This window comes from Vigna unguiculata, chromosome 6 (genome assembly GCF_004118075.2).
Source record: "Vigna unguiculata cultivar IT97K-499-35 chromosome 6, ASM411807v1, whole genome shotgun sequence".
Lineage (NCBI taxonomy): Eukaryota > Viridiplantae > Streptophyta > Magnoliopsida > Fabales > Fabaceae > Vigna > Vigna unguiculata.
In genome coordinates this window covers 10,560,441-10,632,529 of record NC_040284.1, presented here as the reverse complement: position 1 = coordinate 10,632,529, position 72,089 = coordinate 10,560,441, and the positions used below count along the sequence as shown (strand labels likewise).

Genomic DNA, 72,089 nt, shown 5'->3' with positions numbered 1-72,089 from the left:
TAATTGGTGTTTTTTAACAACCATTTACAAAATAGATGTTGGTTATGTAAAATTAAACTACAAAATAAACTAATTTAGAAACATAAGATAATTAGTCATTATATCAATTAAATTCAAAAAGTTTATAAACTAAAATATAATAGAATCTTAAACAAACTCTATTATTAATAAAAATTTATAATATAATTAGATATTACATTTTTAATTTTTAATGACTAACGGTTATAAAATATATTTACATATTTAGACACAATATTTTAGTCTTTAGTTAAAATATAATAAAAACAATTGATAAGATGTATAAGATAAGTATTTATTTGATACATATAACACCCCATTTAATTAATAAACAAAATTAAAGGAAGCGTTACACATGATATTATAGAAACGCAGTCTTAGAGTTTAAACACAACTCCATACAATCCAAGACACCTAACTATGCCAAAACGAATCAGATACAAATATTCAACAGTAATAAAATTGGGAATTTAAGAACAGCTAATACATGGGTTGTGGCCCTAAAAGAAAAATCCACTAAGCGGGATCCAGCCCAGACGTGCTAAGCAGCGGAGTCACCATTCCCCTGTTGACCGCGAGAACCTCTCGCATTTGTTCCCATCAATAAATTGATGATCATCGCAAAAGGAGAAGAACCACATACAAGACAACCTAACAAACAAACAGGGTAAGCTAAAGTATAAACAGTTCATCAAATAGTCACATGCCATTACACAGTCCAAACAGTATATATCATCCAAACATGTCATGACTCCTCAAACAATACACTAGACTTTGACTCGACTCATCCGGATACATATAATCTGGTTGGATTCAGCGGATGCTCGCACTTGTGGTGGATATCTCTGCTCACCCCCGAGCTAAGTGTTACAAGTGTTACAATATTTCAATTCCCCCACACACAAGGTTAGTCCTTAATGAGTTTCAGGCCTCCTACTACTCTCACCACAAGAGTCAGTCCACTCTAAGTGAGACTAATGTTAGGAACAAGGCAATAAAGGAAAGAATAAAGGAGAGAAAAATAGACACAGAGAATTTAATGTGGTTCGGCTACAATGTGTATGCCTACGTCCACGACTACACTAGGAAGTATTTGTATTTTTTGGTGTATCTTAAAGCTTTACATAGAGTCTCTTATATAGTAAAATAGAGAACCACATCTCACTATTCTGAGCGATGTGGGACTAAATCAAGCACCATAATTCTAACAATTCTCCCACTTGGGGTTTGATTTACATTATCACCTAGTGTAGTGCCTTCATCATCAATTTTCTCGAAGGCCAGTTGAGGCAATGCAAAGCCTCAACTTAGTTGTTGTGACAGTCTTGGTCAACATATCAGCTGGATTCTCTGCACCTGGAATCTTCAACAAAATCAAATCTCCATCATTTATCAAGTTTCTGATAAAATGATACTTCAATTCAATGTGTTTGCATCTGGAGTGAAGAATTGGATTTTTAGCAAGACAAATGGCACTTTGACTGTCACTGAATAATGAAGGTTCATCTTGCCCTTTTCCTAATTCTTTTAGAAGATTCTTCAACCATATCATCTCTTTTGCTGTTTCTGAGATAGCTATATATTCAGCTTCAGTGGTTGAAAGGGAGACTCTTCCTTGAAGTTTGGACTTCCAACTGATAGCTATGCCACCCAACGTAAAAATATAACCTGTTGTGCTCTTTCTACCATCCAAATCACCTCCCAAATCTGCATCAGAAAACTCCTGTAAAGTGAGATTACTTCTTTTAAAGGACAAATGCATCTTTGAAGTGCCCTTCAAATATCTCAATATCCACTTCACTCCTTCCCAATGCTCCTTTCCGGGATTGGATAGAAACCTGCTCACAACTCCCACTGCATGTGCTATATCAGGTCTGGTGCAAACCATAGCATACATCAAGCTCCCTACTGCAGATGCATATGGCACTTTAGACATGTGATTTTCTTCTTCCTCTGTCTGAGAAGATTGCCTTTTTGAGAACTTTAAGTGAGTTCCCAAAGGTGTATTCCTGGTTTTAGCATTTCCAACATTGAACCTGCTAAGCAATTTTTCAATATATTTTTCCTGAGATAAATTTAGAATACCTTTAGATCTATCCCTGAAAATTCTCATACCAAGAATTTGCTTGGCTGGACCAAGATCCTTCATTTCAAAATTTTCTGACAATTGTTTCTTCAACCTGTCAATTTCTGTCATATTAGCACCAGCAATCAACATGTCATCAACATACAAGGCAAGAATGATATAACTATCAATATATTTCTTCACATAACAACAATGATCTTCTTCACATCTGTGAAATCCTGAGTTTCTCATAAACTCATTAAACTTCTTATACCATTGTCGCGGTGCTTGTTTCAACCCATACAAACTTTTATGAAGCTTGCATACAAGATTCTCTTTGCCTTGTACTTCAAAACCTTTTGGTTGTGCCATAAAGATTTCTTCCTCAAGATCTCCATGTAGGAATGCAGTTTTCACATCTAACTGCTCCAGATGAAGATTTTCTGCAACTACTATACTCAAGATAACTCTGATGGTAGTCATCTTGACAACAGGAGAGAAAATTTCTGTGAAGTCAATTCCTTGTCTCTGTTGGAACCCTTTCACTACGAGTCTGGCCTTATATCGTTTGCTGCCATCTGGTTCTTCTTTTAACCGATAGACCCACCTGTTTTGCAAAACCTTCTTTCCTCCTGGAAGCTTGGTTAAAGACCATGTCTTATTCTTTTGAAGAGACTTTATCTCATCTTCCATTGCTAGCTCCCACTTAATAGATTCACCTCCCTGCATAGCCTCAGCAAAATGCTCTGGCTCACCAGCATCAGTCAACAACAAGTAATGCAATGAAGGGGAGTACCTTTGTGGTGCTACAATGGTTCTGCTAGACCTTCTAGTCGGTAATTCAGGAGTTACTGACTCTACTATCTATTCAGGTTCTGACCCAAACTCTGACTCGGGCTCTGACTCAGGCTCTACATTTGTATTCTGCCTTCTGTTGGCTACATCACTTTCTGAAATTTCTTCTAATGATACCTGCTCTGCCTTTTTATTTGCATTTGCAAATTCTGTAGTTCTGTCCTTATAGAACATGTTTTCATTAAAAGTAACATTTCTACTTCTGATAATTTTCTTATTTTGGTCATCCCAAAACCTGTAGCCATACATGTCAGATCCATAGCCAATGAAATAGCATCGCTTTGCCTTAGGGTCCAATTTATCTCTACTATTAGAGTTCAACAAAATATATGAAGCACAACCAAAAACTTTCAGATGTGAAAGGTTTACCTCATTTCCAGACCATACTTCTTCAGGTAACTGATAGCCTAAAGGAACTGATGGTCCTCTGTTTATGAGATAGGCTGTTGTGCTTATTGCATCTGCCCAAAATACCTTGGGTAATCCTGACTGGATTCTCATACATTTTGTCCTTTCATTCAAGGTTCTGTTCATTCTTTCTGCCACACCGTTTTGTTCTGGTGTTCCTGGAACTGTCTTGATCATTCTGATCCCATTCTCTGAACAAAACTCCTTGAATTGATTACTGTCATATTCTCCACCATTATCAGACTTCAAACATTTAATCTTTAAACCTGTTTGAGTCTCAACCTCCTGTTTCCACCTTTTAAACACAGAAAACACATCAGATTTATTTTTAAGAAAATAAACCCATACCTTTCTTGTAGAGTCATCAATGAAGGTTACGTAATACTGTGAACCTCCAAGAGATTTCACTGGAGCTGGCCCCCAAACATCTGTATGCACTAGTGCTAGTCTTTCAACTTTAGACGACTTACTTGTTTTGGAGAAGCTAACCTTTTTCTGCTTTCCAAAGATACAATGTTCGCAAGGTCCAACATCAACATGCTTCAAGTTAGGTATTTTACCTTTTGAGACCATGAGCTTCATTCCTTTCTCACTCATATGCCCAAGTCTCTGATGCCACAAAGAGGAACTGTTGCCAACTTCTGCAACTGATATCATATCCTCATCTTCATGTAAAGAGATCCTCGTTTCTTTCCACGAGCAACAACAAGATTACCTTTCATTACTTTCCAGTGTCCATCTCCAAAGGTGGTGTAATGCCCCTCATCATCCAACTGCCCTATAGATATTAAGTTTCTCTTTAAGGCTGGAATATGTCTGACATTCTTCAAAGTCCACACACTTCCATTAGAGGTTCTGATATTGATATCACATCTTCCTATAATATCAAGAGATTTTCCATCTGCAAGGTAGACCTTCCCAAACTTTCCTGGAACATAGTTAGATAATAGTTCTAAAGAAGGTGTAGTATGAAATGACGCACCTGAGTCCATAATCCATGAATCAATAGAACTATCTAGACTACATAATAGTGCATCTTCAATTTCATCAGTTGCTGCATTTGTTGATTGATCACTATCTTGCCTCTTGTTGTTGTTGTTCTTCCTTGGAGCCCTACATTGATTTGTAAAGTGACCCCTTTTCTGACAATTCCAACAAGTGATATCATTCCGGAATTTTGGTTTTGATTTCTCTCTAGACTTTGATCTGCCTCGGCCTTGATTACGACCTTTCTGGCTACTTCTTCCTCTAGTTTCAGTACTCAATGCTGAACCGGAACTAGAACTGGAAGATTCCCCTGAACTTTTCCTGCGAACATCTTCGCTTAAGATCAAGTCACGGATGTTATCAAGCTTCAACTTACTATTACTTGCAGAATTACTAACTGCAGTAACAGTTGCACTCCAACTTTCCGGAAGAGATGATAATAAAATTAATGCTTTCACCTCATCATCAAATGTTATCTGCACTGATGTCAACTGCGCAATAATTGTATTGAATTCACTAATATGATTAGTAATCGAGTTACCTTCACCCATTTTTAGGTTGACTAGTCTGCGAATCAAATACACTTTATTGGCTGCAGATGGCTTCTCATACATATTTGACAATGCCTTCATCAAATCTACGGTTGTGTTCTCGTTCATGATGTTGAACGCAACATTCTTGGCTAATGTCAATCGGATCACACCGAGTGTCTGCCGATCTAACAAATCCCATTCCGCCTGCTCCATGTCAGTTGGCTTCTGCCCTGTTAAGGGTAGATACAACTTCTTCTGATACAGGTAGTCCTCTATTTGCATCTTCCAGAACCCGAAGTCACTGCCATCAAACTTCTCAATCCTCACCTTCCCTTCTTCCAATGCCATTGCTCTTGCTGCTTTGACGAAAGCTCCTGCTGCTTTTGACCAAAGCTCCTGCTGCGGCTTTTGACCAAAGCTCCTGCTGCGGCTTTTGACCAAAGCTCCTGTTGCGGCTTTTGACCAAAGCTCCTGCTGCCTTTGACCAAAGCTCCTGCTGCCTTTGACCAAAGCTCCTGCTGCCTTTGACCAAAGCTTCTGCTGCCTTTGACCAAAGCTCCCACTACTTCTCTAAACTGAGATCCCCAAGAAGAAAAAATAGAAACCAAATCTTTTCTGATGTGGAAGATCAGACAATGCTGCAACCACAGAGCATACTAAGAAAAATGGCTCTTGATACCAATTGTTAGGAACAAGGCAATAAAGGAAAGAATAAAGGAGAGAAAAATAGACACAGAGAATTTAACGTGGTTCGGCTACAATGTGTATGCCTACGTCCACGATTACACTAGGAAGTATTTGTATTTTTTGGTGTATCTTAAAGCTTTACATAGAGTCTCTTATATAGTAAAATAGAGAACCACATCTCACTATTCTGAGCGATGTGGGACTAAATCAAGCACCATAATTCTAACAACTAACTGACTCCTTAGAGTGTCAGGATGCAACCTTACCTTGAATCCTTACCAGACTATATAGATGGGGCACCACCATGAACTCTCACTAACAGGGGTCATGGAATTACGTCTTGACCACTCAAACACGACCCTAAAATCCCACCTAGGGATGTTCAAGGAATTACGTACTGACCTCATACCAAAAATATCCAAGCAACCAAACAATATTATTCATGCGTTAAAAACCCCATACCAACCTCTGTAGTCCATCCTCATTCACATCCCATGTTGAATCCATATTATCTCGTTCTTCCCAACTCATGAATATATAATTTTATCTCATGCCAATACCATGCCACTTTGATTACCAACCATTTCATTCATTTCCCGTGCCAAGATCACACAATCACATCAATCCAGTTCATAGTCACAGATTTTGTCATACATTTCACATGCCTCATACAATAAATAGAATATATCATAAATTGAGCAACTCACAACAACCAGGCGAAGAAAATAGCATGGCCTGCAGCGGACCTCGCTTAAGCCAGAAGCCCTCGCTCAGGCGAGAGGAGTCCCCTCGCTCAAGCTACAGGCTCTCGCTTAGGCGAGATCGCGACAGAGGCCCCAGGAGATTATCGCACACTCTCTTAGGCGACCCCTCCCTTGCCTGAGTGAGACAACCCCTCGCCCAAAGGTGAGGTTCCTCGCCTAAAGGTGAGGTTCCTCGCCTGGGCTAAACTGCAGCAGCACCCCAAGGCTTTGACGCCTTCTCGCTTAGGCGAGCGTCTCTCGCTTGAGCGAGACAATGCCTCGCTTAAAACAAGAGCACTCCGCTTGAACGAGAGTTCGTGTGTGTTACCCTGGTCTGGCCCTGTTAGTCTCGCCTGGGCGAGTCAGTCTCGCTTGGGCGAGAGCAACACTCGCCACTGCCTTCCTGCAACAATCGCATTTTCACATCCAAAACAACAACATAAGGCAATCCATACATTCACAACAACGTACATTATATGCAAAAATCAAGTAACTTCCAAAACAGACCAAAATAGACTAAAACTCAGAACCCTAACTTCCCTTAGCTGAAAAGGAGCTAATATCGGGCTTCGACTCTAAAACCAACGGAACCAACAACTCTAAGAGCAGATCTAAGAACTGGAACAACGACACAAAAAAGGAACGAGGTTACTAAAAGAGTGAGTGTATGAGAGGGAACAATTTGCAAATGAGAGCTAAAAGGGGACTCTTGGCTGCTTTAGGGCCTTGGCACGTTATGGGCCAGCCCTTAGGCCCAGCAGATTTGGGGCATCCCTTCTAATTAAAGGAAGAAAAATAAAGTGGGCCTTACATTATATATATATATATATATATATATATATATATATATATATATATATATATATATATATATATATATATATATTTCCAATCGTCATCCCCGTACTCAAATCAAACCGGTATAAAATTTTTGTCTCATCCACATCTCCACCGAGTAATGGGTATAATCTCGTACTCATACCCGTACCCGTTTTCTTACTACTTCAATATTAATTTTAATTCATTTTTATAAAATAATAAAAAATTACGGTAAAGAAAACATAATATTATCAAATACTCAATATTTGGAGGATGATTCGATATCAAATACTTTGAAATATATTATAATTGTTTACATTTTAGATTAGAATACCAAATAAAATTTAATGAGAACCAAAAGATTTATTAAATTTGCAAATATTAATGAGACTAGAGATGGCAACGGGGCAGGACGGGGACGGGTTTCGTTATCCATACCCATCCCCGTAAAAAAAATTCATCCCCATCCCCATATCCAAATCCAATAGGTATGAAACTTTGGTCTCATCCCCATCCCCACCAGGTAACTAGAGATGGCAAATAAAGCCACCCCCTTGGGTATTGCCTGAACCCGTCCCCGTTTTGATGGGAAATCCCGGCATTGACTAGGTATGGGTATGGGTATGGAAAATCTCCGATTTTTTCAATTGGGTATCGGGATGGGGATGGGGATGGGGATGTACATATCCCTGCCATAATACTCGTCCCCGCCATATTAAAATATTTACAATTAATTAAGTAACTATATATATATATAATTTCTATTTTTTATTTCTTCTAATTATTTGGTTTGTCATGAAACTCATTCACATCTCCAATATATTTTTTATCTTATCATAACCTTTATGTAATTATGTTAAAATGATGTATGTCAATTAAAAAAAAATTATGTCTAACATTTTGAATATTTCTATTATTTTTTAATATTTTTATTTATTGTATATTTTCCTTTCACATATGAGAATGTTTAATACTCTCAATTTAAGTGTTTAATAACATAAACCTTTCATTTACTTGGTAATATAAAAAAATTCTTTACTTATTATTATTATTATTAATTTTTGTTTTATTTGAAGAACTCTTTTGATTCGCTAAAATAATTTTTGTTATTTCTCAACCATTAAGTATATATGTTGATATTTGAAAAGTTTTCTTAGATCTCTAAGATATTTTTCATCTTATCATACCTTTAATTATATATTTGTTTTCCTTTGTGCGATTCTTTTTAAGAGTCTCCAAATTGTTTATAAGACACACATTTGTTAATTTTTTAATATTTTTATTTTTTGTTTATTTTTATCATGTAGAATACTATTTCGAAAAGTTTTATCTAATTATCTTTTATTTTCTAACTCATTACAATCATACTTTAAATTTTTTCACTATAATTGAATAAATAATTTTTATTTACTACAATATAAAAATTTAATGTAATTGTCATGAATATTGTTTTATCATCATCCAACATATATTGAAGTTCAAAAGATACAAGATCTATCTTAAAATTTTATTATTGTGTTTATTATTTGTTCTTTGTGTCATTTTGATAAAGTGATCTATTATAACTTTTATTAGTGTATAAAAAAGAGATTCATTATAATTTAAAAAATTGAAGTAAACAAGCATTTAAAATATATTTTAATTTGAATACTTATTTTTCTTTTATATTTTTTTAAAAATATTTTTAAATTTTATCAACTAGGTTTCATTAATGTTTGCAAATTTAAAAAATGTTTTGGTTCTCATGAAATTTTATTTAGTATTCTAATATAAAATGTAAACAATTATAATTTATTTCAAAGTATTTGATATCGAAGAAACAACCATCCTGCTAATATTAAATATTTGATAATATTATGTTTCCTTTATCATAATTTTTTATTATTTTATAAAAATTAATTAAAATTAATATTAAAGTAGTAAGAAAACGGGTACGGGTATGGGTGAAGTTTTGGTAATTGGTAAGAAGTAAAGGTTGGTGAAACAGTGTAATATTAGCCATAGATGTTGGCAACGTGTCATTGGATGGGAAAGAGAGAGAAGTGGATGGTTGGGAGGAGTTGTTTGAGTTGCTCGAGATGGGAGTTAAGTGTGAGGAAGTGTATATGTTTTGTTTAGAAGTTTGAAATAGAGTGGGCAAGGGATTAGTAGTCTAAGGTGAAGAACAAAGTTCTAGTGGGTAGTGAAAAGAAGGGGGAGAGACTGGTCCATGGTAAGGCTTGAGGAGAGAAATATGGAAGACTAGGTGGATCCAGGAGGTATAATTGGTATGCAACTTCCCTTATTTGTTTCACTGAGTAGGGACCAAAATATTCTCGAGACAATTTGTTATAAAAGTTAACCGAGAGTGAATGCTGACAGTGTGGACGATGATAGAGGAGGACCCGGGATTGAAGAGGTGATGACGGTGACCTTTGTTGGCAGCGGAGGCCATATGTTGATGAGTCTGTTCGAGTGTGATCTTAAGGTTGAGGAGCATCTCTACGCGTTACTATAAAGCCAAGTCTAGTGTGGGGGTAGCAATTGTTCATAAAATATAGTTTGGAATGGTGGGCGGTGGATATTCGTATAGAACTTGAAATTGGGAGGTTTTAATGGCCAAATGGTAGGAAAAATTGTACCAAAATTCAGCCAAGTGAAGATACTTGTACCATGTTCAAGGGTTGTCACTTGTGAAACACCTGAGGTAAATTTCCAAGCTTCTGTTAATGACTTCTGATTGTCCGTTTGTTTGTGGATGATATGTTGTACTGTATTGGAGTTTTGTTCCCTATATACGAAATAATTCCTTGCAAAATTTACTAAGAAACAAGGGATCTCTATCGGAGATTATTGATTTTGGAATGCCATGTAACCTGCAAATTTCAACAAAAAATCAGTTAGCTAAATGGGATACGTTGAAGGAGGTGGGGAAGGTAATGAAGTGTGTTGATTTGGATAAATAACTTAGTAGAGGTTTTAACCCTGAGTAATGTAAAAGAATACTTCCGTTAAATCCATTTTTTCTTGTAGTGCATGAGAAATGAGAGGGAATTACATAGCAGAGGTTCGAGTTGAAGTTGTTAAAAGCCCACTTTAATGACATACTGAATAACGACGGTCATGGAACCGTCTTCAAAAGTCCATTTTAACCGTTGTTAAAAGTTCCTTCTACACTATTAATCATATAACTTGGAATGCATGAAGATACACCTAATTGTTAGGGTGAAGTTGTGTTAGGACAATGTTTAGAACCCACAATACTCCTATATGGTCAATTCATCAAAGGAAAGTCATGAAGGTTGCTTATCAAGGCATAATACATCTAAAAGAGTTTTGAAGGATAACCCTCTTGACAATGACAAATATTGTCTATAACGCTTATCCTTTCAATCGATATGATGTCATCATCTACATTACCCTCAAGTAAAGCGATACTTTCCCCAAAGTATGAACAATAGGCTACCTTCTATATCTGGAAAATATTCTCTAACCCTAGGGTCCACCCTATTCATTCACCCAAGAAGATCTAGGTTACCCTCGACTCTTCATTGGCCAAGGTACTTGGTGAATCAACATCACAACTATTAGATGCCTTCGCTAATGGTTCCCCAAACCTACAAGATGTCCCCTCACCTAGAGGCAATCTATTTGGTGAATGAGAAATAGAAGGGCATACAGACATTCTAAGATTAGAAGGTTATGAAGAACTAATATCAAATCTAAATATCTTGCTTATCAGAGCAACAACGGTAATGCGATGACACCAAGGCCCATATTTATTGCACGCGAAGAGAACTTGACAATTGTGTTCAACTCCTCCCCAACCATTTAGATCAAATTCAATCTGAAGGTCCTATACATCTAACCGTGGACTCTCGAATTGGAAGATCTCTAACCTAGGAGGAATGTGTGAAGGATATGAATCCTAGATAATGTCATTAGCACGAGACAACGTCATCTAGATTCACATACCATGAGAAAATTGGAGTGATAAACAAGAGTTTCTTAATCAAAGATTAGCATGAGATCAAAATATATATCCTAAAAATCACCTAGAATAGGCCCACTCAGGTAAAGGTCCATGGAAATAGTATAAAAGGTTGTTATTCATAAGGTTTACTCACATTACAAAAAAACGAAAGGTATTATTGACGGTCCAAATTTGTCGAAAAGAATCAATATCTGCTGGTAAACGAGTTTTACCGACTGATTACTAACGGACGGATATCCGTCAATAAAAGAGTTGTAGGTAATATTTATTATATATACATCTAGTTGACTTTAACGTTAAAATGTTATTGAAAGTACCCCTTTGGACATGGGAAATCTCGATGTAATAAAAAAAGTGACGAGGATAACTTGGTAATTGTAAGAAGTGAGAAGACAATCCTAAAAGGGATACCGAGATTCATAAGGAGTTTGTTAGCTTAGTAAGAACAATGTTATATAATATATTTCCTTGCTCATTCAAACTAATATTAAATGTTTAATCACTCCCTTAATTTTATTCTAGTAAATTTTATTTTTACTTTGTAATTTTTAACTATTTTGTTTAATTTGATATTAGCGATTTTAATTTTTTTTCTTGCAAAATAAATATTAAGAAAATAAATGACAATTATATAAAAATATAAAATTACATTAAAATTTAGTTCTTTTTGAATTTAATTTATTTTTATAGAACAGTATTAAGAAAAGAAATTAAATATTATTTTTTTTATTTTATATATTAATTTCTCTGTAATTAATTATTTTAAAATGTATTATTAAAATCAAATCAAAATATTCTTGTAATTCATTACATTATTTAATTAATGTAATTTTTTTCTTATATCACACTATTTATAAACTTGTTAGTTTTTTTTTTCCTCTGTTTGCATGCTGTAAGAGGAAGTAGATGATTTAGTTAAGAGGAGATTTCTAACTTTTTGGCTGTAGTGACGGCTCTTGATATAAAGGTGGGTATTCTCTTTCTTTTTATTTATTCGAGTTACTTTTTTTACTGATAAAATAATGTTGTAGTACTCACTAAGATGTCAATTTTAAACAAACAATTGTTAGAAAGGAAATTAAATATATGAGTCACCTGAAAAGAAAAGAAAAATACATCCTAATAAGATAAAATTAAATATGTAATAAAAAAGAGTCCGTTTGAAAAAAAAATGACACCCTAAACATAAACAAAATAGAATGTTAAAAAATACACATGATCTGTCACAGAAAGCTTTCACTGTTGTTTTCTATATGGAGAAGCCACAAATTAGCGTGCAACACCTAGGCAAGTTCCTCATAACCATCAAATTAAGTAAATGAAAACTTGTAAACTCAGGTTTTTCTCTGTATCTAGTTGTTAAAGCCCTAATTATATTTCCCTTCCCACTCTTCTAATGCTCTTCGTTTTCCTTCCATTGTAATTCACCATTTCGATCACTTTGTTGTTGTCTCACCACTATCACCTTCTCTTCAACTCTCTGCGACATCTTGAAAATTATAAGGTTGTCTCGGAGGGTTTGAAAGAGAAGGGGAGAGGTGGTGAGTTTAACACTCTTTTTGCTTGTCCTTCAAGATGAATTCCAACCAAACCATCTTCTCTTCCGCCACGCTCATGCTCAGCATCCCTCTCTCACGACGTGAGATCTACAACGTGTGCATGGATCAGCCCATGAATATTATCTCCGATGGCATTTGGAACCATCCCAATGGTTCATCGCCCACACAATCTGCATACACCATGCTTCAGATTCAAATGGTTACAATCTTTGCCGTCACGCAAGCCTTTCATTTCATTCTCAAGAAATTTGGGTTCCCCTATTTCGTTTCACAAGTCATGGTGTGCCCCTTTTCTCTGCTCATCATCATCATCATCATCATCATCATCGTTCCTTTAAAAGTTGGTTCTAAACAACATGTGTTAAAGCATTAGGGTTTGCATGTTTTTTCAGGCTGGTTTTCTGCTAGGGCCAACAATTCCGACAGGACCATTTGAACAGTACAAGAAGATGTTGTTCCCTTTTGGGAGTGCTGATATCCTGAACACAGTGTCAGCGTTAGGGTTCTCGTTCTTCCTCTTCATAACCTCAGTGCAAATGGACCTGAGCTTGATCACGAAAACGGGGAAGAAGGCATGGGTCATCGCACTTTCCTCCTACTTCGTCTCCATAGCTATTGGGTTTACCGTCATGAGCATGGTGTCTTCTCAGCTGGCACAAATAAATGATGATTATGACAGTTTCTCCAGCTTGCCAATGGTAATCGTAACTCAGGGCGGCGTTTCCTTTGCCGTCGTCTCCACCATGCTCAACGACCTTGGAATCCTCAACTCCGAACTCGGTCGCCTTGCCCTCTCCACAGCTTTCGTCAATGACCTAACTGGTAATGGAATCGTTTTCTTCATCAGTCAAACTACTTTATAAAATAATATTTTAATAAAACATCATTTTATAATTTCTACATACTTTTTTTATTGCTCCCTTAACGTGTAAATTTGTAAAACTATTGTATGACTTATATTTAGTTTGAAACTATTTAATTAAAGGTGATTATTAAGGGTTATGTTACGGAATTTTTTCATCCATTTAATACCTTTTGTAAGAAAAACAAAAATGTAAGACAAAATTATAAAGTTGGTTCCATTAAATAACTATATAAATTAGATTAAATTTAAATTTCAAAGGTAAAGTAATGGGATGGATATGGTGACTATAGATTTTTTATTGATAGGAAAGATGTTCTTTACACGATTTGATTATCATTTAACAAATTTTACACAAGTAAAATAATCTTATAAAAAAAAGTAAATTTTTGTATTTAAAAAGAAATAATGAAATTACCATTATCCTTATTGATTTTGTGTTTTTTCATGTTTGTGATTTGTGTAGGTGGAATCGCAGCAGGGTTCGGCGCTGACTATGTGAAAAGCGTGCAGTTGGGAGTTCCTAGTCTAATCACAAACGTAGTGGTTTTTTTTGTTTACCTAATCTGCATTCCACTGATTGGGAGACCGGCGATGAAGTGGATTGTGAAGAACACCCCAGAAGGGAAACCCGTGAGCAAGATATACATCTATTCCATCATAGTGTCGTTTCTGGGATTAGGGTTCTTCGCAGGGTATTTCAACCAACCCTTCTTAGTAGGGGCTATTATTTTAGGCCTTGCAGTCCCTGAAGGTCCTCCATTGGGGTCAGAATTGGTTTCCCAACTTGAGCTGTTTAGCAGTTGGTTCCTCACCTCAATTTTTGTCACATGTTGCACCATGAAGGTGGATCTCAAAGCCTGTGTACCTTTATCCTTCTTTGTGGTCGTGTTCCTCTTCATTCTATTAGCCCAATTGATTAAGATACTATTGTGCATGGGAATTTGCGGCTACTGTAAAATGCCCTTCTCTGATGGTTTCTGCCTTGCTCTCATTTTGAGCACCAAAGGTGTCGTGGATGTCTGCTCCTATGTCCTCATGTTCGATTCAATGGTACGTGATTAACTCTTGAACCACTCATTCAACCATGTTATAATAATAGATAAGTAAGTGGTTTTGATTCTTCAACCATTGCAGGCACAAAACAAAAAAGTAATAGGTGTTCTGATCGTGTCGGTGTTGGTTCTGGGAACAACTTCGAAGATTGGTGTGAAGGCATTGTATGACCCTTCAAGGAAATACGCGGGGTATCAAAAAAGGAACATCATGAACTTGAAACAGAATCATGAGCTTAGGATTGTCGCATGCATCCACAAGACATACCAAGTGATTCACATGAAAAACGTGCTCCAGCTGTGTTCTCCTTGTCCAGAGAACACACTGGTGGCAGATATTGTGCATCTGATGGAGCTGGTGGGAAGGTCCACTCCCATTTTCATCGCACACAGACTTCAGCAAAAGGTGGGGTCCTCCTACAACTACTCCGGGGAACTCATCGTGACCTTTGACCTTTTTGAACGTGACTATGCGGGTTGTGCCACCGCCAACACCTACACTGCCATATCCCCAATGGCACTGATGCATGAAGATGTGTGTCACCTTGCACTGGACAAAAACGCAGCCATTATAATCCTTCCATTTCATGTGAAATGGGGAGGGGATGGTTCCATTGAGTTAGAGGACAGCAACATAAGGTCATTTAACTCAAGGGTCTTGGAAAGGGCACCTTGCTCCATTGGGATTCTTCTGACACGTGGCTCTGCTGGGTTCAGCATGGCAAACTACAAAGTGGCAATGGTTTTCCTGGGAGGACCCGATGACAGAGAGGCCTTGTGCTTGGCTAGGAGGTTCACGAAAAACCTCGGCAACAAGTTGTTTGTGTATAGGTTGGTCGCATACGACCGTGATATGTCGAATTGGGAAGACATGATTGATGACGAGGAGTTGAGGGAGGTGCGTGGAGCCTATGGAAAACTGGAAAATGTGACATACGAAGAGCGCACCATAGAAGATGCATCTGAGACAACGGTTTTCCTCAAAGACATAGCCAACAAATTTGATTTCATCGTTGTCGGAAGACGCTACGGAATGAGATCTTCTCAAACCTATGGGTTGGAAAATTGGACTGAATATTCGGAGCTGGGAGTGATTGGTGATTTGCTTGCTTCACCTGATATGGAGACTAGGGCTTCTGTTTTGGTTATACAACAACAGTCTACGGCTGCCTCATGATTACACGCATTAGTTCACAAGTTTTGACTTTTCAGAAAAGTTTCCAATTTTGTATTGGCCAGTGTTATAAACACACTTGCTTTCGAGAATAGTTCTTTACTGTAAGGAAAACAACACAAGAGAGAAAGAGAGAGAAAGGAGATTTCATATATTGTAGCAAAGGAAAGGATGTAGACAATCAACCTCACTTATGAAAAAACTTTATTCACCTCTTCTTCTTCTTGTTCATACATACAATACATAATACAATTTATAGACCCATATTTCTTGACCATTGTACTATCAACGACTATAAACGACTATTAAACGGTCAACTTGTTAACTATTTAGACTCTAATGGCTAATACATTAACTACTCACAACGATTAGTTATCCACAATGGCTAATACATTTAAGTTTATTAAAAATCCAACAAAACTCTCCCGTAAACTTAAATGCTTCTTTATTCTTCATCTTTGTTCCTTTATTCTTCATCACGGCTTCCAACGTGCAATAACTCTTCTCACACTGTGTTTGTCCCTTTCATGAATAGTTAAGTTCTTCGCTTTATCTATGGTCGACCTATACTTCGCTTTCCCTATGACTAACTTGTTCTCTACTCTCTCAGTTTTTGCATTCTTACTAGCAAACTTGTTCTTCTCTTTGGCCGACTTGTTACTCATTGGGTTCTTTGTCTTTGTGGCCGACTTGTCGTTAATTGAATTCTTATCAATAGGTCGACTTTCTTTTGAAAGATCATACCACACCCACGTATTGTTGTGCTCAATCTCCTCATCCATTTCAAGTCGCCACTTCTCATCTTGCACCTCCAGTGTAGCTCTCAGATCCTTATCAACTTGTAACTGTTCTTGTTAACTTGAAACATCTTCTTCAAATTCCAAGTGCCGCTTTTGCAAAGCCTGTTTCCTTCTCTCTAAGCTTGCTTGTAGAATTAAATTGTCTCTAACCTCCTTTTCAATACTCTGTTGCAAGTCTCTTTTTGCAATCTCTAACCTTTGGATTATAAGCTCTTCTACTTCAAATTCTGAGTTACTCAAGCTTTTCACATGCTCCACCGAGCTATCTGAGTAATCCACTTGCTCCACCAACTTATCCGAGCTATGTAGGCGTTCCACCAAGTTAGCCGAGTTAGCCTCATGCTCCACCATGGTGTCCAAGGTATCTACATGCTCCACCACCCTGTGTGGGCTATCTACATGTCTTACCATCCTATGCAACCGACTCGGTTGTCTCACCGAGCTATTCACACTACTTGATTGTCCATGCTGAATTCTCCATGCTACTCGGTCTTCTTGCTGAATTCTCCATGCTACTCGGTCTTCTTGCCGAGTTCACCACTTGCTTATGCTAGGCTCCCGAGCTACGCGCCATCATCAACAATGTCGCTTCTTCTTCAACATCTTTTGTGAGGGTGATCGTCTCTTCCTTTCTACTTTTAGATCTACAATCTTTGGCAAAATGTCCGAACTTACCACAACTAAAACACTTGCCCGAGTAGCACTCCTTTGCATAATGACCATACTTGCCACACTTGAAGCACTCAACATTTGAGTTGCTTGATTGACCTCCTCTTCATGGACCTCGTCCTCTTCCGTGCCAATTTTGTTGACTAGATTGTTCTTTCTCTTCTTGTCCTCAGCTTCTACCACTAGGATCGTTTCTTATACCTCCTCGATATCGTCCTCTACCTTGAGTGTTCTAAGCTTTCTCATCTTTAATTGACATCTTTGTTTTGAATAATTGATCAAGTAGCTCTCACTTCTTCTTCTTTCGTTGTTCGTGTGCTTCAAGAGATACTACAAGTTTTGCAACCGTGAGTTTTGATAGTCCTTGGACTCCTCAATCGCGCACACCACATTCTCGAAGTCGTTTTTCAATGACCTCAAGATCTTCTCCACAACTCGGCTAGCGGGTAACGTCTCTCCATTTCTAGCAAGTTGGTTCGCCATGGCTTCAACTCAAGTAATGTACTCAACTACTCCTTCGGTCTCTTTCATCTTCATGCTCTCTAACTCGCCCTTGAGTGTTTGAAGTTGCACCTGCTTTACTCGGTCATCTCCCTTATACGCCTTCTCCAATATGTTTCACGCTTCTTTTGAAAATTTAGCACTTGCAATCTTCTCAAAGCCGAACTCGTCCACAGCTTGGTACAGGATGTACAAAGCTGCCTTGTCCTTCACACGTGCTTCTTTCAGCACTTTCAATTGGGCATTTAACCAACCTGTAGTGTTGGCTGGTTCATCGAAACCATCTTCAACCACCTCCCAATTTTCTTGGGAGCCAAGAAGAGCCTTCCTTCTTAAACTCCAATTGTCATAGTTGACAACCTTTATCAACTTGGGCAGGAACCACTGTTTGTAAGACTAGCCATCTCACTCTTTTTTTTTTTTTGCAAATACTTAGCTCTCTTACTCTCTTTATTCAAACACTCAAGCTCTCTAGCTCTCTCTCTCTTTTCCACTCAAACACTCAAGCTAAGTGGCTCTTGATACCACTTTGTAGACAATCAACCTCACTTATGAACAAACTTTATTCACCTCTTGTGTTGTTTTTCATTCATACAATACATAATATAATTTATAGACCCACATTTCATGACCATTGTACTCTCAACGTCTATACACGGCTAATTTATTAACTATTTAGACTCCAACGGCTAGTGCATTAACTACTCACAACGATTAGTTTCTTACAACGACTAGTTATCCATAATAGCTAATACATATAAGTTTATTAAAAACCCAACAAAAGATACACTCATACATCTTTGTAAGCTGATATATATATATATATATATATATATATATATATATATATATATATATATATATATATATATATATATATATATATATATATATATATATATATATATATATATATATATAACAAAACCAAAGAGATAGTGTATGCATAATACATGCAGTAACTAATCTACGTAATATTTCCTATCTGTCGCAGGATCCCATTTTTTTTAAACTGAAGATATATATTTTCCAAATAATTGCATAGAATCAGTTTCTTTTAAAAAAAAAGTCTATTCTTGTTAAAGTGACATATTAAATGGATATGTAAAAGGTAGAAACGGATTTGTTTTTAGTAAAAAGAAAACATTTTACGTATAAAAGTAAGTACGAACCATATAACCTGGTTGATTTCAATGCGGTTCTGACAATAGATTTTAAGAGCATGAAGAAGAATGGAATTTGAGTATTTGGAGTGGTTACTCTCCATGGAAATGGATCTCAGTCCTTCAAATTTAAATATATTTAGAATAATGTTTTTCTATAAGGAACACAAGTACGATAAAATAAAAGTAAGAGTAAATCCATGTGATTATTTAAAAAACAATATCATCACTCCTCATAGAGAAGAAATAAAATGTTTATTATCATCAACATCTTCAATTCTTAAAATAATAATATATAATAAAGTATTTAACAATTAATAATAAATAAAATAAATGTTTAATTAGTCGGATGGTACTCACTTTCATTCAAATGATATTATCCGACTAATTAAACCTAAAATAAAGTAATTTATATAATATAATCAATATTTTTGTGACTAAAAAGTAACGATGAGAAATTATATATGTTGATACTTTAATATTTAACTACTAGTTTTATAATAATATTTTAATATTCCGAGAATTAAGTAAGCACTTTGATTTCATTATTATAAATGGTGAACTAACCTCGAGTCGACTCACTTTGACACCCTTAATGCAAACAATTACCTGGTGACTCTAAAAAAATGGTCTCATCCTTTGGACGACCGTTAGAAGGGCTAACACAACCTTCTCGATGAGTTGATATCGAGTCTCTGTGCATTGCAACACTCGGCTAATGAAGGGCTAACATATCCTTTTGACGACCATTAATGCAAACAATTACATGATAACTTTTTCTTCGAGTCTTCTTAAATCAGGGCGACACTAACGACCTCGTTTGCTTAAAACTAGTATAACTACATTTCCTTACCAGGTATTGGTCTTTTCATGATAGTAGGGTTGGTTAGAATGGCCTTAACCTATGTGAAGGCATTGTCGCATTGATTGTTCCACTCGGCCATCGACTACTTTTTCATTACCTTTAGGATCAGTTTGATCCGCTAGGTAAGTCGAGGTAAAAACCTTGACAAGGATGATAGTCGGCCAACCAGCCTTTGTACTTCTCTCAAGTTTTGCGGTTACCACATATCAAGGATGGTTGCGCATTTATCCAGGTTGGTTTCTATCCCCCGGGCATTTAGCCTGAATCCAAGGAATTCTACTATTGCTACACTGAACACACATTTAGCAGGATTTAATCTCATATTATACCTTCAGATTTGGTCTAATACTTCCATGAGAGCCTCTACATAGTTGCAGACCGATTGGGATTTAACCACTATGTTGTCAATGTAGACCTCCATGCAACTACTTATTTGCTCCCGAAAGATCTTGTCCATAATCATTTGATAGGTGGCCCTTGCGTTTTTCGACCAGAACGACATAACCTCATAACAATAGTTAGCATGTTCGGTGATAAAATTTGTCTTCTTTTTATTTAAATGATACAAAGGTATTTGGTTGTACCCATAATAGGCATCTAAAAAGTTGAACACCTGATGGTCAGACACCCTATCAACCAATCGATCGATGATTGGAAGTGGATATGCATCTTTGGGACATGCCTTTTTTTAAATTAGTGAATTTTGTGCACATTCTCTATACTAGCCATTAGGTTTCTACACTAGTACCAAGTTTTCCAACCAAGTGGTATACTTGATTTCTTGAGCAAAGTCGATCTCCTCCAGCATCTTCACTTCTGCCTTTGCCACCTTTCTCCTTTCTTCGCCTAGCCAACGCTTTTTCTAAGCTATCGGGTGAGCTTTGTGAAAGATCACCAATTTGTGGAAAACGAAACCAGTGTGTATACTTGACATATGAGTGATCATCCAGGCAAAAAAAATTTATTGTCTTTCATTTCTAAAAAGAGTTGACAGACCCTTTATGAAGCTTACGCACACATAGACAAACAAGCCACACAACTAAACACAACAATACAACAAATTAAACAAACAACACATTAAGTGAAAAGAAAAAGAAAAGCAAAAACAAAGGACTTCTTAATTGTTTCCCCCTAGTCCCCCCCAGATAATGGAGGTTGCTTAGATAAGCAACAATTCGTGCTCTCGGATGAGAGCTCTCCTTCGTTCTTTCAGAGCGTAAAAACAGTCTCGAAGCTCTTGTATCTACTTTACCAAGACCTCTTCCTCGACAGGAGGCATGTGCTTCCAAATGGCAGCTAGGGTTTGCTCCTTTAGAGTTTTGTGTTCTCTACATGATTAATTGCTTGCTCAATTTGAAAAAGCATTAAAGTGGTTACTGGTGGATCCATATCTCGTCTTGCTTTGCCAAATAGATAAACTTCTATTTATAGATGTGCGAAGGTCAAAGCGAAAAAAAAAGTCTTTCGTTTTTCGCGGATATCGCCACGTGGCTTAATTCTGAAACCCCTTGTGTCCTTTCTTTATAGATGGAGCAATCCTTACTCGACAGCTTAAGAGCGGATCAGTACAAACCCACTTGATCAATATTGGTTTATGTATTACGCATGTTATGTCGTACATTTCCTTGTCTTATTTCACTGGCTTATTCATACCTGGCTACATGATGGCATTCCCCCCGACCAATCCTCACGCGACAACAACTCCGTCCTAGCGTAGGCGATTGAAGTAAAGCCTCTGCCTCTATCGCTTGAGTGATAAGATCTGACATTTTCCCTTAGTTTTGACATTAGAACGAATTATATTATTCAAAGAAGGTAAACTTGCTTTCTCCGATTGCACTCAAATAACGACCTGGGCCATCCTCAAATGGTAATAAAATAATTAGATGGGTTGGACTTGGGCTTTGCTTGGAAAGCCAGGAAAAGGTGGCATTTTCGAGCAAGGACTGAAAATGGATCTAAATGCTAACATTGGACTAACCTTCACTCCAATAGAAAGGGGAAACAAGCATAAGCATATTTAGTCTACCATCCCTCAAGGCAAATCCGTGTTCATCACAGGCTCTGCTGGGACTGGTAAAACCATATTGCTTGAAGAAATTAATTCTTGAAAAAAATTACCTATATGTGGTTTTGTCATACAATAAGATCCAATTTGTTTGGACTCGTTGGGTTTGGCCCATTACCTTGAGTGAAGTCGAACGTGTACACCTTTTGTTATGAAGATGTGATCTTATCCACCGATGGGTTTTGTTATAAGCCCAACCCTTTAGCCTTAGGGTAGGATATCCAAAAGCCTTCAATCACGGGAACTTCCCCTTTTTGGTGGACAGCCTATATTGGGCTGACTAGGCCCACTATCCTACCTAATAGGGTTCCATCTTGTTTTTGGTTAAGTGCGCTTAGTGGAACTCCATTTCTTCACTTTTAGTCTGGGGCTTAGCTTTGCATTAGGCTTCAATCTAGCTTGCTTTCCTGGTTTTGGATTAAACCTCTGCTCTCACTACAAGAAAAACTCGATTTACCTACAGCCAAAATCCGTATGTAACTAACAAAATCCGTAGGTAAGAGAGTATTACCTACGAATTACATACGGACAAAAATCCGTATGTAAATATGTCGTAGCTAAATTTACATACGGATTTGTCCGTATGTAATTACCTACGGATATATCCGTATGTAATTACATACGGATATATCCGTAGGTATTTACATACGGATTACATACGGATCTATCCGTATGTAATTACCTACGGAATAATCCGTATGTAATTACATACGGATAGATCCGTATGTAATTACATACGGATATATCCATAGGTAATTACATACGGATCTATCCGTATGTAATTACCTACGGATCTATCCGTATGTAATTACCTACGGATCTATCCGTATGTAATTACCTAACTGCTACTAAATTGCATAACTTTCATCTTGTATTAGTTTTAATGAAATTGTTTCGTAGAACACCTGTACAAACCTGGACATAATAGTTTATCATAAAAATTCAAAGTATAACTACATAGCAGAGAATTTATATAACATCAAAGTTGTTAAATACAATATTCGTACCTAGGTTTTAACAAACAAAGTCAAAAATCCAAAGACAATAAAATACAAAAATCTGAATACAAAAACATGCAGTGATAATATATAATACAAAAAGAAAGTCTACTAATAATCACGATAAGGACGAGGTGAAGTAGGGGCTTCTTCATGATCTTGTTCCACTTGTTGATGCTGCACTTGATTTTCTTGTTCAGCCTGATTCCCTTGCTCAGTATTTGGCTGCTGGAAAATAGTTTGTGCAACCGCTGCTGCTGGAGGTGGCAAATACTGGATGATCGCACCAATAAAATTTTGTATCGTATCAAATTGGGTTTGAAATTGGGAACTCATTTGACGAATGCGCTCTTCACTAGTTGCTAGTCGCGTTTGAAGTTGAATAATCTGCTCTGGATTTACTTGCTGACTAGAAGATGCTTGTGTCTGTTGTATGTAACTATCAACACAATCATCATTAGAATCAACATGTCCAACCCCATACACTCGTCCCTTGTACCTTCCACCTGCCGCTTCTAACCAACATCTGTTCCTTAGTCTCTCCTCCTCAGCAGGGTCCATGGGTGTGGATTGTGAGACACCAACAGATGCAGTCTCAGATAATGCTTGAGAAAATCTATTTTGAAATTCTTCCTGTTCAAATATATAATGCTTGTATTAAAATAGTAAATAATTGAGGTGTCAAACTGTAAAAAACATGGTAGAAACTAACATGTGTCCGCCTAGATCTCTCATCGACAAAATCCCCTGTAGACTTTCGTATGTGCGTTTGTTCAAAGATTTCATCAACATGGACTGCACAACCAAGCTCCTCTGTCTGAAACAAAAAAGTTTATAAATGAAACAATTCTTATTACGTCATACATGAATAGGACATATATAAAGATGTCATACCAAACGAATAGCATGGTCATGCACGCTGATAGATCCCCCCGTGTGTAAACTCCCACCTTTCTCAGATAATCGGTTTTTCTTAGCTGTATCACATTTCTCTCGATACATAGGCATGTTCCATTTCTCCAACAAACTGTTCCAAATAGAATCTCCAATCCAATTAGGCCTCTTACCTTCTCTTCGAGCCTCTTTAAACATCTCTGAAAGTCTATGAGATGCTTTGGAGTGAAAATTTTTTAGAATTCTATCCTCGTCCTCAACCCTCCATGACACCTTTCTCTAAGATTGCAATGAATATAGGTTAAAATTGTATAATAATAAAGTAGAATAGAAATATCAATATGATAAATGACTATTGAAATTCAAGAGTTTTATACAAGTTTGAAGAAATATTTGTAAGAAGAAAAATGGAGCTTCAGCTATAAATGATGAGACAAATAAAATCAAGACGTTGCATCTGTGAAATGAATGACATCTTTATGAATGTAAGATCTATTTCAAATGGAGCAAAATGCATGGAAAATGGAACATGGATGACAAGTACACAAGAAAGGATTTTCACTATCAATCGCATATCACTATTTATTTTTCAAAAATAGGAGACTCAAATTTTAAGTATGAGCTTGTGATTAGATAAGCATTTTCAAAATTGATTGATAAAACATATCAATACATTAATTGTCCTAGAATAACTATATTGGTACCTTAAAACGTTGGAAGTAAAGACCTCTCTCACTTTTAGGGATTGTTCCCCATGTTAGCCATGGTTGATCAAATTGCTGCTTAATAGTGGCTGTGATGGCTTTTGATGCAACTTTTGATGGATAAAACCTAAACCAAATACAATTCAAACATTATAATACAACAAATTGATATACCAACATTAAATTATATACAAAAGTTTATAATATTGTTACCCTCCACCAACAGGTCGAATCATAGGACGATTATTGGACTCCTCTTCCACATTAATATCATTAACTGCATCCATATCATTAACTGCTGAACTTGAATGTGTCCCTGGGATATGTGTAGAAGATGATGGTGCAACGTTTGTGGTAGGAGTTGATGGATTAGAAGCAACACGAGGGGAATGGGATGATGTGCATTGATCAGCTTGTAATAATACATTGGATGGTCCAACATGGGTTGCTTGTCCACTTGATCCAACAATAGGAGGTGGTGTAGGTGTCAACCCAGCAACATCCAATGCAGGTGGGGTGGATCTAGCAGTGGAGGTTGAAGTAGGTGTAGTTGGCTGAGTGGATGGCGGATTTATATTGTTTATACGAGATAATAACTTCACCACGTAAGTTTTTTTCCCCTTCCCCTTATTGCCATGACCTGACGAGGGAAGAGGACGGTCAGAACCACCTGATGACATCTACATGAATAAAATACTTGAATATTTTAGTACCTCCATCATAAGAGTGATGGTTGAAGAAGAAATATCAACACGAAATGCTCTAATGAATTCAACAAGTCTACTTTATCCTAACAACACTAATTATGCAATAAGGATGCAAAATAGATGGTAAAACCTAAAATCTTGCATGAAAACTAAATTGGACAGATTCTACTACAGCATGAACTTGTTAATAAAATGACAAGAAATTGGCAGCAACAGATTTCATGACACACAATTCATTTGACAATAACTATTTCACATATTTGATTGAGAAGAAGGGTCTTTTTCACTCAAATAAAGTGCTATTCAGTGGAGAATATTGCCAACAGTACCTATACAATTGCAATGTAAGTTTTTACCCTTTAGAAATGCAAGGAATAAACAAAATTAAATATCACAGCAAAATAGACACTAAATTTACATTAAAAATAATAATAATAATCTAATAATCACAATAAAATAGATTTTACATTTTCCCTAATATAAAGGAACCTTAAAAGTCTTTAACAAATAACCAACATCATACCTTAGCAGCAATAGCTTGAGAGACAATGTACTTTGACTCTGTCCTGAATTTCCTCCACAAAGACTTGAACTGGACAAGTGTATCAATGTACTCTGTCAATGACAATTTCACACATAACTACTTAAAGCCCAGGATAAAAAAATGCTATGAAAATGACAACAGCTACTTCAATAATTTGATTCAGAATAATGGTCTTCTTCACGGATCATGTGCTATTTAGTGGAAGGAATTAAGTAAAATGATTCTTTAATCCAATCATGCATTCTTAATTTATTTCATAGATATAACATTCAACAAGTCTACTTTCTCTTACCAAAACTCAATTATTCAATAAGGATGCAAAAAGAATTATTATATTCTCTACCACATACCTAAAATCACTACCACAAGAGAAAAGTAGTGAACGAGAAAGGCATCGTAAAAGCCTTTGATATTGATTTTTTGTACTAAGCATTCTCAAACTCATAGAGAAAGGGAGTTCATCATCTCCCAAATCAGGCTTGCTTTTGTACTAAACAATACTATGTTGTAATGAATTCAACAGTTAAGATGCAAAATAGATGCTAAAACCTAAATTTTGCTTGAAAACTAAAGTTAGACAGATTTTACTATAGCATGAACTTGTTAATATTGATAATGACAAGAAATTGGAAACAATAGATTTGGTAACAACACATGTATAGAGTTGTAGATGTGTTAAGTTAAGCAATAACTAAAGAAGTAAAAAGCACAACATGTATAAAGTTGTGCAACATGTCTAAATCTTTGCAAAAAATGAATCCAAAATACATGAACATGTCTACATCTATTCAGAGCTAGAGTTCTCAAGTTCATCTCCATGGTCATCTTCACTTTCTCCCTCTTCATCCCATTCATCCCATTCATTTGTCTCTTCATCCATATGACCTTCAAATGATGATACATTAATGGGGTCTACTTCTTCAAGACCAGCTTGTATATCTTGCAATCTGATAACTTCTTCAACTTCAATGATTTCATTAACATGTGACATTTCCTCCACTTGGTATGGCACTTCGACTTCTACATCATTAGAATCTATTCGACCTCTAGGCTTGGTCTTTATAACAACACACCAACCACGTTTGTCTGTGCGTGATGCTGGATATGGTACATAATACACTTGTTGTACATTATGTGCAATTATAAAAGGATCAAATAGCACATATCTTTTATCCATTTGAATATCCACAGTGCCATATTTTGAATCCACTCTTGTACCTATTCTTGATGGATCAAACCAATCACAATAAAATAAAACAATTTTCTTTTCGGCAGTTGAAGAATTGTACTCCACCTCATACATGTGTTTAATCACACCATAGAAATCATCTTCACCTCCTTCTATAAGCCCCGTTACATGAACCCCACTATTTATCGTTCTCTTGCCCTGACTCCATGCATGAGTATGGAATTTGTATCCATTCGCAAAGAAGGTGTGCCATTCCTTTACACATCTTAAAGGACCAAGTGATAAATCTCTGAGATGTTGGTTCCTCACACTTAAGGGTTCTTTATGAACCTACAAACATAAAATGTGTGAACCTATTGAAGGAGTGATTAAAAAAGTCATGTAGAAAGTATTTTCATGAAAATGATGATACATACTTGTTCCCTGAACCACAAAGGGAACTTTGAATGTATATGAGTCGAAGCATTTGACTCAGAAATTTGATTGGATTGTAAGAAGGAGCTGTCCACACATGTGATGATATTGGTCAATGAAAATTTAATAAAAATAATGAAGTATTTTGAAAAATAATAATGTGAGTGGCTTACTCAATGTAAGGTTGAACTTCATTGCAATTGATTAATACATGAACATGAGCTGAGGTCAATTCTTCATCATTTAACCAATGAGTTGATTCCTTCCCAGAATGACGACCAAGTTGGTCAAATACTGATAATGTTGTCGAAAGCCTTCCACTTTCAATTTCAACTTCATTTCTACTACTATGTGGTCTTAACATAAAGTTGTTGAAGTAGTGGGAACAAAAATGAGTTGTCTCCCTATGCAAATATGATGCACAAATAGATCCTTCAACCCTAGCTTTATTCTTAACTGATCGTTTAGCATATCCCATGAACCTACAATTATGAAAGTGGTATGTTAGGATTGATAATTATGTCCAAATCTGAAGACTAAGAGACATATTATTACCTTTCAAATGGGTACATCCACCTATACTGGACTGGTCCACCAAGTCTTGTCTCATATGCTAGATGGATAGGGAGATGTTCCATAGAATCAAAGAATGATGGAGGAAATATTCTTTCCAACTTGCAAAGAATGATTGGAAAGTTTTGTTCCATCACATTAAGGTCCTCCTTCTTCACTGTTGTACAACACAAATCTTTGAAAAAATGACTTACCTCGGTAATGGGATTTAGAACATGAGTTGGTAAAGAACTAAATGCTATAGGAAGTAAGCATTCCATGAATACATGACAATCATGACTTTTCATCCCAATCACCTTTCCCCTGTTGATATCAGCACACCTTGACAAGTTGGAGGAATATCCGTCAGGCATCCTAAGATCTTTTAGCCAATGACACACCTGTTTTATTTGGTCTACTGAAAGTGTGTAATTTGCTTTTGGCTTATACATCTTTCCATTACTATGACACTTTAGCTCCAAGTCTTTTCGTCTACAATACAAACTTAAATCCATTCGGGCCTTGTCATTGTCTTTTGTCTTCCCACTGACATTCATCACTGTATTAAAGATGTTATCAAAGAAATTTTTTTCAATATGCATAACATCAAGATTATGTCTTAACAAATTATCCTTCCAATAAGGAAGATCCCAAAAGATGCTTCGTTTCGTCCAATTATGCCACTCCCCATATCCATCTATTCTTTGTACACCACTTTCAGTTACTTTAGGATAATCCTTCACTCTATTCCAAACTTCTGTTGGTGTCAATTTAGGTGGTGGAACATCCATGTCAACTTCTCCCTTCTTGAAGGCATTCTTATTCCTCCTAAATGCATGGTCATTTGGTAAAAACCTACGATGGGAGTCAAACCACGAATTTTTCCCCCCATGATATAATCTAAAAGCCTTTGTATGCTCCATGCAGTGCGGGCATGCCAATTTGCCATGAGTACCCCAACCAGACAACATACCATAAACAGGGAAATCGTTAATTGTCCACATCAACATGGCCCTCATCATAAAGTTTTGTTTCCTTGAAATATCGTATGTTAGGACTCCAGTCCATAACTTTTTCAAGTCGTCTATCAAAGGCTCTAAAAAAACATCAATGCCAACCTTTGGATTGAATGGCCCTAGAATTAGACAAGTCAAAAACATGTAAGGCTTAGACATGCAAATTTCTGGAGGAAGATTGTATGGGGTCACAATTATTGGCCAACATGAATATGGTATATTTAATGCCTGCACATATGGGTTAAAACCATCAGAGCATAAACCAAGTCGCACATTGCGTGCCTCAATGGAAAAATCAGGATATACTCTATCAAAATGCTTCCAAGCCTCTCCATCACATGGATGACGCAATACACCATTTGTGGTCTTGTTCTCATAGTGCCATGTCATGTCTCCTGCAGTTTGTGTTGAGGCATACATTCTTTGTAACCTTGGAATAATTGGCAAATAGAACATCGTCTTTATAGGAACTTGATTTTTATTACTTGCTTCTGTGTTGTGGTGTCGATATCTTGGCTTTCGACAAAATTTGCATTCAAGCAATGCACCATCATTCTTACCATATTCATTATCATAGAAGAGCATGCAACCATCCTCGCAACAATCAATCCTCCTAGCCTCTAATCCTAACTTCGAGACTAACTTTTTTGCATCGTAGTAACTTTTAGGCAAACCCGTTTTGATGGGTGTTACATCCAATAGCATTTTTGAAATAAACTCTAAGCATTGGTCAGGAACATTCCAATTGGACTTGCAAGCTAATAGCCTAACACACATAGATAATTTAGAGTCTGAAGCCCCTTCATACAACGGCTTATTTGCATCCAACAAAAGGTTATAAAATCTTTGAGTTTCTTCATTCGGAGTCTCTTCCATGTTATCCGAATTTGATCGTTGGAATGGCTCACGTTGGTTAAAAGCATCATGAACCATGTCTTGCATTGACATAAATTGGTCATCTCTTGACTGCCTATGTACACCATCCCTCCCAAAACCCATGCAATTATCATCATTATCAAAATGACCTTCTGGCATTCGTTCACCGTGATCTGTCCATATCCAATAATTAGGCTTGAAACCATGTTTGTAAAGGTGAACCTTCACAACTCTTTCCTTCAAAATCTTTGTACAATCGCACTTACTACATGGACATCGAACTCCACCATCATTGTGATAACAATCTCGTTGACAAGCTTTGGTTATAAACTCTTCAACTCCCAATACAAAAGACTCTTTCAAAGCACCTCTTCCTTTATGACACCTATCATACATCCATCCACGGTTTGATGGAAATTTATCCATGTTCTGTACATATACCAATTAACGAAAAATTAGGAAATAATTATTACAAGGCTCTATACATAGAGCAAGATACAATAGGTATACTTTAACTGACTTAACAGCAAGTATTTACCTATAACTATTTGACAGTTGCAACTACAACTGTCTTATAATTACATATACCCTACTCAAAGCCCATTATAAGGCTACAAACTACAAGCCTAATAAGGCTTAATCTAAAAAAAAAATAAAAAAAAGACTACTGCATCACAAAACTTTTTATACAAATCTAAGTGATTTCATTTTCTCTGAACTTGGGAGAGAGGACAACAATCCTTGTTGTCAAAACTGATTTACTATCAAAGGAATCATGATAAAATCACATGCCAATTCACCTTAATAATTTATTCAAAAAAATATTACCAAATCAATGATCAAAACACAAATTTCATTATATTCTATTGTACTTATAAACATTTTTAAAACTGAACTAGTTTTAAAATTTAGCTGATTTAAAACTAGCTATAACATTTAACTAGTTTCAAAACAAAAACTTTTAGATTGAATTGGTCCCTGTCTTAAGATTAAATTGCTTTAAAAGTTTAAAACATATATAATATTTAACTTACAAGTCACTCCATTATTTCTCATATGAACAATATAATGTTAATGACATATACAAATATCTTAACCTAACAATTATTTTGACTATCTACGAAGTTAGCCAATGGGAGATAATTACGAGAGATATTCCAATGTGGACATAAGGTGGTTTTGTAAAATTCAATTAACTTAAAGTTCACTTTTACTTCTGTATAAACTCATTTTTACATCAAATAAAAATATGCAGTACTTGAAAGTTATATTGATATTTGAAACTAAGATAATTGCTTAAATTTGTAATCCCTTTAATTCCAAAGAACTCAAATATGTAAGATTTGTAAGTTTGAACATGGATGGGGATGATTCTTGTGTTGTGGGTGTGAAGAATATGTGATGAAGGAAACTATATATCAAGAACCATTAGTAGATAACTGGATTATTTACAACTGTTTTAAGGAAAGAATACTCCTGATTATTTTTCATAAGAAACTTGAGATTTACTCAAATATAAATAAATAAATAAACAAAAAGTAAGAGAATAAAAAATGATTTATTTTTATGTGAAAAAGTGGCCTAAGCACCCAAAATGCCAAAGCATTTTGTAAAAGATGAACCTTGCAGGTTCGTAATTTATGTCTTATAATTAACTAAATTGATTGGAATAATTTGGTCACAACAAACTTTTACTTTAAACATGTTAGATAATCATTTTCAATGGCATAAACTATTGATATAGGATATTTATTGATTTTAAACTATTATTTTTAATAGGAAAATTTAGAAAGTCTCTTTAATCACATTTAGCGAATTCTTTCTTTTCTTTGACAATGTTTTAATGACATTATTTTAAACTTAATGTAGTAATGTAGTAATGACATTATTTTAAACTTAATGTAGTAATGATAATTAAATAAAAAAATAAATATATACTTCATCCTACTTCGGCTGCATAAACCCATTTTCTTGTAGCACATGAAGAAACAATTTTTTGTTAATACACTATATTCTCATTTTACACCTTCACTCTTGGTTTCGTTAAGAGTCCCTTGAACGTACCATATTTATCCTCTTTTTTTCTAGCAATATGATGACTTTTGAAAAGTTAAAATAAATAAAAAAGTGTTTTGTTTTTATATTTCATTATAAGGAGGATATAATGAGTTTCAATATATTCAAATAATTTGTGTTCTACCTGGTTTAAAGATTAATTGATATTGAATTCAAATAGGATTCTCCTTTGTTTTTCAATTTTATTCGTCAAATACTTAGGTTAGACATTTCTATATAATTTGACGTCTCAACTAACATTTCAGATCACATTTATTATTTGTTATCACATAACAAATATTATTAAAATATAAAAATAATAAATAATACACAATCATGAGAGCAAAAAACAAACCCATAAGAATGTATGCAAACTTTTGGTCATCTCTTTCTTTGGTGTGATTGTCGGTGTTAAATATGTATTCAGTACTAAAATATATCATTAAGTTAAAATACTTCATCCTACTAAAATATATCATCCTACTAAAAATCACATTAAGTTAAATATATCATTGCTTTCGAAGCCGAGAATCTCTCTGATTCCTCTCTTTCATTTACAAAATGGGTTTATGCAGAAGTAAAAGTGAACTTTAAGTTAATGCACTTTTGACTTGAACTCACGTTTTAGTGCTAAAATCCTTTTAATAAATGTGTGTGTGAATACTTTCGTGCACATGTTTTATGTATCATTATGTGTTTATAATGAATCTTTATAATCCCAACATGTCCTTAAAGTACTGTGACCTAACCTAATGGAAGAAAGAAAAGAGGTATAGTTCTTAAAGAAATCCATTTAAGTCAGGTTCGTGTCATTGCCTATGAACTGTAAGGTACAACTCTATCTCTTCCATCCATAAACAAATATGATTGCGTGGTTTATATTTCACAAAACTAGAACACAATCTCAGGAATTTCGAAAAGAAAAAACAGAGATTAAGTTGAAGGAGAATTAAAATGTTGCGTGTTGAAGGGGTGAAGATTGAAGGACCTGAAACCAATAAGCTACAGTGTAGAACTATTATGTTTAGTTGGAAAAATTGACAAAACCCCTAATACTTTGCACCAGGCACCCCTGTTTTTAAGGGGCAATTAAGAAGTCCAGAACCAGCCTATGACTCGCTGGTTAGCAGAACCAAGGGTAGCCCCTCAAGGGTCCCACCGCCACCAAAACAAGATTACTTACTTCATCACTAACCAAAAACCAAAATAAACCAGTGTGGGTCAACACACAAATAAACTAATAACTTCAGAGATGGAAAACAAACACCTCATGGCATAAAAGTGTGGAAGACAAGGCACAAAATACTTCTTCTTCACCTCAGTTTCTCGTCTATCTCTCACCCCACACTTCCACTAAATCCTAACCCATTTTCTCGTCACAGATTTTTTATTCCTAAACCATTTCAGCTTCCTCCCATAATTCTCATCGAGGGTTTTGAACAAATTAACAATTTTCTTTGCAACTAACATAGACAAATAAAAAGGAAACACTGAAATTATGAAACATACCTTTAGAGCATTGTGAATCTTCCCAAAACGCAGCAGCTCGCCTCAATCCCACGGTAGTGCGCTCTATGCCAATTGTAAGAAAGAAAAAAGGGATTTAGGGTTTTAAGAATTTAGGGATTTACGTAGGAATGCAAATTATACTTACCCGTTGAAAGAAGAAGAACGAAATCCAAAAGAAAGGAGACTGAGTGAGCGTTGGAAGTTGGAAGAACAAGCTTCTTCTTCTTTTTTTAGTGAAAGCGGGGTAGTGAGCGTGAGAGAGAGTGGTGACCGTGAGAGAGAGTGGTGACAGTGAGAGTAGTGAATGAAGAAGATTGAATGAAGAAGAAAGATGAAGAGTGGTGAGCGAAAATGAGCAAGGGAGATTAACGAGCGCAAGAGATTTCTTTCTCTGTGGGTGAATCAGTTCCAATTTTTTAGGGAAGGAGAGTAGTGAGCGCAAGATAGGGTACAAGCATATTTTGGATTTTAATTTTTAATTAATTATTTCCAGATCCGTATGTATGATCAGTAGGTAAAAGTTTTTAAAAATTATCTACCACTCTTATATCGTTACATACGGATAATATCCTTCGCAAAATTTCCCGCTCTCACGCGCCAAAATTTCATACGGATTTTACATACGGCAAATCGAGACGAAATTTATTTAGCATTACATACGGAAAAATCCGTATGTAAAATGATTTTTCAGATCCATATGTAAAATCCGTATGTAACAACTAACTTACGTACGAATCCATATCCGTATGTAATTATCTGTAGATAATTCACATTTTTCTTGTAGTGTCTTTAATTCAGTCTATGGGCTTTATTTTAGGTTAAATATTATATATAAGTTTAACTTAGTTCTATCAATCAATCTCTTAGAAATCCCTAAGCAGAAACTATTAAATTGAATCCATATGGGGCCTTACATTAGGCCTAAAATTCCTAGTAACGCTCTAAGAGGGTACTGAGGCATTCAAGAGAGTTCAACCTACATTGGGCTTTTGTTACTTCGTTTGGCCTCTTTGCAATAGTAAAAAGCTAAGTTCAAAGAATCAAAAATAGGATGGAGAACTTGGTCTTTGAATAACTCTAAATAAGAAGCATCACATAAAAAACGAAAGGGAATTTTTGTGGAATATCAATCTCGCTCACATTCATCCATTTCAATGTATTTCATAACCTACCATTGTATTGCTTTAAAGGTAAATTGACCAACCTCTCGAAATCTAAACTAAGGAAAGCATGGGCCTCTCTCTCTTAGTCGGTTGAAATGGTAACGACATTAGCTATTGGCCATCCGTCCACAAATAATCTGAAAAAGTGGGTCGATTCTCCTGCCAGATGTTTAATCACTTGTTCAATCCTTTCTTGAAATAAAGAGATGCTCATATGCTCTGGTTAGCTCGGTAGAGTGGCAGGCGCAATTCGTCTCTCTTTATAGATATAGAATAGGTGGCTAGTAACTTCTTACTCGTGTAGTGAGAAAAACCTTCTTTTCTTCATGTCCTTCTTTATTTAGATTTAGTTCAATCAATAGTTTAAGGTTTGCGATGGATGTTGCCTTTCCTGGATAAACAATCTCAAATTGGCTTTTTTTTATTTAAGCAGATTTGTGAAAATTTTCGGTTTTTAAATCGATTTTTAAGCATCTTATCTTTTGATTGGAAGTGCAAGCCAGCAATCATCTGTATTGGGCTAGCTCAAAGAATCGATATTCATATTTGTATAAATAGAAGAGATGCTTTTTGCTTTGTCTTTTAAGCCAGATCTATAATGTATTGGTAAGGATCTCTCCCTGTCTATTTGGAGGGCTGATAGTTGCTTGTCTAGCTTAACAACTACTGAGATTTCCGGTAGGCATCAGTAAATTAGATTCTTATAAATTATCACTTACTCATGTAAATGTAAAAACTTTTTCCCTCTAAAAATGCAATTCTAACTTGGCCATAGAATCAAAGCGCAGATGGTATGTCTTTCTATCCATCCTGATTGTTCGATTGAAATTCAAATCCGACTTTATGCGAGCAAGGTTGAAAACAATATTTAGAATCTAATTCGTCCTTCTATCAATCGAAAAAAAACATTCATCCAAACTATTTCTTTATTACGACTACATAAAACACTACATTACGTAAACAACCACATATGACTTTCCTAGAGAACTATAGCTTTAAAAGCATTATGATATGCTAACTAGATTAATGATTTTTGAAACAGAAATAAGTCAAAGGATAGGTCTTAACAAGTAGAAAGAAGATAAAGGAACTAATTTTCTTTCTAGTTTTCCCTACCTGTCACCCAGTGCCACAGCCAGGACACAACCTCCGAAATGAGTTCAAGCTATTCCTTCTACAGCACTTCCAGCCATAGCTCAAAATTCCTTATGTTTGCTATAGAAGTGTGAATGTGTTCGTCTGTCGCAACTGAATCTACCGCTTGAATATTCCTTAAAAATAAATGGAGAGTTCTCTGACGATTTTGAATCGTTTGTTGTATTTGACGCAGTTCTGCATCAATTGCAGTAAGCCTGTTGGAAGTTACAATGTCCATAGCTATGCTATTACAAAATTTCTTTGATTTAAATGAATTTGATGAAGAAGAAATTTATGGAGCCTCCATTTATATAGTGGTAGAGGAATCCCGCCATGCGTCACCGAATTGGATGGCAGGTACAATTCTGGCTAGTTCTCCCCACTACTTTTCTGTAGTTCAAGACTATCATGCCTATTTAATGAAAAACTAGCAGGCTTTGGCTACCTTGCAGAGCAAACAAAGTCTCCCCAAATCACACTGCCATTATGAATAAACAAACTTTATACAACCAGGTTTCGTGGAAATGATTCGATATTCGATGCCAATAGAGTCGTTACGTCCATGTAATGAGTCGTCAAATGAGCCATATTAAGACAACCCAAGCTTATACACATTGGCCCAAAGGGTTCCCCACCAATAGGGCACAAAAGAAAGACCCAAGCCTACATGAACCATCAAATAAAGTCCCTTATTGAGCATATTAGCGAAAAGGCTCATACAAAGGCAAGGATGCCGAAAGCTTTCTTTATTTGTTAGCTTCCCGAAGAGAGGAGATGCGTCTTCGAATCAACCCTTGAACCTAAGTCTTGGAAGGAGGGTCTTGGCTTATTCGCTGATCGAATTGAAAGGACAACCGGTGATCTCGACTGAGGGACACGAAGGGAAGGGTATAATTCGTCTTTGTAACATCTCGTTCGGATATTATGAATTTTAAATAATAAAATTAAAACACAATAAATAGACTCCATTTATTAAGACATCATTTCCCAAAAAACTCGAGAAATTTAAAACTTGATATCAATATAAAGTATTGCAAAACCTCTAATATAACTCCATTATAAAATCCATGTTCAATAATATAAAAGATTACAATTTATTCAAAAACATAATAAAATCTAGTAAAAAACCCTTCCAGTCTAGCCCCTGCTCCGACTTTATGCCTCACCAGATCCACTTGCAACATCATATGCTCTTGTGTATCGCGTACACGATCATTGCCAAACACAAGCAAATAGGATGAACTAACAATTAAAATAATCATATATACAAACACACACACACACACACATTTATATATATATATATATATATATATATATATATATATATATATATATATATATATATATATATATCACAGTCCCACCAAAGAAATTTCATCCTTTGATTCCATACCACATGGCCACCACCATATTAACCGTGTTCTACGTCTTCTGATGAGTATCTCAAGATGTCATGTTGCCACACCTACCAGTCACAACTGGTATAGCACGTGCGGGGAACCATGCTACGGACCACACTTTGTAATGCCAGGTGGAGTTCCTAATACGAATAACATTCGTAACGTCCCAAGACTACCAAACAAGTCATCTTAATACTAAGGAGGGAAATCTAACTAGACCCATCCGTACGCGCCACAACATGCACACGTACACAAGCAACATTCATGAACCTGAGCCACAACTCAAGAGTTTCTCGTGTTCATCCATTATCTATAAGACCTTAGAAATTTAAATAATTTAATAAATACGGGTTGTAGGAGCCTTTATGTCATTTAATGCGAATTGTTATGACGTGGAAAGGTACTAGCTCAATTGGTTAAGAGTACTTGATTATTGTGGGAGGACTTAAGTTTGAGTCCTATGTATGCCAATTGTATGATATTTTAATATGTGTATTATTTTAATGTTATGTTTGAATGTGCTTAGTGATAATGTAATCCTAAAATTATAGGAATTATCACGAAAAATGAATTAGTTGAAGTGGTTGTGCATTGCCAAGAGAGGTAGCCTAGTGGGCTGGGAGACAACCAATAATGGTTCTTGAATAGCCATTAACATGAAACTTAATGGCATTTTCGGTTTTTGGGTTAATTACACTTAACTAAGGTAGTTTTTGGAGAGGAAAGAAGGAAAACGTGAGAGAGGAAGAGAGAAACTGAATTGGGCATGTGGAAAGGGAATTCTGAAGATAAAATTGAGAGAGTGATCGTCGAGTTTTTGGAAGAAGGAGAGCTGAGTTTTTGGAGAAGCAAAGGAAGGTTCTTGGGCATCATAAAGCAAAGGTTAAAAGACCATTTGGAGCAAGGATTACCATGTGAGGGGAGGCATTCTTGCATGTTTTTATTCGTGTTTGATAGATTGTATCATCTTCTCTGCCCAGTTTTCTGGGTTCTACTATGAACCGCTTGGTGGCGAAGGTAAACCCACCAGGCGACGCGTGGTGATTGTCTTTGTTTTGTGTATTTCTGTGTAAATGCGTGATGCCATCGTGTTGTTATCATTATGATGTGTGGGAACTAAATTGGGAATATAAACATGAAGCGTTTGTGTTAAATTGATGAATGAATCAGAATTAGGGAAATAGGAGTCAATTACGAATTGGTTGGATTAGTATGATGTGATTGGTTGAGTACGCAACTGGAAATGAAATGATTGTGAACTATTGGTTCGTACATGAATTCTTGGATTTTGAAGGTTAAATAAAATGGTGTCCAAAGGCATAGAAGAACCTGGGTTATTCCCAAGAACTGATGTGCTGCCTGGCGGCCAATAATAAGTGGTGAACAATGAGATGGTTATGAAAATTTATGGGATGGCTGAGAGAGAGTTATCATTGAATTGAGTTGAAAGGAAACTAAGTGTGACAAAGAGATTAAAATAATTGAATAGGGGTCAGTGATAAACAAGGCAATGCATAGAGTGAGGTGATGTGCTTACGGCAAAGTGAATTAGAGTTTCGTAATAAATTCTTAGTAATGGTCTAACAATCTGGAACAGGGAAATGAGAAAAAAAAAGGATAACTAAACTAGAAATGTGGATTTTGGTGCATTGGAGTAGGTGAAATTAGGCATAGCAATTGAATGATGAAAAGGTGTATAAAAGTTGGTTAAGTATAAGATTGCTAATGACCTGAATTTGGTACATGGATTGAGTAAGAGTTTGGTTCTGTTATAAGTTGATTAAGTCATGGTGTTATTATTGCGTGGTTGGTAAATCACGTGTTTTGGAATGTTTGAATGTTGAATATGAGTTGTAGGTAATTAAACCCCGTTGATATGGCTAGGTAATTAGAATTAGGTTATGATATAAGAGTGTGCCTTTTTCCCTTGGAAGTAAATCAGATCGAAGAAAAAATCCTTTTTAGGTGCCAAAAATCAGCAGAAATGCGCTACTGGTGTGGCGTCTGGCGACCTGCAAGTCTCCACCATGTGTAGGACCAATAGGGGTGTCCTTGCAACGCGTGGCGCTTGGCGGCAAGGTGTGATCCGCCAGACGATAGACTCTAAAATAGTGGGTCTGGGTGAGGCCTGGCGCTTGGCGTCCGGTGGCAAGGGTGTCCCGCCAAGCGGTCTGCATAGGAATTTCGCCTGGCGGCGCTTAGGCTATGCCAGGCGATAGTGCTACAAGTAGTTGCATGCGTGTATTGCTTGTATGCATTAATGCAAGACTTGGATCAGGAGATGTTGTGTCGTGGTAGGTTCATGGATGGTGGTGAACACGTGATGATATGAGCAAGGAGATTCATATCATGTTACTCTTATGTGGGGATACGAGTAGTGAGGTTCATATATTTCGTGCTTACACTTGAGAGATACTGCGAGTGGAGAGGTTCGTAGATGGTGGATCATGTGTGTTAGACTACGACCGGGTAGGTCCGTAGAGCAGGACTACGAGCGGGAAGGTTTGTAGAGCAGGACTACGAGTGAAAAGGTTTGTAGAGGAAGGACCACGAGCGGGCAGGTTCGTGTGAGCATCATAGATCTTGACTCCATGGCTAACTATTTGTGTGAATTGAAGGTTCAAAAGCCCTATCCTGAGCCACAACTCAAGGGATCATTCCGAGCCACAACTCAAGGAACACCTGCAAGCCGATCTTCGAGATATCACCAAAGCCTTGTAGATCACGCACATCCAAATCATGCAAAACACAAGTATAGCCTATACATTATTAATTGGCACTGCTCCTAGCGCCTCAAAGCTCACTGATCATCAAACATCACCTGGAGGGACCACCTTCACCGTCATGCGCCAATCACCTCATAACCTCACTGTGTTAGTGGCTATCGCCTGGCGGGTTAATCACCATTGCCACGCGCTACACGAGTACTTGCGCATTACTAGTTTGAGTCTATTGCATAATTCTTCCACTCGTTGTTTCCTTATGGCATTCACATCCTTCAGTTGAAGTTGAACAATCCAAAATCTCTATGACATACCCTCTAGTATCCACGACTCTATTGCCTAAAGGTGACAATTCGCTCATGACCTTTCCAATTGGAATTATTCTCACCCTTTAGTCTATCCATTAGTACAACCAAATCATGGAAATCCTCTCATTCATCATTCAGGTGTAGATTAATCATAGTTTCCCTCGCAGTACCATGATTACCATAGTTTCCCATGATGGATTTTACCTACTGCACTTCTAGCATCAACCATCTATACTCTTATCTTAACTAACCTCATGCATTGACTAAGGTATCCAAATAAGGCACATCAGATTACTATATTCCAATACAACAAATTTATGCATCACAACATTTATCACATTATATTTTCCATTATTCCCATATACTTAACCCAACATAATTTACCTACAGTTTAGGTGGTTTCGGTTCACTAACTCTTGGTCTAGTGACCCCAAGCTCCACCATCCTAAAACAATTTCTCGCAGAAAGCCCCCAAACGCCTAAAATCCCTCACAGCCACGCAAGGTTGCATTTTACTACGCCGACGCTTAGTGGCAGGCCCCGTGCCGTCAGGCGGTGTATCCCATTCTAGAAAAAATTCCAAAATTTCCCAGCACCCGAGAGTCCTCAAATTACCATCCCCTCAGTTCATCCATTCATCAGACTATAATAGAATCCACTACATCTAAACCTTAATAAATTAAGATCAAATGAATCACTCCTAGTCCAATTCATGCTGGACTTAAAGCATGCATCAAAAATCCCTAATTGCTCAACCCTAAAACCAGTTCATACCAAAAATCGTTCATTTTCCTCGTATCACCACATAATTCCACCATTAATCCCTTCCCTTTAATCAATCCATGATTAAAGTCTGTTTTCCACCGATCAAAAGTTGCCCAAAACATGTAAAAACCCAAAATCGAGTCAATTTGACTCGCGTCGCCTGGCGGTAGTACATCATCGTCAGGCCATTCAAACAAAAACCTAGCCAAATAAGTTGCATGCATGTATCGCCTGGCAGCCAGGGTCATGCCGCTAGGCGGTTCCTCTCCAGGAACCCAGAAACAACACAAAATTACATGTGTCGCCTGGCGGCAGTTCATCTCCCGCCAAGCGGTTTATGGAAAAGTTCTAGATACCTGGAATTTTGAGTTGAGTGGAAAGAAAATAGGAAATCTTATATCATACACCATGCAAAAATAATAACACAAAGAAAATTCACAAAGTCCAGCTCCCCTAACTTGGAAATCCTTGCTTAACTTGTGAGTTCTTGCCTTCTCCCTTGATCGCTATGTCACCTAGCACTTCCCTTCAATTCAGCTCCCAATTACACTCAATTCTCACAACACACTCTCCAAATTCGCTCTCTTCTCACTATGCAACAATGGCTTACACCGAAACCTTTCTTCTCACCCAAAATTGGCCTTTTAATGGTGCCTTAATGATAGGTTAATGTTCCAAAACGAAAATTGGTTTAATGTTGATGGTAATTGTCATTCAATGGATCATTATGGATTGTTTTTCAGCCCTTCTTGGTTACTCCTTGGCCAGCTAGGGTTCCTATGCCCTTTCACATTCATGCCAAAAAGAATTTTGGCAAAAAGAAAGTTTAATTTCGTCCTACCAATGTTTGAACCTCTCACCATGTCAATGCCAATTCAATGCACAACCATTCAACCCATTCATGTTTCGTGATAATTCTTATAAATATAGGATTATATTATCACTCTTCATGATTCAACATATTATCAAAACAATAATAAATTAAACAACGCATAAATGGCATACATAGGACTTGAACCCAAGTTCTCTCACACAATCAAGTACTCTCAACCATTTGAGTTAATACTATTCCACATCACATCAATCAACAATTAATGCCATAAAGGCTCTCACTACCCGCATTTATTAATTAATTAATTATTTAATTAATTAAATTTAGTGGATCTTACAGTCTTGCTTTCTAATCTTACCCAAGAGTCCTCGAATGGGCCACTTGTAAGTAAGTCTCTATTTTATATTATATTACTATACTATTTTATTAATTGATGTATGTAGTTTCATAAAATAAAATAATTACGAGAATGGAATTCAGGCTGAAAAGCACGAGACATAGAGTCAGGGGTCTACAGAAAGTAAAGTGAATAAAGAGAAGAGGTCGACTAGGGCGCCCACTAAGGGCAAGAGAGAGAAAGAACAACCAACGGCTCCACCAAGTTTCCCTGGTAGCCTACTAGTGAGAACTACTAGGTGGTAAGGGATCTAGTCGAATTCAAGCAAAAGAAGACATTGAACACACGCATGCTACAAGAAAGCTTATATTTCGGTTTAATCCAATAGATGTAACTAGAACTTTTCAGGTCAAGTCTGAAGCCATCTCTTATGTCAGAAACTTCCTCTTTTAGGCTTTCAAAGCTACTAGCCCGAGAACGACAACTTCCACTAGATTATATGTAGGGGAAGGCCCAATGGAACTAGCTCTTATAATTTCTCACACAGACTCAGAGATTGCCATTTGATTTCCTCCTTTCTTGCTAGATTTCTTTTATCAGCTTGAAAACTTGTTAGTCTTACCTTACGTCTGTAATTAGATTAAGAGAACTCCCTATTTTAGTATTCCTACAAGTAAAGTATACTAGACTACTTATAGTATACAACCCCAAAAGAGGTAGAAGGAAAAGAAACTCCCATTTATACGTCATGGGTAGGGATGGCATCCAGGTTTCTAATAAGGGGTGCATCGCATACAGACTTTGATGCCTTTCCAAGAATAGTGGAACTTGATTTCTTCAATCCTCTCTTATTTCATCATCTTGGTTTCGAGTTCTTTACAATCTTTTCGGTGCAAGATCAAGGTGTAACAAAGATAGACGATGTATAAGAAACCTAAAAATAGCCACCATCTTTGATTGTCTTGAAATACACTATCCAACCAGTTCCATATTGGTTGCTATGAGAAATCCAAATTTCCTCCATAAATATAGTCTTTCTTGCACAGAGTAGTTAGAACAATAGATGTGGTCAATTGTTGACCAATAGAGAAAGCATGGGAGAAAGATGCATAAAAGAAACTGGAACTTAGCAATTGGATTGATGGAAGTGGGTGGGGTACTGGGCACAATCCCGACCAACGAGGAGATTTTACTTAAATGGGAGGCAGAGCACGGTATATGTTGAATCTCGAATTGATTGAGGTGGCGATAGACACCTGATTGAAACCTTCTTGACAACCTCGTTCCTATTCTATAGACAGGCACGAAAAATGAATATTGTCAATGGGTGCATTATGAAGTGCTTAGCCAAGTCAGCCATTCAAAGACAACATTTTTCTAACAAGCACTAGTCATTGAATCAGAACTAAGCACCAGACAAATATGAATAACCAAAGAAGAGCGGTCGGTTGGCTGCTTTGTTCTAGAATGTAATTACTCGATTCATCTAAACTAACCCGGATAGGAACGGAACAATCAAAAGCTTTGAAACTGAACTACTATAGCCAGAGTTTGCCCTACGGAGAGTAGAAAGGACTCAATTGGTATCCAAATTTTATTGACCAAGAAAAAGGTGATACACTCGTTCTTCCTTCCCTCTGATGTTGCCCCGTAGATGGGCCAAGCATAGGATGAAAATGATGTATAAGTGTTTTGTCTTTCTCCTCATCCCTAAACACAATTCTATACTACAAGATAGATTATTTTAATCATTTGATTGATGAGAGTGGCAATGACATCAAATGTGAAAATGCTTTGGTTTTTTGACCTCGTTCCTTTGTCTCACGCATTGCTTTTGCTTATCGAACTCTAAGAAAGATCATCCTCCCATTCCTTCTACAAGTTACATGCAACAACACATTATCTATGGTAATCTCTACATACAACAGAAGATCTCGTTTTGAAAGCATATGAGCCCTTCCTAAGGTCATTCAAGGAAACAAACTACTTTTGATGGGTATCAAGATTATTGAACAACAAGGTAAAGTGTTGTGAACCTCCTGTCTTTGACACTACGAAACTAGCTAGATTCTCTTTCAGCTGGAAAGAGTAAAGAGAAAGGTTGATCTCCTATGGTTGTTTATTCACTCATCGGCTATACATAGGGAAATGGAGACTCTTATCCTACAAGTTAGTTCCCTCTTCGACCTGGTCAACCTTTAGTTGTTTTGGGGTTTTATCCATCTCCACCTCCTACTAGTGAGATCTTTCTTTATCGTATTTGTCTATTAAGGGAAGAACAACCAATGCATATCCTAAGCAATTCAACGGCTAGCTTTTTGCTTTCTTCTCAGAAGGGCATAACTCATACACACATTCATATTGAATGATGTCTACTTCTATTCTTTCTTTGACTACTTAAGATTGTTGACCAAGGTTCACGTGTTTAGTTTAGACCACATTTTTAAAATTGTGTTAATTTAACTTTAAGTATTTTTAAATTGCCAATCATTTGACCTAATAATAATTAAATTGTTGTAAGGTACATCAATTGTCTTGTGGTGGAAGGTAGGTAGGTCAAGTCATGATCAAATCATGACACTTTGGTTCTTAAAATCATAAGTAGAGAGATTTGTACCTTAACTATTAGCTATAACTTTTAACTTAGTGGTAAGCACTCGATCCAACAATTAGTATCAGAGTCAATTTTTAAGTTGTTGTTTAAACTAAAAAATGGTGTAGTGACAGTTATCCTATTTTGAGTCATCTGGTTGATATTGAGCAGTCAGCCAAAACTTAAGAAGATGACTTCCCTAGACATATGGTTGATTGACCGTCTAGTCTCCTTCAAGATCGTACGGTCCATCCCGTACAATTAATAATATCTAACACTACCCTCTAAGTTTGGGTAAATGTTTTTTAAATTTAATTTTAGTATATCCATGTTTAAACTACAAAATCATTTTCCAAAATGTTGCTTGATTGTGCCAATTTTGAATTGATATATTATTTGAAATGTGATTAAATATAGGTTTAAATTCGATTTTATTCTTAATAGTTGAAAGTTTCGTAGGTCATGAATGATGGATGGACCAAATGAGGGGTGAAAATAGCGTAACAAAAAGTGTTTTAAGAGGAAGAATCGGAGGAAGGTGGCTAGTGTTACTTAGGGATGACAATGGGTCGGGCCGGGTGCGGATAGTGCCTTTCTGTACTCGCAAGAAAAAATCCATTTGTTACCTACCTCATGATACCACATGATGGCTTCTTCTTGTCTCCATTGAAGCTTACATGAAGAATGGAGGCTCCATGGATGGTGTTGGATGCGGAAGCATGAAGGAAAGAAGCTTAAGGTGTTTGGTTTGGTGTAGGTGAAAGGATTCTTAAGAGAGGTGAGGCCAACTCCTAAGGAAGAAGACTAGAGTAAACTAGAGAAGAGTTTACTCTAAAGTGAGCTCAAAAGAGATTTATGCACAAATTTGGGCAGTAATTCATTACTCAATTTCAAGCTGAAAAGTACATCTCCTAAGCCTTCTATTTATAGGATAAAATGAGACCAAGGAGTCTCCAAAAAGTGGAGGGAAAAAGGAGTTTAGAAAGTTGAATTTTGGAGCAAAAAAGGAGCATATGGGAGGTGTGACTTGCCACTTAAGCAAGTCACACTTGTCTTGCCATGGGAAGCTAACTCTCATCCTTGGAGAGCAAGTTTGAGAAGCTTCTAGGATTTTCTAGAGTAGACACACTACTCTTGGCCCATTTGGCCCAATTCCCCTTTTTGGTCCAAAATTACTTCTAAAGCTCAATTTCCTCTAAGGCCCAATACATGGCCCAAAGAAAACCCTATTCTACTGGGCCCAAAGTACAAAGTCCAAAATAAAATCCTAATCTAGTATTTACAAGCAAAGAGTCCTAGGCTAGGTCTTCACATCTTCCTTGGCCCATGTGAAGTTCATCTTGGGCCTTGCATGCGCATTTAAGGCTCATTCCTCTTGTATTCTCCTAGCCATGGCTCTTGTTGTAGGTCCCTTAGCTCGAGGCATCTCATCATCCCCTCCCTCTTGAGAAGGATTTGTCCTCAAATCTGTAGTCTCTACCTCATCATCTGTACCACATTTCTGGAATGTGATCAAATCCAAGAATTCGGGCTCCCAATTTTGAAAACAAGGTGTGCCTTCTAGACAAGGCATCAGCCACCACATTACTTTTGTCGTTCTTGTACTTTATCATATAAGGAAATTGTTCTAAGAATTTCATCCACTTAGCATGCCTTTTATTCAACTTGTGTTGGCCCTTCAAGTATTTTAGCATGATGAGTCCATCTTCAAGAGTAAGGAAGCCAAGGAGAAGCCATGCGAAATTGATGAAGCTTCCATGGAGAAGGATGAAGGTGCGGAAGTTAAAAGATGAGAGGAGAAGTGGTGCGACAATGGTGTTTGGAGAAGCTCTCAAGTGAATTACCTAATGAATGGCACTAGAATGGATGAAAAACAACCAAAATAAGCTAGAAAACTGCACTGAAATTTTATTTTTCACTCACTACCAGTCCAAAAACGTGAATTCAATCCTCTGCTTCGGCTATTTTTTCATTTTTTCATTTCTCAACATTTTTCAATGATTTTTTTTTTCACTTTTTCATCTATGTCTTAGCTAAAAGAGGGAAAAATTAGATTTGGATTTGCACTGGCCAATGTTTTATGATAAATCAAATACAAATAGTGTGCAGTCAGACAGAAACTGGAACAGCAGTAAAATGCATCAAAATAATGCTCTCAAACTCAAGTGATGATAGTGATTCTAGTGTACTTCTTTTGCCACTTTCTTTTTATCTTTTCTTTTGATTCTTTTTGGCACTTGCTTGTATTCTTTTTGTGCTCTTTTTCTTTCTTTCTATAGCTCTTACAGCAGCTAGTTTCCACCACAAAACATAATCACCACCACACTATGCTTGATCATTTGCATTTTAATGGAAACAAAAAACACAAAGGAGAAGGAAACTTAAAGGAATCAAAAAAAGATCATGAAACTCAATGAAACACAAGGGAAATTTAATCTAAGACTTTGCTAAGATCTAAATAGCAATCTGAACTCAAAAACAGAAATGAAAAAGCACCAAAGCACATTTAATTGAAAGGAAATTTAGTGTGATTTATGGTGATGTTAAGCAAGCACAAGGAAAATTCCCACTAGACATTAAGATAACTAAGGTTATCTAGATGTGAAGGTTCATTTCCAAGTCTCAAAGAGAGAAGAGAGTGTTAATTTTTAAGGATTAAAAACTACACTTAAATCTGAAACAGAATTCAGCAGCACATCACCAACAAATTCAAAGAAAATTAAAAGCTAAACAAGGAATTAATGACATATATGGACTAAACATGACTCTAGACAAAACATATGGATCTTAAAATCAAAATAAACTCAAGAACAAGAGAATGAACTAAACAAAAACAACAAATACTCAATTAAAATGAAAAGTAAAGGGTAGAAACCAAATAGAACACCTAAAGCACACAAGGATGGTTCAAGATGAAGCAAATGAAGATGAACCAAAGTAAAAAGACATGAATACTCAAAATAAAAGGAACAAAAACAGCAAGACAAGTAGAAGAAGTGATGAACAACACAGAATTGAAAGAAAAATGGAGAAGAAGAACTTAACTCACTAAAATCGAGAGCAACCAAGGCTCATGATACCAAATGATGGCTTCTTCTTGTCTCCATTGAAGCTTGCATGAAGAATGGAGGCTCCATGGATGGTGTTGGATGCGGAAGCATGAAGGAAAGAAGCTTAAGGTGTTTGGTTTGGTGTAGGTGAAAGGATTCTTAAGAGAGGTGAGGCCAACTCCTAAGGAAGAAGACTAGAGTAAACTAGAGAAGAGTTTACTCTAAGGTGAGCTCAAAAGAGATTTGTGCACAAATTTGGGCAGCAATTCAATACTCAATTCAAGCTGAAAAATACATCTCCTAAGCCTTCTATTTATAGGCTAAAATGAGACCAAGGAGTCTCCAAAAAGTGGAGGGAAAAAGGAGTCTAGAAAGTTGAATTTTGGAGCCAAAAAGGAGCATGTGGGAGGTGTGATTTGCCACCTAAGCAAGTCACACTTGTCTTGCCATGGGAAGCTAACTCTCATCCTTGGAGAGCAAGTTTGAGAAGCTTCTAGGCTTTTCTAGAGTAGACACACTACTTTTGGCCCATTTGGCCCAATTCCCCTTTTTGGTCCAAAATTACTTCTAAAGCCCAATTTCCTCTAAGGCCCAATACATGGCCCAAAGAAAACCCTATTCTACTGGGCCCAAAATACAAAGTCCAAAATAAAATCTTAATCTAGTATTTACAAGCAAAGAGTCCTAGGCTAGGTCTTCACATCTTCCTTGGCCCATGTGAAGTTCATCTTGGGCCTTACATGCGCATTTAAGGCACATTCCTCTTGTATTCTCCTAGCCATGGCTCTTGTTGTAGGTCCCTTGGCTCGAGGCATGTCATCATTACCCATGCAGTTACCTGTTTAAAAAATAATTGCGGGCTTTTTGAAACCTATGGATACTCATGAATACTTGTGAATATTATAAAAAAGATATTTTATAGATTTTTAAGATATAATTAAAATTACAAAAAATATAATTTAAATTGAATAAAAATTAAATTTTAATTTTAATTAAATTTAATCTAATAATGTATCGTCCTATTTAATAAATAAACTTAATTAAATGAAACATCACGATGAATAATATAAAGAGCAAAGTCATGGAATATAAATGTCACTCCTTACAGTTATCCAAAATATACTAGGAAGGAAACCAAGGCATACCACGATGCCATTAACAAAACGGGATAAAAGGTTAACAATATCCAAAATACATGCTTAAGTAGTAGGATAATACATAGGTCATAGCGCCTTAAAAGAAAACTTGGAGAAAGGGGATCCAACCCAAGGTAAGTTACGCAACGAAGTTTCCATCATCCTGATGACCACGAGGAGTTCCCACATCTGCTCACATTAATAAATTGATGATCATCGCAAAGGGAGAAAACCACACACAAGACACACAAACAAACAGAAAGGGTAAGCTAGAGTGAAAAATGTTTTATCATACAATTGCATACAATTTAAAAGACAAAGATACATAAAACAACCAAATGTGATGACTAACAAGTAAGACTCTAAGACTTAATTATCCGGATACATATAATCAGTCAGATTCACTAGATGCTTACACTTGTGGTGGCCTCTACTACTCTGCAGAGCCATTGCCAATGGGTTTCACCCTACCACGCACAAGGTTAGCCTTCAAACATCTAAGGCCATTATCCTGCCAAAGACTAGGACCTCCTACTACTCTCACCACTTTAGTCAGTACGCTCTACATGAGACTAACTGACTCTCTAGAGTTTCAAGATGCAATCCTTACTTGAATCCTTACTAAATTATATAATGAGGCACCACCACGAAACCTTCGTGGAATTATGTCCTAACCATGAGGCACCACCATGAGCTCCCAATAAAAGGGGTCATGGAATTACGTCCTAACCATGAGGCACCACCATGAGATCTCACCAAGACATTCATGCAATTACGTCTTGACCATGAGGTACCACCATAAGCTCTCACCAAGAGGGTCATGGAATTACGTCCTCACCATGAGATCTCACCAAGAGATTCATGGAATTACGTCCTAAGCCATACCAACATCATGCATCATCAACCCAACATATATATATATATATATATATATATATATATATATATATATATATATATATATATATATATATATATATCCAACCATTCAATCATGTTCTATACGAAAGATCATACCAAACTCATCAATTCCAACTCATAAACCATTTAATACATGCAAAATCTCCCAAATCATGCTTTAATAGAGTAATTCAACCAGACATGCACTAGTGCAGATTTGACTTTTTAACTCGTCTTATAAGCTTCGGTATAACCGAAGCCTATAAGGAGGCGGTGGTATTTTTGCAATTTTGTCGTACTTTTTTACCTTGGGTCTCCTAAGAACCGGTGTAGTAAGAAGTTTTATGCATCGGTTATAAATGAACCGAAGCCTATAAGGCAACCCAGTAACCAAAATTTCAAAAATGCCACAAGCATCAGATGTTTTGGCCTCGTTTATTAATTGAAATAAGGCCATAAAGCTTGTTATAATTCCCAATTCGCGAACCCTCTCCACTATTCATCTTCTCTCACAATTCTCTTTATGCGAACCCTTTGCACTCTTTGCCACCACCATTGTCCAGCTCCGTCGCTGACTATCTGCCGTCGTACGACACCGCCTCCGTCGTGCCATCTACGGTCACCAATTGCATTGTCGCCTCTCGTTGCTGGTGAGTTCGAAAAATGGGTTTCCCTTCGCATTTTTTTATTTTGCATTTTGGTTTGTTTGTGTTGCTTTGGGGTTCATAGATTTAGGGTTCAAAACACACCATTGCAGTGTCACAAAGAGACACTGCAAGAGAAGAAGTGTCATTACCATCGTGAGGTCTCCCGCATTCACACAATGCCATCAGTGGTTACGCAAACCAGATCGGCGATAACGAAACCTGCAAATCAAAAAACCAGATCTGCAAACATTGTCACGACCCCTACAGATCCACAAACCACCACTGACAATTGTTGTTGTGCGGGAGCCACGAGCCCCACCACGACGAGAACGCCTCCACTGCGGACGCTACCACGACCATCGTTGCTTCAAGAGCTCCAGATGTGTTGTCACGAGCTTTTAATTAATTAAAAAAAATTTGACACAATGGCTTCGGTTCACATTAGAATTGAGGCTAAAGAGTAGCTTTATGGCTTCGGTTCACACCTGAGGCCAAAAGCCATCCCTTTTGGCCTTGCCCTAATATGTCTCTGTTCTGGAACCAGGGAAGAATATAAAAAACAACTGGCGTCAAAAGCCCTTACTACACTAGTGATGTGACTATCAACCAAGAACATAGGAGGAAACAACATCAGAGCACGTCCCTACCCAGTTCTCGCTTAGGCTAGAAGCCCTTGCTCAGGCGAGAGAGGTTCTCTCGCTCAGGCGAGCTCCTTTCGCCTAGGTGAGAGCACGAGCAGTGGAACAATGAGGTTTTCGCGTGTTCTCACTTAGGCGAGACCTCCTCACCTGAGCAAGATGTCTTCTCGCTCAAAATGTGAGCTCGTCGCCTGAGCGACAACGCGAACTAAAACCTGGGAGGGTTCTTGGTACTCTCGCTTAGGCGAGAGCTGCTCGCTTGGGCGAGAATATCGGGTTCTTCCACTGTTCGTACAAATAATCCAAGATAGCACCAAGAAAATAGCACAGAGTCACAACCAGTTCAATCTCATGCAAGCATAACCATCAATCCAACATTTTAAATCAAGAAACAGCAGCCAAACATCAACATATTACAAAAATGCGAAAACCCTAACTTCCCTTACCTGGAAATTGCTAGCAACAGACACAGACTCCCAAACAATTGAGCAAAAAAGCTCCAGGACCATATTCGCGAGTTGAAAACATTGGTACAAATTGAACACGAGGTTACTAAGGCAAACCTTAACTGTAACCATGAAAAATCAAACCAGAAGAGGAAGGGTATGAGTTGAGAACCAACTTACGTGGAAGAGAAATGGGTTTCTCTAGCTCAACGAGGAACGGGAACCAAACCCTAGCAGAGCTCGCGTAGGCAGTTCTAAGGGGAAGAGAAACAACTTCTACAAAGTGTTAGAATGAGAGGGTTAGGGCTGGTTTTGGGGTTTTGGGGCACCCTATGGACCAGCCTTAGGCCCAACAGATTAGGGTAGACCCTTAAACATAAGAGTAGAAAAAGTGGGTCTTACAAATAAAATATAAATTAAATTTTAATTTTAATTAAATTTAACTTAATAAAATATAAATTACTTTTAATTTTAATTTTTTGCGGATACCGGATATCTACGGGTATAGATAGTATGATATTTGTATCCGAGCTGATTAATAAACAAGTATTAAAATATCTGTTACCCGTAGATAATAAATATTTGTAAATATTTATCCACGAATATCCACAGACACACTTATTTTTGTCCTCTCTCATCTAACTTGTAGGAAAAGCTAAAGGAGATTCCTTGCAAAGCTTGTAGAAGAGCATAAATAAGAGACTTTTCAAATTAGACGTAAAGAGATTGCAGTAAAATTTGAATTTGAAATTCAAATTTAAGAAACAATTGCACCAAATTCTCCTCCCCATACTCCTGTGGGCATGTAGATCTAAGCATATGACTTGATATAAATATGAATTAAATTCTTAATTTGGAGAAGCCTGTGAGCATGTAGATCTAAGCATATGACTTGATATAAATATGAATTAAATTCTTAATTTGGAGAAGCCTATATTTAAGGCTAGATTTGCTTCAAGCTTAAAAGTTATAGTACTTGCCAAATTCAAGTCAAAAAGTTTACACAAACGTAAGCACAATGAAAATAAATAATAATAATAATAATACATGGTCTAAATTATTTTTATGCTACTTAAAATGTTGCTCAATTGTAAGTTCATTGACGAATCTAATTTTCATGAATTCTTCTAGATATAATTCTAGTAGTAGATCCTTTTTGTCATCTCCTTTTTGTCGATATGACTAGATTAGATATGACAAAAATATTCATATCCATAGATATTTGTGACTAAAATTTGTCACGGTTAACAAGAGGATACATTGAATGGGTATCTACAAGTAGCGGATAAGTTAGTACCTGCTCATTCCCAGGTCAGGGGTGAGTATTATACTACTTGTATCACCACTCATTAAAAAATAAAATTACATTTTTATCCCAAACTAATTAGATTATATGAATGCGAGTGCCTTTCTCTGTTATTAGTCAATTAGCCCACTAAGAACCTAACTCACTCGAGTTGAACCAGTGGCGAATCGGGTTGGCTCATCAATCCGGACATAAAAAAAACCCATATCACTTTTGACTTAATATCCAACTCAAAACACAAACAAACTTTTTCTTTTTAAATTTTGGGAGAGAGAAACTCACACCTATGACACTTCATTCACCTTTTTACCTTTGTTTTTCATTAGTCATTTTCTTTCCCTAAGGTAGTAATATATAATCTATTTTCTTTAGAATTATGATTTCAATTTTGGGATGAATGATTTATTTATTGTTTAAAATGAGAAAAAAAAAATAGGTTTGGACTTTTTGAATTTTGGTTACATATTAAAAAAATGTTAAATTGAAGAAAAAAATTTGTAATTTTTTTTATTGAGTCAACCTATTTAATCCACCAACCCATGATGGGTTGTGCCGAACTCAAATTTCTTGAATTCATTAATTATTGAGTCGGGTTGAGTTGACTCACCAACGGATTGAGCGTTTTGACAACTTTATGGATACTTATAAATTTAAAAAAAAAATCATGGATATTTTTCAAACAAGAACTCAACAAATGGATAGTAGATAATAAGATAAATTCTTTTAATGTGACATGAATAACTAATAGGCACTATCCAAATCGACTTGATGTGACCTAACCCACCCTAAAGTGTATCCTCTTTCGTCAATAAATACACAACTTCAATTCTTTTATCAATTAAACTACATATTTAATCTTTAAAGTTTTCATAATTAAATAATTTCGATCCACCACTAATATCTAATATAAATTAAAAAAAACATTTGAATGTATTTTTTTGTTATAAACTAATTAGTGATTTATTTTCTTAGAAATTTAATAACAATGTCTAATAATAAACTTTATATGTTATTACTAAAACTGGCTAACATTTTGTTTTAGTAATTATGTTGGACTAAAATGGTTAAGTTACGAAGATCCGGAAAACTAAATATGCAATTAACTTTTTATGGTACCAAAATTACATATGTGTGAAATTATAGGAATGAAAAAGATTATTCGAGGCCTTAAAAAGACAATAAATAAAAATCCAGCGAGAAGAAAAACGATTCCCCAAACTTAAACAAAGTACAGATGTTAAGAAACATTATCCGCCATGGAAAAAACATTGACAAGTTGTTTCGTAGATGGCAAAGCTAACAAACTATTGTACAAAAACTAAGCAATGTAATCAAGTTGCGAACCCCAAATCAACGAATGACAAATTTGCTGACACCAAGGTTTTGCAAAACCAAAACCTTGGTGTTCATTGCAAACCCTAATTCTGCTTTTCATGAATCTACCTGATAATCTTTTCCCTTCATAGCAAAGAACTCATCATATTTGTTCAATTGTTGTGACCTTTTTCAAGGCCTTGCGTGTGCCAAGAAGATGGAGGCGAACCAAACACTCTTCTCTTCAGTGACGTTATTGCACGAAGTGCCAGAGTTGGGATTTGAGGCCTACAATGTGTGCGTGCATCATCCAATGAAGATCATATCCGATGGCATATGGACTCAACATGGAAGTGCATTACCTACACAATATTCATACACAATGCTTGAGCTTCAAATAGTTATCATCTTCGTGGTCACGCAAGGCTTTCATTTCATTCTCAGTCGATTAGGGGTCCCTTATTTCGTTTCACAAGTCATGGTTGGTATCTAGTACCCTTTTGTTGGATTAATTTTCAGATTTGGGTCACTTATTTTCTAGAAATTATAAAATAGGATTGATTGATCAAGAATTTACAAAATTGAGTAAAGTCGGTCGAATCCAAACCTATATCTAAATAGAAGTTATCAGAACTCCTAGACTTCATCTCAATGTCGCTACAACTCATAACGACTTCTTTCAGAATAGAAAAAAGAAATCGTCATCACAACTAACAACTTTGGTCATAATTGAAAAAAAAAAAAAAAACCGTTTTAAAATATAATGACTTCACCTTTGAAGTTGACATAAATCACCCCATTCGACCCTAATTTATAAATACATAGTCAAATAACCTCATTTTATAATTTCATGTTCAAAAAAGTGACCCAGACTTAAAAAAAAAAAAAAATTGTTGTGTTCTATATGTAGATAGATTGTTGATGAATTGAGATCAATTTTTTGTTCTTCAGACAGGGTTTCTGATGGGGCCATCAATTCCGACAGGACCATTTGAAAAGTACAAGAAGATGCTGTTCCCGTTCGGGAGTCCAGACATCCTAAGCACACTGTCATCGTTGGGATACTCATTCTACCTGTTCCTGAACTCGGTGCAGATGGACCTAAGCTTGATCACGAAAACAGGGAGAAAGGCTTGGGTGATAGGGCTTTGCTGCTATACAATTCCCATATTGGTGGGGTGTGGGAGCATGGACTTTTTGAATTCCACGTGGGAGAGGATCCTCGGAGAGGACATTTCTATTTTGCCTGTGGTCTTCATATCTCATAGTAGTTGCTCCTTCGCTGTCATTTCATGGTTGCTCAATGACATCGGAATCCTCAACTCTGAACTCGGACGCCTCGCACTCTCCGCAGCTTTTGTCAACGATGTTGCAGGTACCAATCGACGCTGTTACATCAAAATTAAGAATGTGATGCATGACATAGTATGAGTCTGTTTGAACAAATTTTCTTTATATTTTAGAAAAAGAAAGTTGTTTCGTAAGTTAAATCTAATGTTGTCTCTCTAATTTAGTAAATGTTTAATTCTGATCCCTGTTATATTGTAGTGGTGGATTTCACCGTTCAATTTTCCAAAATTAAACAGTTTTGGTCCTCTCTATAAATAAATGATTAATTTCAATCACTCATTAATATATATAATATCAAAGTTTAACAACATTTTTTTATGCATGCAACGCTGACATTCTTGTTTAACAATTGAACATTATATTAAAATTCGTAAAACTATACAAATCTGAAGTAAATCTGAACTGAACATAAGTCAAAATTAATCTATGCAGAAATAAATAAAAAATAAAAAATTATGATAATATTCCTATAAATTTATTTACTCATAAACTGATTTTATCTTATATACTTTCTTTGTTTTAACCTTTTTTTTTTCTATTACAAATCCTTACAAAGATACTCCAAACCGAAAATCTGGCACAGTCTGAATTAAATGCTTATTGAAATATATATGAAAAAATCATTAAGGTATATCTCTATGTGGGGTACACGTATTATAACTAGTAGAGATACGTAACATTCTTTTTTTTTTTTTCAATATCACAACACTTTAGTTAAATAGGTACAATGTTTTCATTAAATTAATACGTGAATTAAAGTTTAAATAAATTGTTGAAACATAAATGAAAGTTTTGTAATAACATTGGTATTTTATCAGGTGGACTGTGGGCAGGGATTGGTGCTGCATATTTTGGCAGACAGGACATGATGATGTCTATCCGTATTAGAAACGTTACGGGATTTCTTGCTTACGTAATGTTCATTCTTCTGATCGGTCGTCCTGCAATGAGGTGGATCGTGAAGAGGACCCCAGAAGGTAGATCGGTGAACAAGGCATACATCTACGCCATCATAGTAATGTTCTTGGGATTGGGCTACTTTGCCAAGACTTTCGGTGAACCCTTCTTAGTAGGAGCTGTTATTTTTGGTCTTGCAGTCCCCGAGGGTCCTCCTTTGGGCTCTGCACTCGTTACCCAACTTGAATTGTTCTCCAAGTGGTTCCTCTGCTCCATTTTTGTCACATGTGTCACCATGAAGGTCGATCTCACCAAATGTAACTCTCTCTCCTTCGTAATGGTCATTTCTGGTCTCATCATCATGGTGCATCTCGTTCGCTGGCTTCTCTGCATCGGAATTTGCAAATACTGTAAGATTCCCTTCAAGGATGGCTTTTGTCTTGCTCTCATTTTGAGCTGCAAAGGGGTTGTCGATATCTGCTCCTATCTCCTAGTCTACGATGCAATGGTAACTACCTTGTCTGCATTTTATGAAAACATAACATGTCCCACGATTCTTTGTTCGGTAGTTGAACTCAATAACTAACTCTAACTACTTTAACTATTTTCAGGTGCAAAAGAGAATAGTAGTTGATGTTATGGTCGTCTCAGTGTTGGTCCTAGGTACAGCTTCGAGGTTTGGTGTGAAGGCATTGTACGACCCTTCAAGGAAATACGCAGGGTACCAGAGTAGGAACATCATGAGCTTGAAACACAGTGAGCTTCGGATAGTTGCATGCATCCACAAGCCATGGCACTCGGTTCACATCAAGAACGTGCTCGAGTTTTGCTCCCCGGCACCGGATAACACACTGGTGGCCGAAATTTTGCACCTCATGGAGCTAGTTGGAAGGTCCAATCCCATTTTTATTTCACACAAACTTCAGCAAAGTTCAGGATCATCATCTTACAACTATTCCGGGGAACTCATTGTAGCGTTTGACCTTTTCGAACGTGACTATGTTGGAGCTGTCACTGCCAACACCTACACTGCCATATCCCCAGCGATGTTCATGAATGAAGATGTGTGCAACCTTGCTTTGGACAAAAACGCAGCCCTTATAGTGCTTCCGTTCCATGTGAAATGGGGAGGGGATGGTTCAGTTGAGTCAGAGGATAGCAACATAAGGGCACTTAACGCCAGGATTTTAGACAGGGCACCTTGCTCTGTTGGGATTCTGGTGAACCGTGGCCCTAGCTTCAACTCAAGAAGAATAAGTGCGGCCATGGTTTTCTTGGGTGGACCTGATGATAGAGAGGCTTTGTGCTTGGCTAAGAGGTTTGCCAAAGATGTTGAGAATAGTTTGTTTGTGTTCAGGTTGATGGCACACGACAAAGATTCCTCGAATTGGGATCAAATGATTGATGATGAAGCGATGAGGGAAATAAGTGGAGCTCATGTTAATCTAGAGAATGTTAGATATCAAGAGATTACTATAGGAGATGCATCTCAGACAACGTTTCTCATCAAAGATATAGCCAACAAATTTGATTTTATTTTAGTTGGTAGACGCTATGGAGTTACATCTTCTCAGACCTATGGGTTGGAGCATTGGACTGAATATTCAGAGTTAGGGGTCATTGGTGATTTGCTTGCTTCACATGATGCAGATACTACGGCTTCAGTTTTGGTTGTGCAACAACAACCAACTCATGAAGACCACAGATAATGTATAGTTACAAACTTTAATTAATGTATAGATTTTAATGATTTTGTTCTCTCCTTCTTAATGAAATTTTCATTTTTGAATGGATCGCTACCATACCATATATAGCATCCTTTAAGAAATAAATTGTCACCTTAAAAGATGTTGGAAATTACTATAAAAGGGACGAATCGATAAAAATAAAAATATTTTAAAGGGAAGATTAGAATTGTATGAGATAGTCTTGTTGATTCTGAGAAGTTGATGCTTAGGTTGTCTATGCATTTGGTTGTACATGCGAGTCTCCAACTCTCCAACTGTGTTTTGATGATAAAAAAAATGAGAGAATGAGAGAATGAGGGTTAGTTTGAATATAAATTTCGAGAAAAGTCTCCAACTTTGTTTTTTACAATGAACTAGAAGTGTTGGATGTTATGCTATTTGAAATCAGCAATAAATTGTGCAAATAGATTGTTCAAATAGAATTTCCTCTTTATATAATCTGATGAGTGAACTCTAAATCTCTTTTGCCCTTTACTTTTTCTTCAACACTTAACAAGATCGAATCTACCATTGCAAGATGCAGACTGTTATGTGTCATTCCTATCACTCTGCTGAGTCTAAATGAATGTAAATGGCCATATTATTATTACTTTAGTACCCAGCAACATTTTTGTTATGAACTTTGCCTTTAGCTAACCTAACTTTTTCATATTTCAATGTAATTCTAACAATGAATTTTGAGATACCATCAAGATGATGAAAAGATACCATTCAAAGGAAAAACAATACTGCATAAAAAGCTTGTATTTTCAAACACTGATTGTTTTACAAGGCTGCAAGCTATTATGAGTGTCTCCAAAGTGGAACATGATCATAATTGACACGAACAACTTCTGTACAAGTAGGTCTGCATTAGTGCCTTCACATACCTTTTTGTGCCAAGTCCAATCGAACTAGAAATTTCTTTTATAGGCTTCAATAATGACTAATGATTGCAGCTTGGTATAGAATTTTACTCTGTTCTAAAGGCATCATTGATGCAGAGGCTTGGTAAATGCATGATTACTCTTTGCTCTTTCAAAACTCATCAACAGTCCAAATTTTCTCTCAAATTTTGTTTCTATTGTTGCATCACGCTCAGAATTTAAGTTGTATACATGCTATTCACATTTAAATGCATTGGAGAACCTAAAGATTAGAACTTACCTAAAGGAAAGACACGCCAGAAGATCCAAACAAACAAGGAATATTAGCTTTTACCCTCCAAAAACTTCAAACTATGATATTGCTTAGTTTTCCTTTTTAGCAAATAAAAACAAAATGAGTAATTGACTATCCAAGAATAAAACTAGTAAAAACATCAAACTCCGTAAACAAAAAAACAAGATTACGAATTTAAGAACATGATGATGCATTCATTAACAATAGATGTGAATTGTTTAGCTTTTTTTAATAAAAAAATGGAAACTACATTTCATAGAACAGGCCAATCAAAATGGCTCATGCACGGGACCACACATCCTTAGGTACACCCTATCCAATGAACCCTCACGCAACCATTGTCTGCTAGTGACACTACAATGATGCCACATGGTCGGCGCATGTTAGCATTCGACACCCACATAAGTGGCGCGTCGGTAAACCTCCGGTAAATCCGCCCCTCTCCCCCACTCTCCGGTGGCGCAATCATAAACTAAAACAAACCCCTCTTTCACCCCTCTCGCCTCATTCAAACTCTGAATCAGCACCACCTTATCGCCAATTCCTACAAAACTAAACCTCATCCTAGTGTCGACTCTAACTTGAGCCGGTAGTGGCGGGCTCTTTATCCTACACCACTCTCCAAATCCTTTTCCACCGCCGCTTTTCCTCCGCACTTGGAAGCTCCAAAACGAAAACTCCACTGCGTGACTGGTGAGTACGTACAAGCGCCCTGCCGCAGCGCAAGCCGCCACCACGCAGCCTCCATTAGGAACAGTGCGGCTTCGGAGCCACACACGCGCCTCCACGTCAAACAGATCCATGGAACTCGCATACGCCGCGTGGGCCTCAGTTCTACAGGAAGCGCGTGGGAGCAGGTTCTGTGCCGATGCGCCAATTCTCAACCCGCCGATGACATAAAAGATCCCATCAACCGAGGCTCCAATGCAGCCGTATCGCATACGTGGCGCGTTGGAGACCACGACCCACGTGTCGGTTTCGGGATAGTACTCTTCGACTGCCGCCGTCCGAGAACTTCCGCCGGCGACGTAGATTTTCCCAGCAACAGAAGTCACCGCAAATTTTTTGCGCGGGAAAACCGTGGCAGCGCGCATTGACACCGACGCAGTCCACGTGTCGTACTGCAGCGTGGCGCTTCTGCCGACGAGATAGATCCTGGGACCAATGGAGCACGCGCGCGCGTGGGCGACTAGGAAATGGAAGTCGTGGAGGGAAATGGCATCGAAGCAGGGGACGAAGAGGGAAGGGAGCCAGGCGGAGTCGAGGAGCGTGGCGACGGAGAGGCCGAGGTCGGTGGCGGCGAGGGCGACGGCGGTATGGCGGAGTAGGTGGAGGCGACGGCGGAGGTAGGAGAAGGCGGGGGAGCGGAGGAGGCGGGACCAGCGGCGGCAGACGAGGGAGAGGGCGGGGAGGGAAGCGGGGGGCACGCGGGAGAGGCAGTCCAAAACGATGTCGTCGGGGAGCGAAGATAGGGTGGTGGCGGGCGCAGGGGTTTTAGTGTGGGGCTGCAGTGGTAAGGGGAGTTTTGCGACGGCGTCGTTTGGGCTGGGGAAGCATGACTTCATGAGCCATGTGAAGTGGCGAGAATTGCAACTCTCTCTTTCTCTCTCAGAACTCATTAGTTTGACAGAAAGATTCTAGAGAGAGAAATAGTGTCAAATGATATTCAACCAGCAACCGGGTAGCGCTAAAAATACTTGTAAACAAGTAAAATTTTAAGAATGAATTTAATTAATTGAATAGTTTTTAATACTTGTATTAATATTTATTGATTATGTTACTTGAAAATGTAATATCTGTATTTAAAATTATTAAATGTTTTGGAACTGCAGTAATGTTTTATTTTTCTGGTTTTAGTGGTGATGAACGAAACGTTTGATTTTACTCAATCGGCCTGGGAAAATGGGGTTCGGGAAGGTGCTGTAATGTAACTAATATTATACTTATTATTTTGCACAAATTTTTGCAAAAAAATGAGGTACTAAAATAATTTTTTTAAGAGGATATATCTTAGGTTAATCATTTAATAGTTCCTAAATGATTTAACAGTCCCCCTAATCCACTCGATGTCTTTTATAGATGATAAATATATGAAGAATTCTCTTTATTTAAAGGAAAAGAGATAGCAATAAGGTTAAAATAGTTTTTTTATTAGAGGAGTGAGTATTTTATTTGTAGAAGAAAAAAGTCATACATGATTTCTACTTCTCTTAAAGTCGAGAATCTTTCTGTTACAAAAAATATATAGTAATCATATCCTAATTCTATCGAAAAACTCTGTCTGTATTTTGTTTTCGGTCTCCTCCTTTGACTACATCCTTTAATGATCAGCCCAAAATTTTCTTAGACAAATTGGGTATGTTTGTGCGTTATTGGACTAGGCTCACCTCAAGCCTTATCCATGTTCATCTTTCTTCTCCATTTTAGTCCTTCTCATAGTTCAACCCACGACCTCTCTGGTAGGTGGGTTAGGGCGTACATTCTCATAGGTGCTAAAGAGATTGACTTTGTAGTAACAGTTGCTAAAGAGATCAGTCTTTTTTTTTTTTTTTGAACTAAAATGTTAGTTTAAGCAGGTGCCCCTAACCTAAGTCGAGATTGAAGTTTCTTTTGTTTTATGTTGTAAAATTGGTAATCCACGAGCCCTTAGCGATAAAGAAAAAATACAAATGACACACACACAGCTGCTAAAGAGATCAGTCTTATCTTTTTTCCATACTAAAATGTCACTTTAAGCAGGTGCCCCCGACCCAAGTCGAGCTTGAAGTTTCTTTTGTTTTATGTTGTAAAATCAGTAATTCACGAGCTCTTAGCGATAAAAAAAATAATACAAATTACACACATATTATATATATATATATATATATATATATATATATATATATATATATATATATATATATATATATATATATATATATATGTTGACCAAAATGTTAGGGGAGCCAAAATAATATACTTAAAATTTATATATTTAATATTACTGTTACTAATTCAATAAAAATGAATATATAATTTAGTATAGCTATAACTATAAAAGAAATTACACATATCCATCATTTTTTCATATTCTAGAACTTATCAAATGATTCAATCATAACTACATTTTTTAGCTATTTTTTTCAATATAAATAACCATATTATTTACAAAATATTCATTTTGCCTTTTACTAATGTGCACATATTGATTCAAAAGTCATCACAAGCATTTCATTTTATTGTTATGCGATGAGTAACGATATTGTCATGTTTTGATCTTCACTTTTCTTTTATCAATTTTAAAAAATGAATTTATTCTTTTGTTTTTCATCAATATACCTATTTAAAAAACAAATTTAATATTAAAAATAATTTATCATAATCTAATCAAACATTAAGAGACATAACTATTACAATAAATTATGATAATCAAGTGTACTAAAAAATTATCTATAAAAAATCACATAATACATTACTTACTCTTATATATTCATAAAAAAAATATACAAAATGTCATAAGATAAAAACTAGTGCTAAATATTAAACAAGTATTTAACTACCAAGTGAGACAAGAGAAAATTACTTTATTTTTTCTTTAAAATGGTAGAAAAGATTAAAAAATTAGGATAAAATTATTGAATTTTTATTTAACTTATTTTTTTGTTTCTTCGATAACAAAAGAAATTAAGTAAAAGTGACAAATGAGTACAACATATGAAAAACTAAAAAGACAATGGAAAGAGAAAAGAGAAAATGAAAATTATCTTAATAATTTTTTTCTTTATTATATTTGATTTTATATTTTACTATTTATTAACATTAAATTCTTTTAAAAAATAAAAACTATATAATTTTAAATATTATATCCTATTTTATTAGTTTTAAACTGCTAAAATTGGGATGTTACACATTCACCCTTGTGAAATTTTCTTAATTTGCATTTTAATTTTAAAAAATCAAATGAAAGAAAGGATATAAAGCAAAGACTATATAATAATTAAATTTAAAATAGAAAAATCACACAAATTTAGATCTAAAGAAGAATTTGAATTGTACATAGTATTGCACCGATTCAATGTTTTAATTGAAGGAAATGAAAACCCTGGAATGATTTAGGTTCACAGCACACTCCATTTATTCACTGCACTGGATTTAATTCAACAATTCTCCTTTTACTCGCCACGAATTCAATCAGAAAAGCGAATTTAATTTTCCAAATAACGATCACCAATTCTCCACTGAATTACTCCACTGCCGCATGCAAATAAATCTCAGTGCTGAATGGCGGGAAACCAATTCAACTGTTTCATTAATCAACAATTAAAACTGCATCGCTTGAAATCACCCTTTGTCTCGTGATTACAATATATTTATCTCCTAACAATATTGTTTGCTGAAATTTCTTAGTTATGAGAAATGTATTACCACTTTTTATATAAAAAACTTGAGGCAACTTTCAACTTACAACTTTTGAGAGGGGATGTCTATAGTTTTTTGTTTTCTTTTTATATGTTTTTCAACTTTTTTGTTTTTATTTTTCAATTGGATTGCTAATTTTTCTGCAAGATTGAGTTGTGTTTTAACGAGTGATGGACCTAAGACCATAAACCCGGGATAATTAGGAGTAATAAATAATTCTTTTAATTGAGTATTTGTTGATATGGAGCTATATGCAAGTTTGTTACTTGTTTTTATTACAATAGAACATATTTATCCCACATATTTATCTTAGTACACTTTCTCTAACCATAATTGAAATTGGGCAAAATGTTCTCAAGGTACCAACGTGTGCTAAGTCAACAAGTTCCTAGCTTGTCCTAGCTCGTCCCTCACGTACTTCTTGTGTATCTGCATCTCGATACCCTGCCACTTAAGTTAGTATTTGCATATGACGATTTCAAACAAATAGCTTTAGGGTATAAGAGAAATCACATTGGGTCATTGCTACTACCTGTATGTATTTATAGGACTAGACGTTGAGTTTGAGACTGTTCATGTGTTAATCTCAACTCAAACACACCTTATTCATAGTTTAATGTTAATCCTTAGTAATTGTTTTCTCATGATTATCTTCCTCTATCTTTGGATGTAGCTAGTTATCTAAGGTGTTTTTCCAACCAATTGACAATCGAAAGTGCATTACTACATTTGGTCCCTTAGTTAAAAGTAAAAACATTTTTTTCTCTCTAATTGACTCAACCCCCAAGTTTTTTTCTCCTACAAATGTCAATATTCAGTGTCTTATTTTTTCTATGGATATCAATATATGGTACTTTATTTTTTTATTTATTTTGTTTTCATTACAGATGTCGACATCCGATATTTGGTTTTGTTCTACAGATGTTGACATTTGATATTTTATTTTCTTTAAGTTTTTTTTTCATTTACAAATGTTAACACTCGATATTATATTTTTTCTAATCTACAATTTATTTATTTTTTTCATTACGTATGTCTACATCTGATATTTGGTTTTGTTCTACGGATGTTGACATTTGATACTTTATTTTCTTTAAGTTTTTTTTTTTCATTTATAAATGTCAACATTCGATATTTTATTTTTTTTAATCTACAAATGTCAATCTGATTCTTCTAATTTATTAAATTTTAATCTAAAAAAATATTTTAGAAAATCATATTAACTAGATATCCACAACCGGTAACATATATTAAATTATATTAAAATTTTAATTATATTATTTAAAATATTTAAAAAAATTTGTTTACATTTTTATTAAATAAAAAATTAAGAAAATATTATACTAACATTTCTTAATTTTAACTTAAAAAAATATTTTAAAAAGAACGTTAACTGGATATATTAAATTATATTAAAATATTCTTTAAATTTTTAATAAATTAAAAATTAAAAAAATAAATATATTTTACTTTATATTATTTATATAGATATTCAAAAATAATATTATGTTAATATTTATTAATTTTAATTTCTGAGAATATTTTAAAGAAAATGTTAACCGGATCTCCACATGCGGTTAACATATATTAAATTATATTAAAATTTTGAATTACCTAATTTAAAAAATTTAATAATTTTCATTTAAATTTTCACTAAAATAAAATTTAAACAAATAAAAATATTTTATTTTATTTTAATTTGTATAAATATTTAAAAAATTATCATGTTAACATTTATTAATTTTAACTTTAAAATAATATTTTAAAAAAATTAATAAGATTTCCACATCCGATTAATATATATTAAATTATATTAAAAATTTTAATTATATTACTTAAAATATTTAATAAATTTGATTTAGGTTTTTATTAAATTAAAAATTAAATAAATAAATAAATTTTACTTTATATTGTTAGGAATCAGTGTGAGTTTAAGTCTCACATTGACCAGAAATGAGTAAGTAGAGCACTATATAAGAATCAAGACCCATAAACCTAATGCCTTATTATATTAACATTTATTTATTTTAATTTAAAAATATTATTTTTAAAAAATTGATACGGTTATAACATGTATTAAATTATATTTAAACTTTAAAATAACAATTTAAAATATTTAATAAATTTGATTTTAAATTTTATCAAATTAAAATTTAAACAAATAAAATATATTTTACTTTATATTAATTTATATAAATATAAACAACTTTATGTTAAAATTATTTATTTTAATTTTAAAAAAATATTTTGAGAAAAATGTTAATAGGATTTTCATATACGGTTAACATATATTAACTTACATAAAAATTTTAAATTATATTTATCGGATGTTGATATATGTAGATAAGAAAAACTGGTTGCCAACATTTGTAAATAAAGAAAAACATACTAGATGTTGATATCTATAATGTGGAATACAATAAAAAATAAATAAAGTACTAGATGCTGATATTTGTAGAACAAAACTAAACATCAGATGTCGATATTCATAGATAAAAAAAATAATATTGGATGTTGAGAGCAAAAAAAATATATCAGATGTCGACATCTGTAGAACAAAACAAGACACCAGATGTCGACATTCATTATGGAAAAAAGCTTGGGGTGAGTCTATTAAAGAGAGAAAAAATGTATTTACTTTTAACTCATGTGAAAGTGGGAGTTTAAGAAGTTTTTTAGGGTGGAGAAGAAATGTTTGGAGGTTCAAGGCAAAACCCCTGTTTTGACCTTCTATAATGGGTGAAGTAGTCTAAGATTTTCATTTGAACCTTGTACCATTGACTATGTTTGTAGGGTTTGTGGAAAGACTTGATCTAATCAACATTAGAAGTCTTTGTCTTTGATTTAAAGGGTGTGAAGACCACCATAGTCTCTTCCCCTTGCTTGAGTCATAGGAGGAGGAGTCATCTTATCACATCAAAACCACCACTATATGCACACCATATTCCCACCATCTTTTAATTTGCACAAACCACTGTCCATTTAAGAGTCTCTTCTTGACTTAAGTCATATAAAAAACTTATTTTTTTATATAACTAAGAAGTAGTTTTACTTTGGTTAATCACAAAAGTAGTTTTATATGGGCGTATTAAATTTTAATATGACTAAGCATTTTTTTTTCTAACAAACAGAAGCAAGACAAAAATAATGTTTTTTATTTGGGAGTTGATTCTCATAAAAGTTGACGTAGTATTAGAATAGAGATTTTCTTGTCAGAAATTATACGTTTGTAATGTCTAATTTGAGTAAATACTTTTCTTCTTCTATTTTTATATTATATATATTCATAATATTTTTAAAGAAAATGAAGTATTTTTTTAAAGAAAATGAAGTATACTATATATATTCATAATATTTTATAACTTTATTATATATGATAGACCATGGGAGAAGTAGTGCTCGGAATCTTCTCTTTTATGAAGACTAAGAGTGTGAACACGGAATCGGAATCCAGTATGTCGTTTGCGTATGCCTTGGAGAAGGATTTGTCCAACATGGCCTTTCACTTTTCAGAAGAGAGTCTTGGTCTCATCTGAGATAAACCTTTCAACTTAACTCCGTGAAGGTGTAATGGCCAACCTGAAATTACAGTTTTCTTTGGTGGAGGAGGTAAAGGGAAATGATTTTGCAGATGCCATACTTGAACTCTTCCTTCTCAATCTCAAACTTTGCAACAGTTGGCAGATACTTCCACCAATAGAAGGAATAACAAAATTTGGGGGCAGAAGAATGGAGCAAAACTAAACATGCCAGTGATGTGTAACACAAATGCCTCATGGTGTCCCCTTAAAATAAACTAAATAACTGTACAAATTTGAACTAATTTGAATAACATTATTTTGATTGATAATATAAATAACTGTAAAAAAAATACTAATTTTATAAAATTAAGAAGTTAATAATAATAATTTTAACATTAAATAAATATTTTCCATTTATTCACTGTCTATAAATATAAAATTTTATAATAATAATAATAATTTATACTTATATATTCATATAATAATAAAATTTCAATTCATTAACTAATTACAATACAAATTATAAAAAGAATTAATTTGATAATTTTGCACATTATTTCAATATATATATATATATATATATATATATATATATATATATACACTGAAAAAAATTAATAAAATTAATAGTATTACTTAAACTAATCATTTCTCAAGTTTATCATCTGAACAATTTTATCTTTATAATTTAAGTTTTTATATGTATAATACTTCTTAAAATTTAAAATTTCATTTATTATACAATTACAATACTAAATATATTTTATTTTCACTACACAAAAAAATAAATATATTTTCAATCAGTATTCTTATTTATTTTATAAATTAATTTTACATTATTCATAAATAAATTATTTATCTTCCTCCTATATTTTTAATTTTTAATGTTGTCCCTATCGCCAGTGATGAATCTGCATGAGGCTCCACCAGGCAAAAACTACTTTGCTTAAACCTCTGCCAGTCACGAAACATTTTCGCTTTCACGCGCGCCACAAGTCTTCACCACTATGTGGTAAAACTCATGCTGTGAGGCTCCTCCGTGTAGCTTTCCATATCGCGCACTATGAGGCTTCTTTATGAAGCTTGCCACTCTACATCGCAAAATCCTCGCCACGAGTCTCCTCAAGTATCGTTGGTATTTCACATTTATTTACTTGTTTCAAATTGATCTCTATGGTTTCACAAGAAGCACATGGTGAACACATGAAAAACTTATGTACATTTGTTAACACTTAGATGATGTTTTTCTGCTACAAGAAAAAACCACATTACTTACTACAAAATTCTATAAGTAATTTACAAAATTCGTAAGTAAAACAATTTTACCTACAAATTATGAGAAACATAATAAAATAAATTCAACCCATATATTTCTGTACCTGATCGATACTATTTAGGTGCGGAACCAGACGGTCTCAAGAACCCTCTGTGTCGAACCTCCTCCTGTTCCTCCCTGGACTCCTACTGAGACTCCCAGTCGTCTGCACTCCTAGCCGTCTGCACTCCGGGGGTGGGGGTACCTGCAGGCACTCCGACGCTCAAGTTAGAGAGTGATTGATATGGGTAGTAGTAGGTTAATCAGAAAAGTGTACCTTTACCTGTTCACTAGGCCTTAATTTATACTGATTTCTTAATGGACCCGTTATTAATATTTGCGGGCCGTTTGTATTTGAGGATCGATTCCTTCCCTTTCCGACTGAGGTTACACGCAGCGGTTCTTTCCTTATTGGCAAGAATTGTTCTTCTGTGCCTTTAATAAAGATCAGTCCTTTCCATTCCAAAGTATGTCCGTCTGTACTTCTCACATATAAGCTCTTTCCTTTTTGGCCGCCTGTACTTTTCGAATACCAACTCCTTCCTTTTTGGGGTTTGTACTTCTCAAATATCAACTCCTTCCCTTCTTAGCCATCTGTACTTTTTGAATATCAACTCCTTCTTTCTTGGGGTTTGATTGCATGCTGCCCCTCTGTAACACATGTCCCGCCTGCTACCCCTTGGGCTGGGATGTACTCGGCCAATAGGGCTGGAAAGTATACGGCCACTGCGCTTACTGGGTTGCCAGCATTGTGCTGGATCCAAGCCCTCGCGGTTGGGCCATCACGTGGGACACCCCTGTCTAGGCCGGAATGATCCAGGCCAGTTTCCTCTTGTTGGGCCGAGTACTACTCGGCTATACACTAACAATTTCTTTCTTTACAAAGCATCCATCTCTTTACAAGTATTGTTTATACAATTTTTGTAATAAACGAACAATCACGTTTTTAAGTCATATAGAAAACCACTATCCATATGCCCCATGATGAATACTATTGATATTTCGGTAAACGTATTTAATTAATATCACACAAATATACTACAATAGTAAAAACAAAAAGTGATAATTTTTCAATTTTAAACAAAATACAACAAAACGAATTACAATAAGAAAATAAAAACTTATCCATTTTATATGGATTAAAAACACGTATACACTTTTTTAACCCTCATGCATATATATTTATTACTTTAATTTAATTTATGTTCCAATCACTGTAATGTATTTAATTGTCGTTTTAGAATCTAGCATCCAAATGGTTTACATAATAATGATAGTGACGTTTAAATTTATTATTTTACGCCAGTAACTCAAATTCCTTCGGTGCTAATATAATAATATATAAAGGTGGGAAAAAGGGTACAAATCACTTAAAAAGCTGAACAAATAAAATATACCCAAGCATTCTTTTTTATATCACCAATCAAGCACAATATATAGTCAACTCTTAATTATATTGAAACGTTTACAAAAGCATTTAAAAAAAAGTCAAAATATTATCTAATAGATAGTATTTAGATGATATATATATATATATATATATATATATATATATATATATATATATATATATGTATTAATTAAACAACCTGGTGTTTGTTGTTATTGATAAAGTGTAACAAAGGAAGAAATAAGCTTTAACTTGTATTTATTATATAGGATTTTTTTTGAAGTTTGATTTTAGTATTTTTCTTTTTATGTAAGTGCTATAACTATGTCTAGTTCTCAATCACTTGATTGAATTTTACTAAGTAAACTAACGTTACAAAGTACAATACAATACAAGTGTTCTTTGAACTTGTAAACTGTTAGTAACTTATTGAGTATTGTTTGGACTCGTAATCACTCTTGACCAATCCCTTAAATACTTTTTATGAAGCAATATCATGTTTAACCAAATATTCTTTCCCAATCCACTCATTACTCCATCATGTATTATTTCTCAAGCCACTATTCATTCAAAGCAAGTATTCTTTTAGCTCCTAAGCAACCTGACTGACCCCTTTCAAGTATTCTTTTTCACAACCATTTTTTCTCAAACAAGTATTATTTCACAAGTCACTACTAGCCTAAACTATTATTCTTTGAATAACACTAACACTTGGCTAAAATGTAGAGGTTGAGTGTATTTTTTTAGCTCAAGTCATGCTTTAGCTTGCCAGATGATGATGATCGTTTGTTGACGTATGAGAGGTTGAAGCATTCCTCCTTCTATCTTGTTGAATGGTGTTTTCTTAAGCTTTTGTTGGCTCATAATTTGGATAACATATTTTCACTATGCATGTGGTCTCTTTTAGTTTCTTCTTTTTATTTTTCTTTTTCTTCTTCTTGAATTGCTTTATATAGACTCTGAAGAAAGTAATCATTGAAAATTCATTTCTGGTTGTTAAGTAGTTTTAGCTCTTTTGAATGTCTTTCCTTTTTGTACGATGAACTTGATAGTAATCGATGTTTTTAATGCACTCCATGCAACAACATGTACTCTTTTCTCCTTCTATGTAACATCCCTATAATTAGATGCACTTATCTTCATGATTTAGCTAAAAATACAAAGTTGTACAAAGTTGATGGTTCTTCTAGTATTGACAAAGCTTGCTTTAAAGATTTGGTGAAGAAAGACAACTTTTATCTCTTTGCTAAAGAGATCCTCTTATGTATTTTGTCCTTTGTCCTTTGTCGTATGGAGATAATAGACATTTCATGTATATATATTTTCGTCATAAAGAGTAAGCATATATATATATATATATATATATATATATATATATATATATATATATATATATATATATATATATATATATATATATATATATATATATATATATATACACACACACACACGTTAGAACCAAAGCATAAAAAAATTAAAAAAGGATTTAAAATAAAAAATAAAGGAAAAAACTTCAATTTTGGGACTCTACCGAAGCCTATATATATATATATATATATATATATACACACACACACACATTAGAACCAAAGCATAAAAAAATTAAAAAAGGATTTAAAATAAAAAATAAAGGAAAAAACTTCAATTTTGGGACTCTACCGAAGCCTATTCCTTTCTGTTTTTGTATGGAACTGGGTTGCCTCAAGAGTCTCCAATCCTCCGTCTCTTCTTCATAGAGCTCCCTTTGAACTGCTACTTAGCGATGCTCTTGGAGGGTGAGTACCTATAGGCACTCTAACGATCAAGTTAGTAATACTCCTAGTTTAAGGGTGAGTAAAAGATGAATGCAAATTCAATGTCCTGTTACCTTGGACATTGAACCCTTTTTTTATATTACTTGAGTCTAATCATGACTTCATTACTTTTGTAACAATTTTTATTCTCTTCGTAAATACCAATAAACCCCATGAATGCCCTATCGTAACTATAATTGCTGTTACCTTCCCTTATGCTGCCAATATACTTGAACGCACTCTTACAGTCCTATATCCCATTTGCGATTTTTTTTTAAAATATTTTTTCCTCTTTGTGCCTATATAACAAACTTGGACAAAAACAAAATAACTAAAACCAACAAACATAATCCATATACAACGATATATAGATGACAATTTTTAATCAAAGCACTTTAAATAATGTACAAATAAATGTTTCACATAATTATTACACATTGTTGTACATTTCTACTATATATTTGGCATAAGCTTTCCTTTCATAGTCTATTAACTTCTCGTGCATTTGTGTGGGATTATTGAATCTCTGCACAAAAGAAAATAATTTCAATTA

At 35.5% G+C, this 72,089-nt stretch overlaps 4 protein-coding genes across 4 annotated transcripts; 2 read left to right on the top strand and 2 right to left on the bottom strand.

The window, feature by feature from the left end:
- The first annotated feature begins 12,663 nt into the window (after window positions 1-12,663).
- Window positions 12,664-15,741, top strand: LOC114188398 (cation/H(+) antiporter 4-like). The gene is made up of 4 exons (XM_028076984.1): window positions 12,664-12,927; window positions 13,040-13,469; window positions 13,976-14,562; window positions 14,647-15,741. Exons 1-4 carry the CDS (start codon window positions 12,664-12,666, stop codon window positions 15,739-15,741), a joined length of 2,376 nt encoding a protein of 791 aa, XP_027932785.1.
- Window positions 15,742-26,435: 10,694 nt separating this feature from the next.
- On the bottom strand, window positions 26,436-30,124 carry LOC114188397. The gene is made up of 3 exons (XM_028076983.1): window positions 27,810-30,124; window positions 27,466-27,736; window positions 26,436-27,170 (listed from the first exon to the last, which is right to left on the bottom strand). Exons 1-3 carry the CDS (start codon window positions 30,122-30,124, stop codon window positions 26,436-26,438), a joined length of 3,321 nt encoding a protein of 1,106 aa, XP_027932784.1.
- Window positions 30,125-54,011: 23,887 nt separating this feature from the next.
- Window positions 54,012-57,923, top strand: LOC114188396 (cation/H(+) antiporter 4-like). The gene is made up of 4 exons (XM_028076982.1): window positions 54,012-54,441; window positions 54,912-55,335; window positions 56,129-56,715; window positions 56,819-57,923. Exons 1-4 carry the CDS (start codon window positions 54,178-54,180, stop codon window positions 57,914-57,916), a joined length of 2,373 nt encoding a protein of 790 aa, XP_027932783.1. The 5' UTR covers window positions 54,012-54,177; the 3' UTR covers window positions 57,917-57,923.
- Window positions 57,924-59,305: 1,382 nt separating this feature from the next.
- LOC114187306 (F-box/kelch-repeat protein At5g26960) lies at window positions 59,306-60,847 on the bottom strand. Its single transcript, XM_028075522.1, has one exon. The coding sequence runs from the start codon at window positions 60,733-60,735 to the stop codon at window positions 59,500-59,502; it is 1,236 nt and encodes a 411-aa protein (XP_027931323.1). The 5' UTR covers window positions 60,736-60,847; the 3' UTR covers window positions 59,306-59,499.
- Between the last annotated feature and the right edge of the window lie 11,242 nt (window positions 60,848-72,089).

Bases quoted from the DNA above. Each gene is read 5' to 3' on its own strand.
- LOC114187306 (XM_028075522.1), bottom strand. From the start codon at position 60,735: ATGAGTTCTGAGAGAGAAAGAGAGAGTTGCAATTCTCGCCACTTCACA.
- LOC114188398 (XM_028076984.1), top strand. From the start codon at position 12,664: ATGAATTCCAACCAAACCATCTTCTCTTCCGCCACGCTCATGCTCAGC. The intron at 12,928-13,039 runs GTGTGCCCCTTT...ATGTTTTTTCAG, and splicing joins ATTTCGTTTCACAAGTCATG to GCTGGTTTTCTGCTAGGGCC. The intron at 13,470-13,975 runs GTAATGGAATCG...TGATTTGTGTAG, and splicing joins TTTCGTCAATGACCTAACTG to GTGGAATCGCAGCAGGGTTC.
- LOC114188397 (XM_028076983.1), bottom strand. From the start codon at position 30,124: ATGGATAAATTTCCATCAAACCGTGGATGGATGTATGATAGGTGTCAT. The intron at 27,737-27,809 runs GTAATAATATGT...TCATAATTGTAG, and splicing joins TGGATGTACCCATTTGAAAG to GTTCATGGGATATGCTAAAC. The intron at 27,171-27,465 runs GTATTAATCAAT...TTATGTTTGTAG, and splicing joins TGACCTCAGCTCATGTTCAT to GTTCATAAAGAACCCTTAAG.
- LOC114188396 (XM_028076982.1), top strand. From the start codon at position 54,178: ATGGAGGCGAACCAAACACTCTTCTCTTCAGTGACGTTATTGCACGAA. The intron at 55,336-56,128 runs GTACCAATCGAC...GTATTTTATCAG, and splicing joins TTTTGTCAACGATGTTGCAG to GTGGACTGTGGGCAGGGATT. The intron at 56,716-56,818 runs GTAACTACCTTG...AACTATTTTCAG, and splicing joins TCCTAGTCTACGATGCAATG to GTGCAAAAGAGAATAGTAGT.